The sequence below is a fragment of the Dicentrarchus labrax genome, unplaced genomic scaffold, assembly GCF_905237075.1.
Source record: "Dicentrarchus labrax unplaced genomic scaffold, dlabrax2021, whole genome shotgun sequence".
Classification (NCBI taxonomy): Eukaryota; Metazoa; Chordata; class Actinopteri; family Moronidae; genus Dicentrarchus; species Dicentrarchus labrax.
Genome location: NW_026136708.1, coordinates 22,373,163 through 22,445,251, shown reverse-complemented (window position 1 = coordinate 22,445,251; position 72,089 = coordinate 22,373,163). Strand labels below are relative to the sequence as shown.

The 72,089-nt window shown below is 38.5% G+C and overlaps 2 protein-coding genes across 3 annotated transcripts in view; both read right to left on the bottom strand.

Moving 5' to 3' along the window:
* Positions 1 to 4,395, bottom strand: part of plg (plasminogen) — a 12,363-nt gene extending 7,968 nt beyond the window's left edge. The window contains exons 1-6 of the mRNA XM_051409757.1: positions 4,276 to 4,395; positions 3,954 to 4,074; positions 1,416 to 1,551; positions 1,197 to 1,303; positions 619 to 733; positions 388 to 527 (exon numbers count right to left, since the gene is read on the bottom strand). Of these exons, the coding sequence (XP_051265717.1) occupies positions 388 to 527; positions 619 to 733; positions 1,197 to 1,303; positions 1,416 to 1,551; positions 3,954 to 4,002 (547 nt within the window). The 5' untranslated portion in view covers positions 4,003 to 4,074; positions 4,276 to 4,395. The remainder of the gene's footprint in view (positions 1 to 387; positions 528 to 618; positions 734 to 1,196; positions 1,304 to 1,415; positions 1,552 to 3,953; positions 4,075 to 4,275) is intronic.
* Positions 4,396 to 29,868: 25,473 nt separating this feature from the next.
* vgll2a (vestigial-like family member 2a) lies at positions 29,869 to 38,539 on the bottom strand. 2 transcript variants are annotated; one of them, XM_051409784.1, is made up of 4 exons: positions 38,316 to 38,539; positions 36,366 to 36,612; positions 34,105 to 34,602; positions 29,869 to 31,513 (listed from the first exon to the last, which is right to left on the bottom strand). In XM_051409784.1, exons 1-4 carry the CDS (start codon positions 38,391 to 38,393, stop codon positions 31,470 to 31,472), a joined length of 867 nt encoding a protein of 288 aa, XP_051265744.1. In that variant the 5' UTR covers positions 38,394 to 38,539; the 3' UTR covers positions 29,869 to 31,469. The 2 variants fall into 2 exon arrangements, with proteins under 2 accessions (XP_051265744.1, XP_051265743.1); XM_051409783.1 differs by having other exon boundaries at positions 29,869 to 31,290.
* Positions 38,540 to 72,089: the final 33,550 nt, after the last annotated feature.

Here is a 72,089-nt window from a genome sequence, read left to right as displayed (position 1 = left end):
CATCTATTAGTTGTGAAGACATTTCACTCAAAACCATAACTGACAATCTCAAGGTGGCCCTAGAGGAAAAGTCTCAGTACAAACATGCATGATCTCCAGTCTGAAACCTGGGATCGACTGATTGATAAATAGGAGGAGATCTACCTTCATCCTCTTGGATTGTTAAGGGAAAAAATGTGTAAATGCTCTGCACAGAATATTTATTTTTCTTTTGCGGAAGCCTTTGAAGAATAATTTTGACACTTAAATTAAAATTAAATGGTAGACTGTGAAAGTTAAATGATTTATGACGCAGCAATAATTTATATTTTGTGTCACAACACAGGCATACACACATATTAACAAAAATATAAACACAATAAATCCTTTTTTTTTTTTTTTTTTTACCAGTGCAGCTAGGTACTTCGCAGTGTTCCCAGCGGGTGTTGGGGTCGGTGGTGTAACACCAGGGTCCACCACTGTCTCCATCAGGGTTTCTGCAGAAGTTAGACTCCAGGTCTGCCAGAGGATGGCTCTGGGGTGTGATGCTGCAGCAGACACATTGAGATAAATGTTATGAAGACTATTAAAGGATGTGATGTAATATGTACATCGACATCATAATATGTGAATACTCACTTGGGCCTGTGTGGGTATTTTGCCATCCATCTCTGACATATCTTTCCGGATTTCGTTTTGGTCTTTGTTCCACTGTAATCTGTTCCTATTCCATTTACACACTCCAGGAGGTATCCTAGACAAGACACAAAAAGAGTCAACATGTTTTATGATTCAATAAATTCAACCTCCTATGTATTTTGGAGGAATGCTTGCTGAGAAGTTCACTGTATAGTGTACTGCAGAGTACAATAATGTAATTATTCACTGGTGGATAAATATGTCAGACAATTCTTTGAGTGAATCATTTATCTGATTCCAACTAAAGTGATGTTTCATCCCCCAAATCTGAGTCCCAGTAGTGTTCAATGTGCATCACCTCCTCGCAGTGTTTGCTGTCCAAACATCACTGATCATGCAACATAAGCTAAACATTAACCACAATGTAATGGAGGCTTAAAAATATCATGTAAACTGGGGCATGAAGTGCACTCTTGTAGACCTTTCATATAGACAACGTAAGGACACCATAATACAATAAAAGAGACTTACTAAGAGGTTACTTATATAACTCGTAACAGACAGACAAAAGGACTTGCCATTTTTTTCATATAAAGCCGTGCTGCTTCTGCGCAGGATAGTCTCTGTTTTAGAGTTTGCTCCTACTGTCCAACATTCTTGGTCCTTTTCAATATATATGAAAGACCTGTGAAAACACAGCGCAGGTGTCAGGTTGGAATGCAGAGCCTTAAATATAAAAACTAAATTATACCACCAGAGAAAATGAAAAAGTTTGGATTATAAAAGTGTGAACTTGCTTGCATGTGAAGGTTATTTCAGCATCACATTTGATGGCACACTCAGCTGCAGTGTTTGCGCTGTACTGTTGTCTTTTCAGCGAGAGGATCCACGCTCCTTCAGTTTTGGCGTATCCATCCACCTCAGTACCGCTAACTGAAATCAGAGACGAAAACTATTAATTCCTTGTCAAATATACAGAGCATTGATTATCATTCAATGTATGAATAAAAGAATGAATGAATGTCAAGCAAGCTCAATAAACAAGAACAAAGTTATAAAAATAAAATAAAAACATACATTTTCAAATATTACACAATAAAAAGTTATCTAGGAATAAAGGGGAGACAATTAGAGCAGCTACAAGACACCTTCATTATTTTTTGATTTTGGCGGCCCCTGTAGACAAATGCGGTAGTGGTACCATCACCTTGTTTGGTCTGATTTTGAGGGGAAATCTAACTCGAGTGGTGAATTGGTGGCAGACATCAAGAATAAACTACATAGAAACAGCCAAGCTTCTTGCTGATCGTCTTATTTGTTCATGTAGGTCAAAGACTGTAAATACTCACTCAACTACAGTTCGAGATAGTTTAATTGTGTTACGTTACTCAGAGTCTACACACAATTAATTGACAGAACATGCAACATTTTAAACTTTAATTAGTTAAAGGGTTAAAGAAAGATTGAAAAACTATGTAAACCCACAAATGGGCATACACACTGTACATACACAAACATATGTTAGGCTATACATATATACTTTCCAAATGGAAGATATAATGTTAATGTAGATTTTCCTCATATTCTGTAATTTAATCCAGTGTTCTGACCTAATTAGCTTGAATTAAAGACTGAATTATTAATAACTTCTGATTTTTCTCTTATTAAGTTCTGATTAAAATAATCTATATTTTTAAAGTCTTCAGATCTTGAATCACAAGTCGACTATTGTAGTGTAATTTTACAAGTGGTTTTTATAATGAAAAATTGTTCATGAGTTGTTATATTTATAACATGCTACATGAATGGGAATTGTGTCACATTGTGTTTGTAACACTGTGTGTGGAAACCATTGCTGACTAATTTGACTGACAAATATTATGACCACAACCTTGTACTGTCTGTTCCCCAGTGAGTCACAGATATCAAATACACAGAAAACACAAAAGCACTCTGTTGCTTCAGAATATTTACTGTTCTCACACTTGGACTCCCAAACAGTATCATCATAATTTAACCTATACATTAGTGATTTAGAAAAAAAGCTGTTTGACTTTGGTTTCTGGGATATAAGTTTAATCACATGCATGTTTTTGCTCCGAAGTGCATCAGTCTGAGTGTTGCAGACTTTGAATTGTGCTTTTTATTCTGATCAAACCAGGACAGAATAAGGGAAATTAAGAAGTTACAGCTATATTGCTAGTTTGACTTGTCTGAATCTTTGTCCCTGAGTTAGTCTAGCATAAACAGTCTGATTAAAGGGTGATACGCTTATTCACTTTTTTGTTGAGAGTTATACAAGAAGATGATTCTTCAACCAGCAGTAGGTTAGCTTAGCATAAACACTAAAAGTAGTAGGAAACAGCTAGCTGGGCTATGTTTAGGGTGAAACAATATATCAATATAAAACCCAAAGTGCAACGCTGTTTCCAGTCTTCATGCTATGCTAAGCTAAGCTAAGCTAAGCTAAGCATCTCCTAGCTGTAGCTTCAGACATGAGAGTGGTACCAATATTAACTCTAACACTTCCCTCAAAATTTGATGTCACAGCCCAAAGGTTATTCTGGAAATAGTTATAATTCTGGTGGCTGCAACGGACTTAACCCTTTTATAAAGTTTATAAAGTTTTTTGTCATCTAACACAGAGGTTCATTCAGCTCATAAGTACACACAAGTGAATATCATCTGCCTAACAATTACTAATATGTCATATTTCCTAATTGGTAAGTCAAGTGAAGACATTTGTACAAAACAGAACAGGACCTAAGATTAAACCCTGTGGTATACCATATATGATATTTGTGAAGAGGTAGGTTTCAGCTCCCCAGTTGCTGCAGCATTTACACAAAATCAGTCAGGCAGGCGGAGTTATTGAGGGTATCAAAAGCCATACAATGACCCAATAAAAACTCTAGACTGTCAGGCATTTAAAGTGATTGCTTTGATGTAATTCAGACAGAACAAAACGGATTTTACAAGAATCAGATGAACTTGAAATTTGCTTTTGTGTCGCCCCTTCAGCAGGATTATTTTCAATCTGTCTCTGACCTTCTCTGCTTTCCAATCTTTGGAGCTGCCTCCAAACTATGTAAACTAGACACAAAGTGAATAAAATCTGTATTATGCGCATCCAGACGTGTCTCTTAATACATCCCTGCTTGATTGAATGATGAAAAAAGCAATGAAAGAACATTTTTAATCAACTTGGACAGGGTTGCCCTGGCAGTCTCACAGTTTAGCACAGTATTGTCTGTCCTACTTTTTTGTATTTCGCAGCAATTATATAGTCGCAGAACTATTCATAATGATCATACAAAGATGCCATTATATCTTACCAGTGCAGAGCAGGGCTCCCAGGAGGAAAGCTACTTTGTTAAGGTCCATGGCGAGGCCCTTATACTAGCAGCTCATAGTCGACTAACTCAGCGAGGTACCTCCTGGTATATTATTGGGCTCCTTTTAGCATGTCAGGAAGACAAATAGGACAGCATTAGTCAATCATTGGCCCGACAAGGACGTCAAAAGAGCTACAGGTCATAAACCTTGTTTATGGGAAATTTTGGAACACTAAATGTTGTATTGCTATATCACAGAGTTAATCATTTCTGGTATATTATTAAATATGTTTGAATGCACCGTGTATGGTTTAATTCTTACCTTGTTCCAGTTATGAAACACCATCAGTTGGAGAGCAGGAAGAGAACTGGGAGGCTTCTTGTCTGTGTTGAGATGGACTGACCTATCCTGTGGCTTTTCTACAGCTACAACAGATTTAGGAGACTGGTCATGAGCTTTGACCTCTTTTGATACCATGTGACCTTTTATTTCTTATCAACATGCTATTTCTTTCTCTTCATCACTTCACTGAAATTTGCATCCAGCCTAAAAACATTTGTATGTCCTGTGAGGTGTTAAAATGTTCATTTTCAGTTGCATGTCGGGGGGAATATTTAAGGGTAATGCATTTGTATGTTATAGTGAAATACTCCATTTCTCATTCTACTGATGAATACTATGTGATCTAGATCAAACAAGATCAATATATGTAGTTAATCTTCAGCTAAAAGGGACCAATGTCCTCAACTGCAAACAAGTGATTACAAAACAACCTACTTTAGACTCTTTGGTGCATTGTGGGACAGCAACTGTTCAAGCAAATTGTGTCAGTATTAGTGATACTACTTATTTTGCTGAATTAAGAGTCTGAATGCAGGACATTAACATGTAACTGAGTATTTTTACTCTCTGTTTTTACTATTATCCTCCACATATAGTGTAGACCAGTGTTAAACTTAAACTTCTGAAACTCTTTACATTGTGTAAAATCATGTATTGTAGTCCGACCCTATTCAGATACAGACAGTTGGACACAAGAGGAAGGTTTATTCTAATAGGATTATTTATTGTTGACTGTTGAATCCTGAATGGAACCAGTTCAAGAACCAGAGCTAATTTGGTGGTAAAGGGGATATTCCTGCTCCACACTTCTCTTCACAGTAGTTCCTGTTTGGAGCCACGATTGAAGTGTTTTTGAGCCTTTCATTTTACCTCCACTTACTATCTTGCCATCACATTTTAGCTCCTTACTAAACATGGATGTATGTACTCACTACGTGCATGAATGTGACTACACAGCAGGTTGATACCGAAACAAAATATTTCAGGAAAGGTTAAACTTTTTTTAAACTTATTTGCATTTCAGGGATTTCGATCAGCCACTGACAGATACACAACTCTACCTAACATCTGTCTGCTTCTTTCGATTACTTGGAGTATTCATCCACTTTTTTCCACCTCTCCTTCTTTCCCCCCCTTTTATTGATGTATTATACTTTAGTTTGACTGTGACTTTAAATGCTTTCCTGTCTATCAACCTCAAACACACACAAATCTCTCATCCTAACAACTTACACCACTCTTGCACTTATACCCTCTCTTATGTCTTTGTATTGTAAAGCTTGCCTTAATTTATGTTTGTTCTATCACGTCTGTATCACCTGTTGTGTTTTGTCCTTCTTCAACCATAAAATAGGATTAAAAAAAACGTCTATTGCTCCTGTATTGGTATCACTGGTCTAAGTCTTAACACATTACAATCTACGTAATACCTGACAATGGCCTGCAGAGGGTGCTACTGATCACCAACCTTGAGGAGCTGTACTTAAAAAAAGAAAAAAAAGTTCCATCTCCTCTCCAACTTCACCATTGTTACTGCGTGTGAAAAGAAAATGAGGACAACGGATGGACTGTTGAAGTTGATGAGACAGTGTCAAGGATAGGAGGTTTAACAGAACTATTGATGATGATATCCACAATTACAATAAACTTCTCACTGTTGGTGGACAGTTTGTGTTCAACAATAGGCCACAGTGCTGAATGGTTATCATACAACATGATACTATTTGAGTAATTCTGATGGATCAGAGGGTTCAGGGGCTTCCGGAGTACCTCTACATTTTTCAGTGTTTCTGTTGGGAGAGCAAAATCATGTTTTATACTTAAAATGTGTTCAGCATTGTTCAAAATCGTGTTTTATACTTACATTTGTTTAGCCTTCTTCAAAGGTCGCGTACTAACAATCCATTTTCAAATGAAAATCACGGTTTGATCAAAAAACACAAATAGAAAAAGACCCAAAAAATTTTTTGTATGACCGAGTTTGGCATTGGCCCATTTTATTTGAAACATATTACAAGCGTTTACACTTTAAATCTTGGAAAATGATACATCACAAAACTTTAATCAAAGGCTTATAAGATAAAGTATATGAGACACTAACAGCAAAATAAACTTCCAGTCTTGTTATCCTTTGACCCGCTAATCAAAACTGATAAAAACACAGACTAAAGCAGCTTCATGTTAAAATGTTTGGCGGACAGTTTGTTTTGAAGATAAGGAGACCTCTGTCAATAATTTGGCTCGTGGTAGAAACCTCCTGAACGATGAACCCCCTAGTGGCAGAAATTACATACTGTACATTTAAGAATTAAAATGTTTTAATTCAATTTTATTTACAAAGCACCGATTCATAACAAAACTTATCTCAGGACACTTTTCAAATACAATAAGTCTAGACCTACTTACATAGACTTAACACTTCCTCAGAATGGAGGTTACTTACCTAGATGCAGTAACTATGAGCTTGGGTATCAAGATGTATGGCAATTTAATTTTGATGGCACATGTCATGCATTTCTTAATGTAGACCACTGATCATACCTACTACAGTTACACATCATATATTACTGGATTCAGTACCTTTCTAGCCAACCCTGGTTGGTGTTTCTGGGACTATCCCAACCAAAGCTACCTTAAAGTAAATAAATACATTCATCATAGACACTAGAATTTTCTTCCTATCGTACTTCTGTGTTTGTAGTTCTGTATTTCCTCAATACATCAAGATATTCACATTCTGTTCAGTTCTGTTTCAGACATGTAGAGGAAACCCCTGCCCATGTCCAGACCAAATTTGGAATTAATCAGTGTTTGCAATATGACATTACATGAGTTCAGGTGTATCATCTTCCATTTGGCCTGATTTTAATTTGCACTTAGATTATTGACACACCCCATAAATAAAATGTCAATTAAACCAATTTTGAATTAAAACATTTTTAAAGAAGAATACATTTCATATAGGAGAGACATTGGAGAATATAAAAAAGATGTATTACACCTCTGTTAGGGGTATCTCAAAAACAAAGCACTTTTGGGCTTCCCTCCCCTCCAGCGCACTGCTGGATATCATAGATGTCATGGTAAAAATCACACGATTGGCTGCTGACCAGGTTACACTTGGGATAATAAGGCAATAAAACTGTGTCCCCCGAGCAAAAACTGAGACCAAACAAGATTCTTTATGTGACAAAAATATCATAAATATGTCTAGACAAACAATTTCTTCAGTACACAGTGACATACATAGCCAAACTGATGTTTTTTAGATCTACAGCATTTGTGTGTGACTCTACTTCAGTCTGTGGCTCAACCTTGGCCACCCTCTTCGTAATGTACTGCAGATATAATTCATATATGTGTCATTAAACTCAGATTAGACCATTTTATTGAATTTAAAATCCTTCTGATGGACTTTTAACCAACTCTTCAGTTTAAATACCAATTTCAGGTTATTATTATTTCTACCTGCCATTTCCTTGTCCCTTTTTTTCCAAACAAAAGCAGACGGATGTTCTGAGAAATATGTTTCTCTATGAAGCTTTTACTTTCCGATATAACAACCCATGTTATTGTTTCACTGAGCGACTAAATCTATTGGTTTTGTTCTACAGTATGTTCCTACGAGTTGAAGGTCAGTCCGCTCCATAAAGTGGGACCACAACAATACTTCACACAGAGATGGTGAGTGAGAGATGTGGGCTCTGTGGTGTCCAAGGTTTGCAGCTAAATCAATATCCCACTGTCAGACCTCAATTTAGAGATGTCCCTCTCTTCTTAAGAAGGGAAGAATGGCTGCTCTCTGTCGCCGCATCACTCAGGGTTTCATGTCATTTTTCTTTGTGATTTTTTTGTTTTTTGGTCACAGTTTTCTGAATTCACATACAGTTTTTTACCTTCTGTGACTGTTGGTTCTTTGTGTAATTATGCTGCCATTTTGGCCAGAATTCCCTTGAAAAACATATTTCAATTTCTGGAGACTGTCCTTTTTAAAGAAAGGTCAAACAAAAATGTAACATGCACTCAGTGTATTATTAGTTATAGTAATACAGACTGCAGATTGACAAGATTAAGTTTTATTCATTAGAGGACTTAATGTTTTCAATGCCCTTTTTTCCTCATCTGTCCTGCACATTGTCAGAGATGGAAAAGACAGTATTGCTTGAAGGTTGGTGTTGGGATTCTAGATTCACGATTCTAATTCTATTCTTTTATTCTATTCTAATTATAACTTTTTTATTCAGCAAATATTTCCTCAGTCCATTAGCCGTCCCTTCTGTGTGTGCACAGCTCTGGCTCTGTAAATCAGAAAGTGGATCGAGTCACACAACACTATTCCAGCCAGGATTTGTGTGTCAGGTAACGTTAAATGCTCACGGACATTCAGCTTACTTTCTGTGTTAGCTATAGTAACAGGAGGGTTGTGAGTATCGCTGTCTGGAGCTGGTGTGCTGGCTCTATGAAACCATCTCGTCCTCTCTGCATGTTAGCACTAACTTTAGCATCAGTTTGCTAATCCACAACATAGCAGATGTAAGTTACATTACTTGCTGTGTGGTTGTTCGCATACCCCACCTTTAATACTCATTTTATTTTAAGTTTAAATATGTTGAAGACCATGGAAAAGTACAAAATAAAAAAGCTGTTAAATTCTAAAAAGCTTTATGAAAGCATCATATTTTTAAAATAACTCAAATAAACCAGCTCTGAGTTCTGACACAAACATGCGTGGGAAGGTTTTGCAGCAAGAAGATTGTAATAAATACAACATATAGTAATTAATAAAAAAAAAAAAACTGCAATGAAATTGTTAGTTTTAAAGCTTAGATTAATATTTAAAATATAAAAGTATGCAGTTAAAGCAACCAAAGACCTAAAAGAGACACGCGGAAGGGAGAATAAAAAGATTTTTTTCTAAAAGGAAGCCTATGTATGTGTACATAATGCAGACAAATAACTGTAACTAATAAAATGTTGAGAACTGCCTTCCTGAATCAATACAGAATGCAGTTTGTCGCATATATCCGTGTGGACCTCACTCTAATGCAAACACTACATGCTTTGAGTGCCGTGATAAAAGCCAAAAGAGCTTCACGAGACATAGCAGAGAAATATTAAATCTGAACTTGAAGATGAGAATAATACCTAGAATGACAGGCAAGTTGTTGGTAACGTTTATGTTGCACTGGTTATCGAGATGCAAATTTTTTTTTTTTGGGGGGGGTTTATGTCGGTAAATACCTCCAGCTCAAGTCCGCCTGTAAAAAGAAAGACAGATCTGAATGGCTGACGGACTATGGGTGGTCCCATCAGTGGGAATGAGTACAAGGCAAGTATTTCCTGTCCCCTATGGTGGACCGTCCAAACTGAAGCGACATTCAGTGGGCGACTACCACTTCCAGAGACAGAAACAGTATAAAGAGTTGCCCATCTATTTATCTAATGTTTTAAGCCTTAATATAATTGATGCAACTGTGCTTTACTCTTATTGACTCATTATTTCATTTACATTCATGTTGAGAGTAGGAAAGGGCTTTGAAATTGATGCATAAAAGCACAAATTGGTGCATAAAAATGACCCGAATGCAGGAAATGAAGCCTCAGACCCTCAAAATCTCGTGGGGAAGGACCCCCAGCTCCCCTCCCCTCAACCCTCCCCTTATTAAACCGCACGTGTCCAAATTGAAAAATGTGCTTTTTTTTCATTTATTTGCAGCTTTTTTTCCCCTGTATGCTGCCCACGTCTTGTCAAACGTGTTGATGATCTCCATTCATCTTTATTTGCTTGTGTTTTGCTGCATTATCAGCTGCTTGTCCGGGAACAGGAATTCTCACCACCTGGCCGTGTAATCAATTTGAGCTTTTCTTGTGACCAACAGCCTGATCAAGCCCCAGAAACATGTCATGGTCATTTTGTATTATGGACAAGAAAAACCTCATATGTTGCTCCTTCAGAATGTCAGCTCTTTGTGTGTTTTCAATTACAGCCTCATTGGACAGAAGGTCCCGGCAAATGGACGCAGAATGATGGTACATTAGAGCCGGCTATGGTAAACTGTGCAACACTTTCTTTTAAACATTGTTCCTTAAATTGAATACATTTTTCTTTTGATTAAAGCATTGCTTAAGTGACTTGCCCTTGACTGGACCATTGTACGGCACAGTGGTTTTGAAGGATGTGTGATTAAACACACGGCTCTAAAACTACACACAGTACAGGTATTTTATGCTCTTTGTACTTGTGGATTTTACAACTGTTGCACATGGATGTGAAAAATAGAGTGAAACTGTGCTTTCGACCCTCCACATCCCACATCTGGTTCATGTCTTCACTGTTTTGTCTGCTGGATAAAAAAGTGAAATGAATAATGAATAAACGCTAAGCAGGTTGGCATAATTGTGTCAAACTAGCTTTTATTATCCTGGTCAAAGTGAGACACCCTTTATTCCTCTCGACTGAAAATTAAAATCATTTTTTTTTTCACTTTGGAGCTTTTCAGTGTTGGCCGTCGCACCAGACAAACGACGAGACGACAAAATAAATTTACAGCTAAAGCAGCTTATTTTTTAATTGCACCTAAAATATGTCTGGATTGTTAAAAGCGAGCAGATCAGTTTAAACTGAGGTTCACCAAGGTTTCAGGCAAGTTTACTTGAATAGCACCTTTTCACAACAAGGGCAATAAAAGTGCTTTACATAAGACAGGAAGGCACAAAAAGACACAAAGGAATATAAAAAGAGTAAAATAGAAGCTAAAATAGCATTAGATTTATCAAACTGTACAATAAAAAAACAGTCCAGTGCGAGAAATGAATGCATAGTCACAAGGTTAGAGTTTGAGCAGATCTCAAGGTTTGTTCCAGAGCATAAAAACTGAAAGCTGCTTCTCCACGAAAGACGGCGTGGTTTTCCAAATCTCTGATAAAGTTGAGCTTTTGTACAGCCCCCAGAAAAACTCTGCTCTGGTAGAAGCCATGTTGTTGCTTGCTAGCTAACTAATCAATCTTGGCTAAAAGCTGAAGATTGATTGATGGGTGGATGTCATTATATTATTGGTTGAAATTGGCTGGTTCACACATTTCGTCTTACAGGAGGTAAAAAAACAAAGAAGTTGGGTTTTTTTGTAAATGTTTTGGCATACATTGTTAAATAGTGGTACAATATGACCGGGGATGTAACCGTATTTCAAAAACATGCAGAAACAAAAATGTATGGGACATCGGAGGACATTAATTTTTGTCTCAAAACAGTCAAAATGTAACATGGTTGACTAGCAGTAGGTTAATGTTAATGGTAATGTTCGTACCTGCCATAATAAAATATAAAAAGCAAAAGATTTGACATAAAAACTGAACAATTACAAGAATAAATGTTTTAAAAAAACAATAAAACATGGCAGGTTTTCTTGCCTAAAGTTATATTGGTATACAGTATTATTATACAGCTTCACTGCCTCCTCATTGCTTCATATCTTCTGTTGTTTCAAGAAGAACACAATGCATCTCCATATAGACGAGCACATATACACAGGGCTGCACAAATATGCACACATGCACACACAGAGTCCAATGTACAGAGTCCAGCTGTCTCTGTCTCTGCCATTACTGTAAGAGAATACCCCCGGCCAGCGCTCTAACTCACTCCATCAATCTCCCTCTGTTTGACAGAAACTATGCCCACCTGTTCTCCCACAGTCCACACGCACAGACTCAGAGGCTGAAGCTCAATGTGCGACTTCAGGCTTCAGGTTTGGGTTGATGAAGACAGTAATGTGCCACGTGGACACACTGACCACCTTCCGTCATAATGTCTCGAGTGATTAAAGCATTGATTTAAGATGCTGTGATTCTCTGTTGACTTTGTACATAAATACAGTAGTAAAGTATTGATAAGTTTTCATGGGCATTTAAACTTCTCCTCTGAGGAAAATATAGCTTTTACTACTCTACATAGGACAGCCATAGTTACTAGTTGCTGAAGATTTTCAGTAAAACTATAATTAAGACAAAATTTTACATTTCATTTGAGATTAACGTTGCTGTTGTTGGTAAAAAATCTTTCTCCAAAAACTTTTTATGTGTTCTGAAAAAAAGTCTTGTTTGACCTTGGGGACACAATTCACTGTAGACGTTTCTAGGGAACTGTAGATGAGCATATAACCCTTTAACTGATCAGACTGAACTGTCCCTTCCATTCTCCAACTTTGAGAAGCCATTTTACCATTTTTTTATTATTCAAGGTCAATTTCCGGCTAACACTAAAACCAATACATTTAAGCTAGGGTTGAAAATGTATTTCAGGAGCATTTTTTGTTGAATTTTTCTCCACATCCCGACAGAAATCAGCAACTAAAATGCTCTGAAATAAAGAGAAGACCTGTCTGTCTACCTGCCTGCCTAACTGCTCCTGCACTCACCGTGCATGTGCAATGACTGCAGCCTTCCACGAGCCTGCCAGGCAGATATTACTAAAGTTACTGAGCTAGTAGCACAAGAATGGCAGAGAAACAACAGTTTGCACAGCTAAACAAAGCAAGAAAAGAAACACTGAAGTAGAAAAGGCTACTAACAGTAAAAGAAACCAAACCATCAGTGTGGCGAGAACTGAGGGACAAGTAATTATCTGGTTTGTGTTGTTATTTTCCTGAACAGTATAATATGTAGAACTACGTATGAGTGAGACATGAGGTACTCGGACGTTCGAGTTACTTTTGGAGGGAGACCCGAAGGGAGGGGTTTCGGTTGGACACTTTCTATCTGTCTTGATGGTTTCTCCAACATTACCCACTCTAGCTTTAACAAAAAATATAATGATATTAACACTTAATTAAAACTTTAATGCAGGTTTAAGCATTCAAAGTGTTTTCTTTAACTCATATTGTGGCCACTTGAGGGCAGCAGAAACAAGCTGTAAACCAAATATTATTGTGTAAATAGTTGCCGATTTACTCATCCAGCAGATCTGAAGCAACAGCAGCATTCATTTGGAGATACGGAGTTGCCATCTGATGAATGTAATCCCCATATTTACTCTCCTTTTAGCTCTGTTTTGGTCTCCAACAACTCCTGAAAATGCTCCACTATGTTCAGCAGCTAGTCACTAACTGTGTCTGCTGTTTGGTTTACAGGTCCTTTCGTGGTTCCTCCTGCTGCACTGCAACCATTGCAGTGTTTGATGACAGGAGATGATAACAGCTTACCTTGCTCAGGCTCTCAGTCACCGTCATTGTGACATTATATTATTATAACATTATGTTTACACACTGAAACACTCGGTATGTTTTGCCGTTATTTCAGCACAAAATTATGGCAAAAACTGTATGTAAAAGACTATATTGAATGAAACCCAATTATTTCCCAGTTATATTTATTGAGGACAAAATGCTGGGTTTTTTGGTAAGAGGTAGTATCTCTATTGATTGTTGTATTAACGATTTATTCATTTATTTTTTCATTCTGGGGATGTTGGGTGGCGCACTGCGCTACATTAGTTTAGTAATGTTTCCTCAAAGCGTGACTGTCTACTTTAATTTCTTCTCCTTGCCGTGGGGAGGTGGAATGAGAGGCCGACACCAGATGGGAATGTTATTATGTACTTTGGTCAGAATAAGGATGGAAAAACCAAGTTGACGTTTTGACTTGTCATAATAGGAAAAGCACAGGTGTTACTAATAACATTGACTGTGGCTCAGTGCTCCCAGTGAGCCATGACAGTGTGACAGTGAGTCAGCACGCACGATACCAGGACCCTGAAACTGAAGCAGCTAAATGGAATTTAGCCATCTTGATGACGACTATTACTACTTTAGTCTTTAAGCTGCAGCCTTTTTTTTTTTACTGACTAACTGTAACCTACACTGTACATTTACTGCCAGACTGACAACTTCACTGCTCACCTTTTCCTCTGCACGACTCACATTCACCACTCTCTCTTTCACTCATCCACGCACAAAGAAGAGCTGCCACTCTTATACAGAGGATATGAAGGGATGGTATTCTTGATACGTCTGACCACGGCATGGTTTTGTGAGCTGCCATTTTTGAGGCAATAAAGAAAATGTGTGGTTGTTATTGATGGTGGCATGGCTATTTAGAAATCATTTATCAGCAACATTTCGGTCGTAGACCTTTATCAGGCAAATGGTTCATGGCAGATGAGGCTTCATTTACCATGAACCATTTGGCTGATAAGGTTATGATTTTATCTTTTCTACTTTTGGATACTCATCCCACTCCTACGCACCTGCATCATGAAGTAGATGTGCAGAATTCTTTTGTCCATTTTAAGCTTGGCTATTTAAAAATTATGGTTTTGTGCAGGATGTTAAGTGCTGCGCGACCAGTCAGTGGTCTGCAGTGTGTTTACGTCACCATTTAGTATGGGCTCAGCTCATTTGGAACCTCGACCAAGATGGCACCAAGCACCAGGTGCTCTCCTTGATTTAAAACTAAAAGAGCGAGTAGAGTAGAATTGAGTCGAGTCGTAACACATGGTAGAAAATCATCTCTTGACCCTGAGACGGCGAGCCTGCAAACCTCAGGTTGATGCAAGGCACTTTTCAATGTGTTCCCAAAAACCTAAAAACTCATGCACCATTTCAGAATTACCACAGCTGCAATTTCTTTAAAGATTAAAGGTCTTTAATTCCTAACTTAAACATTCCTTGCAGATTGTGGGATTTGCGGGATTTGAACCAATGATCCTCTGATGTCTAACCTTTAGGCTACTGCTGCCCCTGTCTAAAAATACTTCAGACAAAAGAGAGGCCAAATCCTTTTAAACTCCTTTTTTCACTAACTTTTTTTTTCTTTTCTTCTTCTTGTGGCCAAAGATCACCTGTCCAACCAGATTTGCTCGTCTTCACACCTCACCAATCACTCTTCATCCCCTCCTCTTTCTCTCCTTTCCCTCTCCTCCTTTACTCTAGTCATTTGGTCCTCGACTTCATCGAAAACACACACACACACACACACACACACACACACACCCTGAGGCCCCACGGTGCTTGCTAATGCTTGCGAGTCACAGGCAGGAAATGGTTTGGTGGTAGAGGGGAGGAGGGTTATGGATGAAGGGGGTTCAAGGTGGGTCTCCTCTCAGGTTACCTGCCCAGGTAAGTCTGTGTTTGTTTAGTGTTACCTCCCAGTAGTCCGGAGGTCCAGGCTGAGACACGGAGAGCTCTCTGTTCGAGTGTGTGCGTGGTCTTATTGTGTGAGGCACTGTTGACGTTTCAAAGAGGTGATACTTAATCCGACTATTGTAGCTCCTCCTCCCTCACTCACGCACACACACACACACACACACCCACTCAGCACACACACACACACACACACACACACACACACACACACACACACTGCTGCTGTATCTGTGTTATGCTCTCAGCTCAGAGTTGGCAGTCAGGCGGTGCAGCAGACAGGACATCTGTCTGTTTTCTTAAAAATAAAATTATAGCAATTGATGGAATCCATCTTCTGTCCCAGATAAGACTTGTCAATGTAATTTTGGCTGAGGTTCAGGCGCTGCAGGCCGAGCTTTCACTGCCTCTGAGAAATACACCGACAGCTGAGCTGGCAGACGACTGGCTGGCTGTTTTTATGTGGAGATGAAATTGGAAAGACTTGGGAGGAAACACTTTTGATACTGGTCTGTTTGGCTGCTGTCTATCATTCAGGGAGGAATTCAGGAGAGTCTGTATTTGCTCTTCTTGACCTCTAGTATCCATTTGATTTAGGTCAAATGCATTGCAACAGCTGACTTGGTCCAGACAGCTAGTTAGCTATCTAGCAGATACAAGTCAGGTAAATGCCTCTCTTCTCTTCGCCACTCGCTATTTTCTCTCTTCAATGTGTGTTGTGCGACAGTAATAATCATCTGTCGTATCTACAAACATAAAAAGCATCGGTGCGAAAAATTTCTATCTATTAATTTTTGTTTCGTAAACCAGATGTGGGTGGGATTAACCAGAAATTGTTCATTTAAGCCTGAAATTGATATGGGTTGATCAGAAGTTGCAATATTTATTAGAAAACTTTTCCTAGCTTCAGAGCAATGAGACAATATGGGACAAATTTAGTACAGATATTGACACATTTATTGGTTTGATACTTGTACTCTTACATTATCAGTACAAGATACTCAGCTCAGCACCATAAAATATTATCCTGAGATGTGTCAAAGAACTGACAAGATCAGGATGCAAATATTGGCTAAATTGAGGTAACATATTAAAGTTTCTGATAAGTTTGAGTCTAGATCACAAAGAACCACCACTGCCTTTATCAGGATAATCCTACACTCCCATAATGAGGTATAAGACTGTTTGAAATTAAACAAGCACTCTGGTTTTTGTCCACTTTTGGCATTTGTGAGTCTATCCACACTGTTAAAGTTTCCACTTCTCCTCCAGTTGGAATCGATGGAAATCAAGCATGTGGGAGGTAAACAAACCTCAATAAAAGTCAGTCAGTGTGTGTTCAGCAGCGGGATTTGTTTTACCCCACAGCTGACAGCTCTGGCAGTCAGAGCCTGGATAACAAGAACCACAGCTGTGTTTCCACCTCGACTCCGACCCTCCACTTAAACGGAGAACACATTTGGTTGTTTCATTGTGGGTTCATGACAAGCATCAACCATTTAAATGATTTTTTAAATGCAGCCCATCACACTGTGTTTGTTGATGCAAGTTTTGGCCCCATGTGTTCATGTTGTCATCTGACAATTTTGAGGCTGAAAAAGGCAAACTGAGTGTCGCTGGTTAGTTTTTCTCCATAATGGCATTCCAATACGCACACAATCTAAACATATGACTGCTGGTGTTGGATTGATATATTGGTTGGATGTTGAAGGCTGATATTTTTGATTAAAGCTGTTGATAGCTGAGTAGCTGAGTGTTTTCCTCAGAAAAATCTTTGAAACTGTAATTTACTATTTTTGTTCAATCTCACTGCACTCAACCAAACCCTAAAAAATTACTTTAACAACAGGTAGACAGCATTTCAAAAGTGGTGGACTGACCAACCTCAGCAGCCATCTTTAGAGCTTGGAACTTAGCTAAAAGCTATTTACTGACTAATAATTTAGCTTTCTGGCTACTTCAAGACAATAAGGAAACATAGTTTAACTGTTACGGTTGTGCTTCAAAGGCCTAATGGTGTAAATCAGGGCTATTCAACTGGTGGGCCTACGAACCACATCCGGCCCACTGAAGCTGTCTATCTGGCCAGCAGGATGGCCACTGATGAAAACATTTATTTATTTATATTACAAACTGAGTATCTGTGGCAAAATACCTGGAGTAAGGCATTATTAAGTTACTGCTAATGCAAATCTAACATTTCCTACTACTGCGGCTTCACATTAAAAGCATTTAACTGTTATTATGAAGTAGACTAGTGTCAGGAAATGCAAGGTGTTTGTCAGTGAGCTCAACACTGGCTGCTATTGTTCATCAAAAATGTGTCTACAAGACAAGAAGTCATTTTTGGCATTTTTTTGACAGCGGATCAGTTTAAAATTTTGCAGGGAGTGATGACAAAAAAAAAAAAGAACAGCCACAGTGAGCTGTTAGATGAAGAGCTGCACATATCCAACTTCTCAGCGAGGCAACCAAACTTAGTCTCACTGCCATGCAGCATGAAATCAGATCAAGGTTGCTCACAGAATGATGGAAAAAGGCCAATTATGGCCCAACTTCTTTATTAAATGACAATAGTTTGTTTAGCGGCGCCCAGAAGTCTATGAGTTTAGTATTAAACCACAACTGGTGCACAATAACAGTGCAACTGCATAATAGAATCAAAACAGGTTAAAGCTGATTAATATTTCCTGCCAGTCAGGACTGCAGTTACATTTACAGAATTACAGATTCTTAACCATCACTCCTCAGTGAGCTGCCTCGTTGGTGGAGGTATAGTCAAGTGTTTAGTTATCTATATGGATTAATTCCCATGTTTTTTAGTCTGTTCAGTTGATAATAAAACATGAATTAATTAAAAAACAAACTAATTAGGGTTTTAATGTTTTCCTTTTGATACCCATAGTGTCTGCTTAGGAAAATTCAGCCCCTACAAATGTGCCCCTAGTGTAAATGGTCCTTATTTTCCTTCTTCAGTGATCCTCTCTCTTTCTCCCTCTTTCCCTCTGAGTTGTTTAAGACAAAATGTCCATCATTCTTTCCCTCTTTTCCCCTTGTGTCTTTCTTCTTGCCTCAGGAACTGTCGCAAACCGAGGTAGAAATGTGGGGAATGTTGCAGGACAGAGCAAGAGGATTCACTCTGGATTGTTAAAGGGCTGTTCCGCTCCATCTCTCCTGTAAACAGCCGTCAAGGGAGGAGAAACCTGATAGCTTCACTTAGCTCTGATCTGCTCTAACTGCAGAGATCATAGACTGAGGGATGGAGGGATAAAGGGCAAGTGGGAGAGAGGCATAGGGTTCGACTGAAGAGTAGAAGTAGATATTTTTCTTTCACCTTGAAGAGATGAACATTTCATGTGTGTCCTGTTGTGCTGAGATGAAATGAATGTCAGGCACATACCAAACCCGCTGCAAAGTAAAGTAGCTGCATCAAGTAGACAAGATAAACTTAAAGTGCTCTGTAAGTACTTCTACTGCACTTACACACATCGATATTTTCAATACATTTCAAACTAAAAGACTTTCATCCTTCATCTTGTAAATATTGGTAGAGAAAGAAAGTGGAGTGGAAGTAGAACCAAAATGTTCTATCAACAGTCACTTGAGATGAATAAATGACAGTGGCACCAGATTTTCATTAAATCCCTTGTTTTATTTAATTTAATGAATAAGCTGTTTAGTTTTTCTCCTCTCTGTGGAAATTACTTTTCATTGGTATTTTCTTTGTTCATTGGTTGATTTTAAAATAAATAAAGCCCTTAAAATTATGAAACACAGGCCTGCACTTAATTTAATTTGACACTTGGATCCTCAAATATATTTATTATCAGCCTGCGATGATCAATGGATTCCAGAAGAATATTGTGATAAAATGTTGAAATTTGATTTTTTTGTATCCCTTTGTATCTTGTTTCCCTCTCCCCCCTCGGGCTCCACAGATCACGTCTGAACTTGTTGCATCGAGCCGCTGGTTTGAGGACAAGAATGAGAGATTTTTGCTGAAAACAGATGCCAGCTGGTTGATGAGAGTGGTGAGAGTGATTCATATAGTAAATGTGGCGTAAAACCAAAACAATGAGCTAAAAGTAGGTAAAAAAAAGTAAGAGCTGCAGGGTTGGTGGCTGTTCTTTGTGGGTGACAAGTGACCCCTTTCATGTTGCATGTAGTCATTGTATTGGTGGTATAAAGATATTGATTAATGCAGCTTTAAAAATCCCAGAATTACAAATTAATATAATGTAGATTAATTCAGGCCTCATGTTTATTAGCATGATTCCTTTAAATGCTCAACAAAGAGCTCAAAAGCGATACATCAGCTTGTTAAAGGTCCAGTGTGAAACATTTAGGAGGATCTATTGACAGAAATGTAATATAATATTCATAGGTATGTTTTTATTAGTGTACAATCACATGAAAATAAATATAATTGTGTTTTCGCTGTCTTAGACTGAGTTGTTTTATATCTACAGACACTGCAGAATGTTTCTGTGTTTTGCGGCCACTGCAGTTTTTCCCTCGCGGTTGGAAAGAGAAGGTGAAGCAAGTGAGTTTAAGTCTGGAACTACCAGTGTGTGAATCCTTCACACTGGACCTTTACCAGATATGGTATTGTGTAAGAATTTAACTGAGAATTGGTAAGAATCTGCATTGTCCAACAACGGTCTAGTTCTAAGATGATTGTCAGAAATGTAGTCTGAGGAGTTCCATGGTCCGATTACCCGTCTGCTGTCAGACGAGTTAAACTGTATTGAACTTTTACAGTTGTGGCTAAAACTGTTAGCTGGACTGAGGCTGCTGTGAGATTAAACGTAACCTCCTTGCCTAACAGATTATAGCAAAATGTTAAATATAAAATCTGAACAACAACGGAGCAAATAAAGATACTTCAATACAACCGACAATAGTAGAAGTACTTTAATCCTCCAGAATTCTTGTCATCTCTGTTGTACTTTGCACTTGAAGTATGAAAAGGACATGTTTGACCTTCCTCCAGAGTTCAACTCTTAGCAGTGGATGAGGAAGAGATATTTTATTTAATAGTAAAATTGGCAATAACACAGTGTAAAAATTCTGTTACAAGTAATTCCTTCTTCGTAGTGTGTAGGAGGAACTACTGTGGCCAATTTTTATTTGCAGGCGATTTTACACTAATGAAAACATGACTATTATTAAATTTCTGCCAATAATCCCTCCTAAATGTTATACAGTGTCCATAACAATAAGTGCAGCCAGTGCCTAAAAATAAAAAGATAAGATGTAAAAGATACATAATGCTGTGTGAGCAGATATTGTATTGCAAGATCAGATATTTTGGTGGAAGCAAATAAAATATATGGTCAATCAACATTGAAATAAGTTGTTTAACAACAGCGTTAATTACCATTTCCTCATTATGTTAATAATGGACATAACCCGTACCCGATGGCCATAACGTTTTCTCAAAAACATTTTTACTGTTGCAAATTATTTCCAGGAGACCAGATTGACACATTACATTACAGACAATTTCACTCTTTTCAAATGAACAGTTAAGTTTGGTAGCTTTAAATGTGTTTTTCACTATTTTGTGTTTTACACACAAGAAAAGGAGAGAAAAGTGAATTTTGGAACCTGCAGTGTCAAGTACTGTATGTCTTTGATAAAATCAAGGGGAAAAAATCAGTAACTCTCCAAGGATTTCAATTCTTTGAGTAGCTCTTATGGTAAAAAGAGACCCCTGATGTAAAGTAATAAGGGAAAGCAGTCAAGCATCCAGCTTATCTTGATTAAACAAAACAAAACAAAACAAAAAAAAGCTTTGTTTTGCAGGAAAAACACTAAACTCAAGCATTCACAATTTTTGTGGATCAAAAACCAGAATTTCACTCTTTAGTGGTTGGTAGAAAACATCTTTAGTGATTATTTTAGGGTATATATTTAAAAATATTAAAAGCAGTTAGCAATTGTTTCTCAAATATATATTCATAGCTCAATATATAAATACATCTTAATGTATTAATAAATGCTAGAAATGAAATTGAAACGTTGAAAAATAGGGTACATCAATACCATCTCTATCACTACAAACAGTCAGTCTCTGATCATAGATTGAACATCCGCTCATTTCTGATTCCTAGAAACAAAAACATTAAAATGCACAAAGACCAGCACTTAAATTATTCAGTTGTATTCAGTATTAACAGTTTACTGAAAATAAAGAGACAAATCAATGCACTCTTTCCCTCTCTGTGCTTTGATTAAAGGGAAGCTCTTGTCCTTAACCTCAGCCCTGTGTTTCACACAATTAGCACAGCTTCATACCTTCATATTCTGCAGCTGGAGAGCTGAATTAACTTTGGCTTTGTGTTCTAAGTCTTTGTTCAAATTGCTCCAGAGAGGAAAAAGGGTGGAAAAAAAAACAGCATGAGGGGGGGGAAATTTATGATTATTGATAGAGAGAGACAGTGCCTCTCCACCCTCCTCTCGTCCGTCATCGCTCAAGTCAGAAGCCAGTATTAATCTACAGCTGTCTCGCTCTCAGCTGAAACAAATTCACACACACGCCATGGAGCTTCTGAGAAACAGAACATATGCTTGAAATTGACGGTCTCTTGTTTGCTCCATCTCTCTCGCTCACAACATATCGGGGCTGAAAATTAGTTCTGATCAAAACAATAATTTTTATATTAACAAATGTTTCACATGTGGTTCTGTTTAGAAGAATTCATGCTTTATACATTTCATGTCAGTCCAGAGAAGAAAATGTGGCTGTGTTTAGCATATATTTGTCTAAAACTTACTGACATGTTTACATTTTTGATTGAGATGTCTGTTAATTACTGGAAATTTTTGGCATATTTGGGTTGATAATGGGAAAAAAATGTATTAAGGATGTACTAAAATCATCTCAAAATATAAACATACAATGGAGCTTGTTGGCGTTCTTTCTAGAGTAAAAATATAAATGAATATATATATAAATAGAAATAGAAATGTCACATTTGTATCTTCTGCAGGTAGAAAGAAAAACACCTGATCAACTGTGTGTGAGTGTTACAGATCAGGAGACAAACATGTCCTAATACAGAACACACCCACAGTGGGAAACTACTACAATCATGGCGATAGATCACACCTGTCAAATTAGACACAAGAACTCACATAATGACTAAATGCTTCTCAAAAAATGACAGCTACTACACTTAATGAGAGCTCAAACACCTCTAAAATATCCTTAAACCAATGAAAACGATTGGACAAGGACACTGATGAGCCAAAGAAACGGACTCTGTTTCAACAGGTGTTTTAGTGTCCCAGAACTGCTGATTCAAACCCTAAAACTGACATTCCCTTTCATGGTGTGACTCTGAAGGGGGAACATTTTTGATTTCCTTTAATATTTTATATAATTTTTCTTCGAGTAAAATATAAATACCCACAAATATTCACATCCAAATCCTCATCCAAATTAGTCTCTATAGACTCTAATAGAGTCTCTAACTCTAGAGTTTCTAATAATAATTGAGCTTTATTTTTTATAGTTTTGCCCATCACTTCTTGGTAAGTTAATCATAGAAATACAGTCTGCCTGGACACAGCTAGATATTTATTTTACTTCCACTTACTATCTTACCATCACATTTGAGCTTGTAACTAATCATGTTCAGGTTAAATGTGTGAATGTGACAACGTAGTAGGTTGAAAACAAAATAATAGTACAGGAAATGCAAAACTAATTTTAAATTCAGCGATCTCATAATTTAATGGTTTTTATTCAAAATGTTCTTGTATTTTAATAGCATTATATAATTATTATTTTCTTTAATAGAGATTCTGCAGCGTACCACTAGAGACATTATGTGAACATACTGCAGTTTGAGTGCATTAGAACAAACAATTCAAGCAGTTTACATAAACAGTGAATTTGGTGGGAATGTAGTTTAGTCCACTTGGTTCTTGTCAAATATTTTATTGTTGTTACTGTCAGTTATTTACAGTATGCCACTAAGAAACTGAAATACTTTCATGGTTTGTTAAGTAGAGGAGTTGTTGTAACATTCCTGTAAATTTCCAATTGACAACAGTTTTGGATCTTTTTCACAGCAGCCATTTTGACATGAAATAGTAAACAGGTGTTACTAATGATGCTAATTAAGATTCTGTTCCAATCAGGTCAAACTGAGTCAGGGTGCTGCTGTTGGCTCACTGGAAAGGCTCAGTCATCATTTAAAGTAGGAGCTGCTGTAGAGGATTTTGAAACAAATAGTGCTGTTTTAATATGAGTAATACACTCCTGTGTTTTTAAGAATTTCACAATGTCCAGTGCGTCAAAAGTTTTATTTTTACTCATATTAATAAAAAAACACAACAAAAATGAGCAGATATTTCCAAAGGATCAGAAGTTTAAAGCATGACTTCTGTCAACTTCGCACTCAAGCTTTTGAACAATTGAAAGCTGAGTGATTGCAGGCAGGGCCATATTTTTAAAAATGTGGCAACACAAAAAGCAAAAGATTTTATTAGTGTCATAGAGGGAATCAGGAAAAAAAAAAGTATAAAAGTATTTGTTTCTAGAATTTCACAAAGCAATAAAAGCTCTGCTGACCTCAAATGTTCACTGAATGACTTTTTATCAGCGGTGTCAAGCCGTCAGACGTCCGTAGGTGGAACTGTATTATGAGGAATATGAATCGAAATCTTAGATTTAATTTTTAACTGAAAGTATTTATTTTATGTCAAGGAAAAACATTTTAGGATAACAACTTCTTTTTCAGACCATTATTTTTTAGTTGTGATCTTGTAAAATGTTGCATTGCTGTATTTTCATACTACCATTGCTTTGCAAGCTCTGGTCCCCCTTATCAAGACCAATTTAAAGTTTGATGTCTTGATCAAGGACACTTCCACATGCAGACAGAACTTTCCGAGACCTAAAACCACCAACCTTCAAAATAATGCACAACTGCCCATTTTCCAACTACATACTTTATACACTCATATTGGAGAAAATGTCACCTTAGTCTAATCTCCACTGGACCTACTGTCAGCGGATCAAATCAAAGCATCTTACTACTATTTGATGCTTTCTATACAAAGTCTGTCCATGCTACGCTCTAAGAAACATCGACATTACGTTATTAGATACTGTAACTTTGTAGTTTGTAGAGCTCAGTCTCGCCAGCATTTTTAATGTATCAGTGTATTTCTTTATCATGCATTTTTGGGCAACAGTCGAAGTCAAAAGCAAATAAACAGAAGCTACATAGACAATATTTGATAAGTAGATAATTGATTGTTTTTTGCCTTATCAGAGTATTTGTTGATGATAAAATATTGCGGACATTACAAAAAGAACAAAGTGATGGCTGAATTTTCTTCATCTATCTATACTGATTGTATAGAAATAGACACATGCCTGCACATACATACACGCTCACAAATTACTTTTAGACAGTTGTGTGTGTGTTTGTCCTCTGTTCCCTTCACTTATATCACACCAGTTGTCCCAGTAGGGCAGGATCCAGCTCGCACTAAATGCTCCCTTTATAAAATGCATAGGCTCGGCTCGAACACTGCACAGGGGGGTGCTTTGTGTGTCTGCTTGTCTTGATATACATGTGAGGACCATAGACTGCATAATTGTATGAATGTAATTTAGGATAAAAAATAAATAAATGGATAACATTTTGAGCCCACTGGTTTTGATTGTGTAAAAATGGTTACTACACCCATTTATAGTAAATAATAAGCTCAAGATAAGAGTAAACCTTCAAACCAACCTAGGACGATGAACCCAGTGCTTTCACATATCAGGGCCTTAAGTGTTTTGTTTGAAAGAAATGAGCACTAGAGTGCAGGTGAAGGCCTCAGGATCAACTGAATTATACCCTGCTGAATAATGTGTCCTGGAAACAACATGGAGAAAAATAAGTCCCTGAATGGTGGAATACAATAAGCAGGAAAGCTTAGGAGAGCCTCATACATATTATATTATTGTACATCACTTAATAAAGTTCAGGGGTTTCCAGCTGATAGCAATCTTTCCCCGCAGCCAGAGTGAGCTGGGGCTGTGGGGCCCTGAATGTCATGCCAAGACAATGGAGAGGACAAAGGAAGGTGGAATTGGCCTTCCTGGTGATAAGATGCACTTGCTCTACTTGACTTGACCACCCAACCAGCTAACTTTGCCGAAGACAGCATAATGCTGGTTTATGAGTCAGTCTGTGTTTGTGTGTGTGTAACATTTGGGAGGATCTATTGGCAGAAATGGAATATAATATTCAAAAGATATGTTTTTATCTACACAAGGAGTGAGTCCTCGTCTACACTGGCTCTAGATGGATAGATGGATGGATTTTGGCCAGTATAGTTTTTCCTTTATGCCTGGTTGAGTCAAGGGTTTTTTAGTCTGTTGCAATCTACAACACTGATCAGCTTTCAACTTTTATTCAATACTGACACAAAGTATTCCCTACAATCAGTCATTTGCTTGAGAAACATTAGAGTTGCTCAACGCTAAACAGTTACTTCTCAAATAGCATTTGTTCAGCCAGCACATTTACTATAACACAAATCCCAGAGCTAAACTGAATGTGCTTGCCAAATAATTACTCTTTCAATTGTTTGCTCACTGGTTTTTCCTAATTTTAGAAGATACTCTGATTCAAAATTTGGTCTGAAAATTCACTTTCTGGGCAAGTGGCTGTAGGTTAGTTTACAGATATAAATAAAGATTTAAACATGCATACATTTAGTCATCAGGATACCTGTGCCACTCTTTCTTCTCTCTGAGAATACTGATGATTTGGACAGCAAATATGTCCTGTTGACCACAGATTCCTTAGGTGATGAAAAAATTGTCATGGAGTGAAGAAAAATGTGCTACATTACAAAAAGTTAACACAACATCATCTAACAAAAGATTTACGGATGTATTAGAAGAACTCAGCAACACAAGATGTTACAATGTTAAGTGATGTTTTTATGTTTGAGGACTCTTGGAGGAATACAAGAGATACTAATAAAGAAAATCACAAATCTCATCAATACAACGACAAAGACCTTGAAAGAGATTACAGCGTTGATGATGAGGGTAGGTCTTAAGTTATAGTAAAATGCTGCTTTAAAGGAGAAAAAGACAGCACTGTATCTACTGCAAGAACATATAACGAAACACCAGAAACTGTCCAAAATTCATGGGACATAATATTTGTATTCACTGTGGATATTATTGTCTAACAGAACAGCTTGCAACTTGGAAACTGAGGTCTACAAAGGCTTATCTCTTGTTGAAATTGATTTAGGCTTAATAAACTAATAAAGTGAGTAAAAAATGTAGTCTTTCCTTACATCACATTTAATACTCAACAATGCAGTGTGTCTTGTTCTAGTTGTAGTTAGAAGTATGTTGTGTTCTATCAAAACAGTTGCTTTTTAGTCAGAAGTGGGAGCTGTACAGGAGTCACCACACCTTTCAGTTTTCTTGTACAAGTGATGTGAGATGGAGCATTGGTATTGTGGAAATTATGTAGATAAATTCAGGTTGAAAAACCTCTCTTCCATATACTGTATAGTCAAAAACAGATGTTGGATATGAAACTTACCATCTAAAATAATATGACAGCAAAACACTGCAGACTTTCTTACTTTGGTATTAATGTTTCTGTCAGAAGTTAATGATGATGTGACATGTTCTTTTTCTTATTGTAGAAGAACCAGACACTTTGACCCTAAGGACCTCAACCGCACGACCATCACAAGCTCAAAAGAAGAAAACAGTTAAACTCTGTTATTTTTCTTATCTTCTGCTCCTGTCTTGCTCTTTATTCATAATACTTAAGTATTACCTGTAAGAACTAATTTAATTTCACACTCCAGTTATATTTTCTTGTCCTGTTTTTCTTCTCTTGAAGGTTCCTCCGGAGAACCTTTTTGTGCATAAAGATTTTTTATGAGCATAACTTAATAATGCCCGAAAAGGTGTCTATTATCAGGACTTAATGGACAATGTGGAGACCAGAACTGTCCAATATGCAGTGGAGGTCACTTGCCAAAGAAAAAGAAAATCATTATTTCATATTTTCAATCAAAATCTTAACTTTTTACAAGCCATATCTCCATTTTCCTGGTAACGACCTTCACTAATAACATCCCATAAGGTCCTAATGAAATGAAAAAGTTCTTCACTACTCCATTAAATCCAGTTATTTTTGCTCAGCATCACAAGTACATTGCCAGGACGGTTGAGTATGTCTCTACCCCTTTTACAATCATAATTTCTGATTCAGGTACAATTAAACAATTACTCCAAGGCCTGTAATTGTAGCGGTGCGGTGACAACTAGTGCTGTTTAAGAATTGTACCTCAAGGCACTTGACGCAGAACCAGTACTTACAGTCGCTACTGAAAAGATCTTAAGAACCAATTCTACAATTTCATCTCAAAAAAGGAAATCTTTGGAGTTTATTTTTATGTATTTAAGAAAACCATTAAAGGAAGTCCTTGAGCCAGCTCTTAATAGTTTATTATGTTGATGCAATTTCAGCCCTCGGCTAAACTCCCAATGAACTTATCTTGAGTATTTTCCATGCTTGTTATAGGTGGATCTCAGTAATCTGGACTGTTGAAATTTGTGTGCTCTATATCATGGTATTTATCATAGTATTCGACTTCTAAAGAATCCCTCACCCCCACCTATAAGTGATAATAATATCTTTATAGGAAAATGTATATCGTCCTTTTGATCAATTTATGTTTAATAGAGTGAAATTGTAATTTGTCCACACACAAACGTGAGTTTAAAGCTGGAGAAATAAAATGCTAAGAGCTCCAACTGAGCTCCAACAACACTGTATAATGCTTAGTTGGTTGGAGTTAACTAGAAAAATAAGGTGGGGGGACAAAGAAAGGTTTGCTTAAGGCTGGAAATATAATGTCTTTTGTGTATAACATTTAGGAGGATCTATTAGCAGAAATGGAATATAATATCCATAGGTATGTTTCCATTAGGGTATAATCACCTGAAAATAAGACGTTTTCGTTATATCTCGTTATTTTTTAAAGCATGTAGGTTTAAACAGATATGGCAGCCCTTCCTTGACTATATCACAGCAACTTTAACTGAGATATTTGTCTTTTATATATTTTTCAAAACACAATGTAATTAAATTAATGGATGACCAGAGAAACCCACAATAAAGAGTACACATTTGCTTTTTCCTACATGTTAAGGGAGGGGATGGATGAGGTGAGTAATGTTCTGTCTTTCGTGATAAATAAAATACAAATATATAAATCATAAAATTCACATTTTTCACAAGTTTTGCGACCACTGTGTCTCCTACACACTTCACAGCCCGTTCCCATTCCCGGGTTGTCAAATACAGACCAGAGCCGTGTTCACTGCAAAACCGAAACTTCACCGCTAGATGTCACCAAATCATGCACACTGGTCCTTTAAACTTAAAAAGTTTAAATAATATAACCAAATCAGAGCCTTTTTTCCCACAGCTATATCAATAATATTCGAATATCTTTTGAGTTTTCATAAATTATATTCTCTGTCTCTACTCCCAGCAGTTTTTTTTTTTTTTTGCACTATTCAAGTGGTGACCCTTACAAAGAACTCAGAGATCATGGTCCTCAGTATGTCATAAAGATGTGCGTGTGTGTGAGAGTGAGTGTTCACTGAGTTGAAGAGCAGTTGTCGTTGACAGCTGCATGGGAGCAGCGAGAGAAGGAGTCAAGTGGCTTCAAATAGCCGTCGTTCTCCTCATTCATCAGAGGAACCCCCCCCCCCCCCCCCTCTCTCTCACTCTCTCTGTCTCTCAGCAGCCATTGGTGTGAAGTTTACATTTCTTTTGTTGACACAGTCATGAAGATGTTTTTTTAATCTCTGCTTTCACTTTAAAAGAATGTTTCATAAATGCCCAGAACAAAGAGGTTTGCACAGTTCAGTCCACTGTAGGTAAGCGTAGAGGTGTTCAAGTTAGATATTATTCTGCTGCTGAATATCTGCGGTAGGTTGAAGGCTCTGTTTACCCAATTTAGCTGATCAAACAGTTTTTCAAAGTTAATGACACTCAGTATGATTGTGTATGACACAATAAAAACATGGACACAGAAAATAGTCGTTGTTCAACTGCTGCAAGTGTGCATTTTTTTAAAAAATTCCAATCACATGGAAAACACCTGAGGTTATCTCTATTTTATAGACAGCGGCTTTCTTTATGTAATATTATGACTCAGGAATTTGACCAAAACAAGCAGGTGTCACTATTTCATGTTAAGCATGTGTTTTGTTTTTTGTAATTTACAGATCAAAAGACATCTGGACATCTAGGTTACCAATAGCCACTGTTTAAATAACATTTAAATCAGGGCAATTAGAACAATTAGAGTTGTTCCGATACTGATACCAGTATTCGAAATTCCTCTGATACTGCCGGTGCACCGATTCAACACCACTTGATTTATTAGCACCAAAATAGATGAGCTTTTTTGTTTCCAAGGATAGAAATCATAACCCCGCCCTACTCTGACAATCGCAGACAATGATAGCAATAATTGAGCCTTAGTAGTAGACGCTTGTTAACAAATAATAATATACAGTGTATATATATCTATTTTTAAAGCACTTGTATCGGATCGGTACTTGGTATCGCAAAGTTAAGGTAAAAATGGTATCGGAACATCTCTTCTACTCATCAGTCCATTATTTTTCAGTTGATTATTTAGTGTATCATTATACATAACAAATTGATTTTCCATCAATTGACCACTGAAACTCCTAGTTAGGAACCCTACATGTTGAAATCCATTAATTCTTTTGATTGAACAGATTAACTGTATGTAAACAACCAACTAATCCAAGATTTTAACGTTGAGATGTTATTTGACTTGCAAGTCACCAAATTCATACTTACATCCTGGTCACTGTAACATATTATTGAGACACGTGTGTCCCAATTACATACTACTTACAAACAGTATCCGTATGCTCTACTGTATATATTAATTGTCATAGAACAAGTATAGTACATATTACTGTGCGCTTAATGTACAAGATATCAGTATATTCAACTGTACTAACAGGAATGGAAGCAGCACATGTCCCAATGGATGTTAGTTAGACTTTGCCACTGCCAATTACACAAAGACAAACTTATTTTCATGTTTTGTATTTCAGTTTTTTGCAGCTATCAGCAGTTCCTCCATTTCATTTATGCATTGCATTGTGGGACAATTGTGTACATCAACTGTACACACATAAATGAATAGGACTTATTATGCATACAGACATATAGTTTGTACATAATATGGAATTGGGACACAGCTTGAAACATTACTTAAATATCTTTTTAATATCGGTTGAAAATGTCCAAAACTGTTTAATTTAACTTTTTAATGTGCCATAAAATACTGACAGTGTTTTTTTTTTCAGTTGACATTGAACCAATAGTCCATGTAAACCAAAGTGTTTGCTCCTCCTTCCTTTGCAGTCTGCCAAATTCTTGCTGTGCGGCCTCCTGAACACCAACATGGCCTTTCCTCCAGCCATAACACTCCCAGTGTCTGTAGCCCAGTTGTCCCAGTGAGGCAAGTCCTGCCAAGTCCTTCAAGCGCTTGTCTTTGGAGTTTGACAACACATGTGTCTCTGTCCGTCTGTCCCCAGACTTTTTCCAGTTTAGGAATGTTGTCCCTGCCTGTTACAGAAGCACAAAGAGTCGTGTCTTTGTCCACATCCGTCAAGATCAGATTATCTCTCTCTCTCTTTCTCTCCTCCACGAGTCCACTTTTGTTTCCACACTTTGTATCCACACTGCCGGCATTCAGCTCAGCAGGGCTGTGCTGCTGCACAGTCCGCCGTAACACCGAGCTGCAAGCAGACCAGAAGCCGTTACAGCACAAAAAATGCCATCTGACCGATTTTTAGTTTCTCTGTCAGTCATCCCATAACAGCAGCAGAGCAACAGAGTAGAGCAGGAGTGGAGGAAAGAGGCTACAGCTGAAGTAGGAGTGAAGGGAGGGGAGGAGGGGGAAGAGTCTCAGCAGTCTCTAAAACCAATACAAATCCTTGCTCTTATCCTGTGCCTGCAGACCTGAGAGAGGAGGAAAGAACGGAGGAAAAAAAGAAAAGGAAAGGCAGTGAAAGAACAGAAAAGCAAGAAAAGGGAGATTAGAAAAAGAAGCGCAAATGTCTTGTTGATAAAAGCAGGAGGAATTGCCCGAGGCAAAGAGGGGATGAGAGCAAGACAGCAACAGAAAAGGAAGTTGACAGCTGGTGTTAAGGTGCTGATTGACAGTCAGTTTGTTGCTTCAAACCACTTGTGGTAAGTTGATCTGAGGGGGGGGGTCTTCATTTAAATCTCTTTTCATGCTTTTAAGTTGTTACTTTGTCATCTGGCCATACTGAATGTCTTTAATACTGCTTTCGTTTAATCAGTAAATTCATTCAATAATCAGCTCTCTGAATTGTTGTGCATTTAACAGATAGGCCAAGTTCAGCGTCAACTCAAAGAAGCAGGACGTTTTCAGTGTGTCAATATATAAAAAGGGAAATGAAAATATAATTAAAACAGCTTTGCAAATTGGTTTTTTACAAATGTAGCCATTTTTCAATGAGGACAGATGTCAGCTTGACTTTTTATTTCTTTCTTATGTGCAAAGCTGTTTTGGCTGTTTATATTTTATCTAGTCTTTGGTGTTCATTCACCAGGCAACTCTTTGGTTTTCCAGTTCAGCCGTGTGAAACACAAAACGACAGATTTTCTTCAGCTTTTTGTCCTCCTCGATCAAAGATTTTGTCAGCGGATGGAAGTCAAAGCAAATCCTGACACCTAAAAAGATATTCCCCGTGTTGCAATTTACAAAACGCCAATTACAAGTTTTGACCAGTCCCAATTAAAATCACACTGGTTAAACATTATACAAGAAACATCGGATTCCAGACTGTCAATCGGTTTTATGTTGTTATTTTTTTGCTTTTCAAGCTTAAGAAACTGCTGCATATCTCATAATTAATGCCGATCTAATAAAATAAATGTAAAACAGTGACCAACATTTTCAGAATCTGTCATGTTTTGGGGTTTTTTCCAATAAACTCCACAGTTATTGTGTAAGAGAACTGATATGCATTTACACTTGAAGTTCCAGTTATAGTTGTGGTGTGGACAATTGCCATCCACTTGAGTTAAAAGGGTTTATAAAATGATAGTTATTCCTCTTGATGTGGACAGCCATTCCACAGCAGCACCTTTTATTAAACTGCTCTACAAATCCTGGATAAACACAGTGAATGACTGCAAAGTACTGGGATAGCTAAAGTACATCTGCTCACTAATCATGTTGGATACACAACTAAGACCAAGCCATGGTCAACTGAACATCATTCAGATTTATTTGGAAGTGTAAAACCTTCTTTCCTAGACCTGTGGTTCCCAACCTTTTTGGCATGTGACCCTTTAAAACAAAGTAAAGTCGACTCGTTGTGACTCCTTGTAAAAGCTTACACATTAAATCTAACAGCAATGAGCTAAGTTCATGTAACTTGATCCTCCAAAAAATGTTGTTTTAGTGAACTTCAACTTAAGTGGTAATATCTGTATAAAGACAATGTCTTACTTTATTTAGATAAATTTAAATAAGTTTGGAGAAAAGCTGCATATGACTGTGATATTAGTTTTAATGTTCAATTAACAGAATGTAATTGGTAAAAACTAATAATTTTACCCAAGTTACCTTAATGAACTTAAATGGTTTAAGGCAATCGGACAGTTGAACTAACTCGTTGGGTTTTACAGTGCCGTATCGGACTGTATGTGCTGAGCCGACACCGTCTTCTAGAAATTAAACAAACACCATTTTGAAGAAAGCATCACTCTGACCGGATTACATTTTCTATTAAAATATTGGGGAAACTTATCTCTAAAATGTTCACTGACTGATGTATTTAATGTTTTCCGCCAAAATATCTGATATTGTGGTACAATATCCACATTATTAAACGTTTTTATGGTTATGTTTAGCCACTGACTGCACTATTTTAAGGTAAGAGAAGATCGGGGTCTTACTTTAAAATACAGTACCACAGTAACTTGATTTACGAGACCCAACATTTAAGCAAACTACGGTCTTTTCCTAACCTTTACCAAAGTTCGTTGGTTGCCTAACCAAGGACTTCTTGGCGTGAACTATGATTTCTTCTTCATCCCCCGCATGTGTCCAAATAAAAAGGAAACATAATCCATGCAGCAATTACTTTTTAAAGGGCAACATAACTGTGAAAACAATTTATTACTATGTAAATGTAACAAGCCCAAATAGGTAAAACTATCCAGTATTCCACCAAAAAAAGGAAGCATGTAAGAGTAATGTTCACCCCTCACATTTACCTCCCGATCTTACAGGTACTCTGCCGTAAAGTTAGAAACCTAGACCAACTTACTGTTCAAACAATTGGGTCTTAGATTTTATATTAGAATTGAATGACGCCTTGTAAGCCTTCTCTATGCCCCCCAGAAGGCCTCTCTAGTGTTATTCTAAGCTGCAGCCATGGCAGAAAATAAAAGTTATAAAGTAAGACATTTTCTTGACTACTATTAACATACCTGAAGATGTTTATGCTGTAAACATACGGATGCTTTTGATTGTGAGTTAAATAAATGAAATTGACCTGACGTGAAGACAATACCTGTGTCCATGTTGAGTCCGATCTCTGCTCCGGCTCCGGTGAAAGCACCGCTCCAGGCCGAACCCGCCCCAGACTCCCCCTTCCCTCCCAGGTCACAAGACGAGGCGCTTGGCCCCGGTACCGAGCTGCCAGATGCCAGACGATGATGAGGCCGCACTGACGGCACCAGCAGAGAACCGTAGCGAGGGTCGAACGTCGTACCGTACATCTCATGAACCCCCGGGCGTGGATACGCTGAGCCCTGGGTGCTTATAGCGCCCCCTAGTGAGTAAGGGTGGTGGTGGTGATGGTGGTGGTGATGGGATGGGTGCCAGGTGTCGGGGCTGGATTGGTGGAGGTGGCTGTGCAGGGAGGCGGAGGAGTATGGGTCCCCAGGGAAGGGGAGCTCTGTGTGGGGAGCTGACAGAGCGCTGCCCAGCGTGGAGGAAACCGACGGCTGGTAGGAGCTGTTCCAGAAAGACGGAGGGAAACTTCTCTGGCTCATAGGGAATGATCCATCTGTGAAGACACAATCCACACTGCTTTAAAAAGGAAACTTTTTGGTTTTCCATTAAGTTAGCCTAAAGTAACTCATTATTAAAGCACAGTTAAGTTGATGCTGAAGGTTCATTTTTGACCTCAGAAACAGTGTAACCAAATTCTTATCGCACGCACTTGTTTTTTTCCCGAAGCTTTCAGCGATAAATTGTGGCCATAATACTTCATTTTAAAATTGTCCCACTGTGTATTTTGGCAATAGCTTGAATTGATTAGATGACTGACTTATAAAACTTACAAAGCCAAAATTTGCTTGTAACAACTTCTTAAATGTGAGTATTTGCTCCTTTTTCTCTGCTCTGTTCTGTTATTTTATTGTAAAATGATTAACTTTTGGTATTTAGACTGTTGGTAGAAAAAAAAATGTGACTCTAATCATAACTTTTATTATTTAAGGAAATAATTTAAATGTGGATGGATAATGAAATTAGTTGCAGCCCTAGAAATGGTCAACACAACTTTGAGGTCATATTTTAGAAATACAGAGATGTCTACTTAAGAGGGAGGGCACTGTACATCTCCATGCAGAATAATAATAATGCTTGATTGGCTCAAGAAAGGGGTTTTTTGTTTTTCAACTTCACCTTCACCCCTGATCACAAGCAATTATTATATATTATTATATGCTAAAGGAGCAATAGAAACTTAAAATAGTCCCTTTTTTGTTTCTGTTTAGATTCAAAAGTCGCTAGATGACACAAAGATGCTTGAGTTGAGAAATGGCCACGAAAGGAGATGAAATGAAAAGCGAGTCGGCTGGTAACTAAGGAACACTGGTTAATTTTTTATTCACCAAAAGGTTGTAGAAAACCTCTGTGTACGTTTTATTGTTTTAATCGTCCCTTTATGTTTATATAAATGTCTAACTTTAAACACAAGGGGAACCGTTTTATTTCAGATTCCTATTATTTCTGTAGCTGACAGAAATCAATAATAAGAGTCATCCGCTAACGTGATGCCAGAGAGAAATTCACTTGAGCACAGTGTAAAAGTCTGTGATAGATGCACTCACAGATGACTCTCTAAAAGCAGCTTAAAAAACTGAAACATTTCTGGGAAATACTTAAATTATTCAAAGACGCTTTACATGTTATTAAAAACATGCTGTACTCCGAATGGTGAGAACTGAAACCGACCAAGGCATAGATTTCTCAACATATTGTTATTATATATTCACTGTGCGTTATGTAGACTTTGTATTAAACACAACAGCACCAACTGAGACTGAAACAAAATACACTTCCTCTCCCTTCTATGTTGGTAAACTGAAACAGATTAACAGCCTCTATAATAAACAATAGGAGGCTCACAAAGTACTATTATTCTAAAAAAATAAAATTACAAGACGATGAATAGCCGAGCAAAACTGGAAATCAGACGCACCAAATCAAATGTGCAACAACATCCGTCGAACTCAAAACGTGAAGATATTGTTGCTCAGATTTGCAGTCGTTCTCATTTTGTTGTTGTTTTTGTTTGCATGACAATATCTAATCAAATGTTACCTGGCGGAAATCTGTGAGCAACCAAGACAAACTTTATTTACTGAATCCTGGGAAGTTATATTAAAACACGCAGCCGAAAGGAACCAGAATTACATACATTTTCAGCACAAAGCTGCTAGAATTCCCCCAAATCAACAACATTAAAGCATTTAGAGTCGAAATGCTGTTTGACACATAATGAGGGGAAACACTGGCACACACATGCGAAGGCACACGCACCTCTTAGGGCCTTGTGGCTGCTTGAGGTGGGGTATGCAGTCGTGTGGCTCAGGGCTCGGCTGAAGTGCTCGTCCACCACGGCGCTGATGTCTCCCTGGAAGTAAGTGAAGAGGACGCAGCGGGAGTTCAGGTACTCGGCTCCCGGCGGCAGCTCCTTGTCCTCCTCTTTGATCGCCGGGTGGCCCGGGGGGGCGAGCCGGCGGCCGCTGTCCTGGGGGTCTTGCATTTTGGAATAAAAGGCCAGTTTCTAGGTAGGACACAGATTTAGATATGAGTGTTATGAAATTGTGTTTATTTATCATTTTGCATTGATTTTAGAAAGTTGCTCTTTTTTTCTGGATTTTAGATACTTTGGTGACCGATATGTGACATTTGACCTCTAAACCTTATAAAAATCGGCATTTTTAATTTTCTTTTCAGGACAAAATAGATGAAGACAAATCCACCTGAACGCTTTGCCATCTATTTATGCATAAACTGACTAAATTATACAAATGCATGCAGATGGAGCTTTAAAATAAAACTCAATAAATACACACGAGACAAAACAAACTGAACAATATAAGTAGTATAATGAAGTATATACATTAGAAAACACAAAACCCAGCAAGAAAACAGGACAAAATATAAGTGACAACTACAACACAATAATAATAACACAATATAACAACCAAACGTGACTTCCCGGCCTTGGCTGAACAATAAAGTTGTTTATTTTATTCTATATAAATTGCAGTACACAGCTATATTAACACGTAGAGTACTGTATGGTTGTTTTAATGTTGTTCAAATATAATGTCTTTGCACCAGTCACTCATTACTGAACCTACAAAGCTTTTTTAAACTCATTTGAAAAAAAGTATTTTATGTATACGGAATTACTTTGTCACTTTGAGGAATTGAACAAGTGTTTTTTTTTTAATTGTTATTATTTGACAAATGTATTAGATAAACCATACAAAATAATTGTACATACAAATTTTGCTCATTATGAAACTGTGTGTATCGTGGCTAGACTCTGGCTGATCCAGAGTCTGTTTAGGTGACAGACGAAGTGAGTTTTGGCACTATGTGAAATATGCCTGGATGTTGACTGAGAGGTTTTAAGAGAGTGAAAAAAAGTCCTTTAACAGGTCTGCAAAGGCCTCACAGAAACCTGCTGCACTCGAACTGTTGAGTCGCAACCATGAAGTCTGCTTACAGATGCAGATGTGACATTAAAAAAGGAAAATGTATAGTTCTGTGCAGTTGGCTTATTACTTAAATAATAAAATATCAGTCAAAAACATGAGATATAATTGATTTTAATCCTAAACTATGGGCTTTACTCATTCATCATTGTAACAGTAGGAAATAAGTGAAGAGAGACACTTTTTTTTTTAAACTTTTAAAACTTTTTAAAACTACTTTATAATAAAGATAATCTGAAATTGTTATTAAAAAACAATAAATATATGTATTTTTATTTTTATTTTCTATTTTTCTTCTTTCTTGTACAGTAAAATACTTTTTTTAAAATTGGATTTAATATCAATACTAATGCAAACAAAAAGACCCAGAAGAAAGTTTTACATTGGCTTCATAAAACTTTACGCACTTGATGAGTTCCTCTCTGCCTGTAGCGGATACATACAGTCCATGCCTGGCGATTTATTGTATTTTATAGTGACTAACAGCGTGTTAAACATATATATTTAAGATATATAGAGGATATTAAGGGATTTTAAGGGCTGTAGGAGTTAAATTATTACGCTTTCTAAATATATTATCCACATCTAATCGTTGTATGGCTGCGTAATCTCCTGTATTTCCAAGTAATTAAGTTTTAACCGGCGGTTCTTTGGACAAAAACCTAAATATTAAAGTTTTCTGTACATTTAAACTGATATATAAAGTCCACCGTGCAGACATAAGTAGAGCATGAGCTGATGAAGAGTATATGATCCATACCTGGTGGTGATAGGGGCTGTAGGAGCTGAAATAAGGCTGAGGACCAAACACTTGGTACATCACATCCAGGCAGCTCATGGCGAAGAAATCACGGAGAAGAACCAAGCTTCATGTAGAGAGCAGGTCTGCTGAGACGGAGAGGAAACATTAATCCCGGCGGTGGAGGACGGAGGGAACGGCTGAGAGAGAGAGAGTCACTCTGCTGCGCTGCTCTGCGCTCTTAACGCACTGGACTGCGGCCGTGCGCGCTGAAGGGAGCCCCCTCCTCCCTCCCTCCTCCTCACACCCAGCCTGACGCCTCCCTCCCGCCAATCAGAGGCCAGAGCTCCACCTCTACCTTAATTGGCTTTTAATTACAGAACAGGAGAATCACAACATCTATAAAGCTATTAAGTAAAATATCTGCATAAAGCATGGTTGCCTCAGCAGCCTAAAACATTTTAATGATCCAATACATTTTTTGTCTTTTTCTAATTTCACAAACATCCATATTCCATTTTATGTTTTATCGAGCATCCTAGCAAAGCTGTTTCCCATATGTTTTTTTAAATTATTTCAACCAAATGTGTTTTTTTCTGATAATGTATTTTTTATTAGAGGTATCAGTCATGTTACAGTTTACTTCTGCAAACAGAAGCCTTCGAGTTTAACCTAGAACATGGAGGTTTGTTCAGGGTTTGCTTATTGGAAAAGGAAACTCAATTCTGCTCCTTGTGTTGAGACTTGGTCATTTGTTTTCTTTATCCCCTTATACCTTTTCAAGGTCATTAGATGCACTGAGAAAACCTCCGACTGGCCTCCAGTTTATTGTTTGGAAAGATCAAGACGAGGGCCCCTCAGAAATATCGGCGTTTTCCATTTTCTTGGAATTTCTTTTTTTAAGAAGTTGTGGATTTGTAAGCATGATTGGGATTGAAGGAAGTTGCTACCAATCACAATACACCACACCCAGTGGTTCCCAAACCGTTTTCATTGGACATAATACATCCACAGCGATCTCAGAGGAGCTCTTCATCAATCGATCAATCATGTTCCAAATGTGTTTTTTTAAGTAGATTTTAAATTGGATGTTTTCATTATATAAACCTGGATACTGTTATAATAACTTAAAGGTCCAGTGTGTAGGGTTAAGGGGCATCTAGAGGTGTAGTTGCAGATTGCAACTCCCTCGCTTCACCCCACCAGTATTAAAAAAATAAGATGCACAGTCAGAAAAATCATAAATGCAAATCCTCATATAACTAAATAATTTGCCTTTTATCAGCCACTCAGTGAGCGTGACGAACAGTAGTTTAAAGAACTGAGATTAGTATGTAAATAGTTAGTGCAGGTGATCATTTTATTCTCTAGTCTTTTTTTAGCGTTTGAAGCCACAAGAATGTAACAACTGGCACTTACTGCTAATTGAATGAGTAAACATATCAAACCGACCAATGAGTGGAATGTATTGCTATGAAGTCCCACAATTCCTCAGCGGCTTCCCGAATTCTGGAGGGCAAAGGTCAAATAGCTTTCTCCCAGTTTGGTACTATTACTAGAGGTCAGGGGTCACCGGCAACTTACCCAACAATTATCAAGCTACAGTACGAGGACGAATGAGTGACACAGTGTGTATGTTGTCTTCAGACATTACGCTCAAGTTGGTTTCACTTAAATCTAATCATAATTATAACCTGAAGTACCTGAACTTATTCAACATATTTTATCACAACAATATTTTTGGGAATATTTCTGTACCCTTCTTGTCATTGAGCAGTTATGTCTTCCATTCATTACACTGGTAGATTTAATGCTCATTTTCATATTCCTTTGACAGTTGTCAGGCTTCCCACATGTCCTGGAGAATCTGAAAATTTAGAGACTACTTCTCCGGGTACGGTAACACCTGGAAATGGATTAAAATGATCAAATGTCCTGGGAATTAACTACCGAGTATGCCACGAAAGAGCTAATGAGGAGCGTCCCATAAACGGTGACCACCATTGTGAGCCAGTTCTGTTCTGTATTGTCAAGATAAACCTACTGAAAAATTTCCTGGAGAATGATCTCTTAGAAAGAGTGGGAACCCTGATTGTTGATGTCAGAATCAGAATAAGAAATTACTTTATTGATCCCCGGGTGCTCACACAACATTAAAGAATGAAAATAATAATTATATCACAATCTGGGGCGCCCGGTTAGCTCAGTCGGTAGAGCAGGTGTCCCATGTACCGAGGCTGAGTCCTTGCTGCAGCGGCCCAGGGTTCGAATCTGACCTGTGGAACCTTTGCTGTGTGTTATCCCCTCTCTCTCTGCCCGCTTTCCTGTCCGTCTTCAGCAGTCACTATCAAATAAAGGCAATAAAAAGCCACAAAAATAAAATAAAATGATAATAATAATAATTATATCACAATCTCTAACAATATATCTAGAAATAGAACATATATATCAGTATATACATATAAAATATAAAAAATATATATAAGAGTCTAAGTATGTACATTATAGTACAATATGACAATATATAGATGTAGAAGTGTGTATGATACAGTATATGACAGAAGTGTAATGAATAATAGTAAAAAGTACTGCTAATGTTAATATGTTGACATCCTTAAAGGACCACAGTATTAGTGACAGAATAAGCCGGATTATTACACATTAATCAGAGTTAGAGAAAGTAAAGTCATGTGGAAATCAAGTTAAGGCACATTGGTGATATCTACATACATACAATGACAATTAGGTCGAATAAAGAACTGTCTAAATACAAAAATAAAAAGGTAAAATAAATAAAAAGAGATAAATAACAAGATCTACGCGTGTACCAATTTTTATGCATATCGGTGAAACGGGCTCCTGAGGGGTCATTTTACCATTGTCATAGTGGACCCCCATAAAATACGAAATTGTTTTCCACGACTGACATGTGTGCAGAGTTTCGTGAGTATTTGAGCCTGTTGCGGCCTCCAAAAATGAGTCATATTGGCAGAAAAATAATAATAATTCTTTGAAATACAATCGGTCCTTTCACTGGTCAGTGCTCTGGCCCTAATGATAACATAAAATGTTGTTTAGTCACTTAAAGTTTGGTTGGAAACAAATCAGAATGAATTGACTGTTGCAAATTAGTAAATCTCTGAGAGTTGCTGTCAAACATCATCTGACAGGCTCACAACAGAAACAACCCATAGCGACAGAAAAGTACTTGGGATTCCCAACACTAACGAAAATGTTTGATTACAGCCTGAGTGAAAATTACAGAAAACACTGCCGGGAAGTTTGTGGTCAGTTGCAGCAATTTATTTAGAGCCGAGCTGTTTACACAAACCTTTGATCCCTTATAATTAAGTCTCCAGCAGACAGATCATTATAGACTCTGTGGCTGGGCAAGTTTATTTCCTACACAAAAATGATCCTTTTTAATAATCAATGTCACATTTTTAATGACATGCAAATATTCCCCATGATGTGTTTGTTTGTGAAAAGCAAACAAGAAAACATTACACTTTATGATGCCACAGTGATCTGTTTATTATAGCTGTCTATCTTCTTTTGGGCCTTTGAGCTTATACATGTTATTTTAATGAACTCAGATACGATGTTTTGCCTGCGCTGACTATAAATTAGACTACACAAGTGGCCCCCGGTTAGGAAACTTTTAATGAGTAATAAGTTGGGTACCTGTATGAGAAACCTGTGCTATAAATAAGCATTAAAAATAAAGGTATTTGCACATTTATATAACCATTATGTTATCACCATGGGCTTTCACCTTGTACTAATAAACTGTTGTACCAATTTTTGTCATCCTGGCACTCGATTGTCCTTTTGGCTGACCCCTCCAACAACCAGCACACCTGTTACCCACCACAAGTGGTGCAGAGAAGCTATTAAAACCCAAAATATCTCCCATTGAGGTGCAGCTCAGCTCATCTCACAGGCATTATTCTACTGATCGATCTGTGTGTATTATGGAACTGGAATGGCCAAGGTTCAATGAGGAATTTTCAATCAGCAATGTTTGGCATCCTCTCTGCTGTCACTCAAGCTCTTCATATGAAATTATTTCCCAACAGGAGGAACAAAACACCAGAGCTGCAAAAATATTCAGAGCTGGTTTTTTGGGTGTCTTTTGGTGGCCAGTCTGAGACAAGTCAAGACCAAATTAAGTTATAGGTCTTGAAAGAAAATGTAAAGGCAGTTGTAAGTCTTTTGCTGTTGGTCATGAGCACTAATTATCATGTAAAGCTTTATAAAAGTAGAAGATTTGTGAAGAGTGACGTTTCCCTCCACTCCTCCGACCGCTGCAATTCTGTTGAGAAGATTTAATTTTGCTGTGATTAAATTTTTTACATTCCTTGTCCTACTCCACAGACTACAGACAGATTACACAAACAAACAAAATCAAATAGTTTAGCGAGTCGTTAACAAAAGAAAATGACTAGAGCTGGATTTCTTTCCGATTCATTGTATGGAACAAGATCAACTCGGATGGGATGTCATTCCCAGCTCTAACTTTGGATTTCTGACAAGCCCCCAGGAAGAGAGCCACACTTTGAAGCCAATTTAACATAGTGGCTGATTATGTAACATCGTGTAATTACAGCAATGGTGTCATCACGTGATGCACACTGGCCCAAAAAGACTTTTTCACATTGTGAAAGAGGCCCGGTGGATAAATATTTTTTGAGCGTCACAACCTCTGAAAAATGTCTTGGAATTTGATCCATTCAGTCCGATAACATCTTTAAAGTATAGAAAAGTCACAAGATTAAATTATTTACCCCCATTTAAGTTAACCGAGGTCTAAAGTTAGCGGAAGTCAGCCAGTGGAAGGCTCTAGTGTCCTATGTGCGAGAAGTGGCAGCTTTCATAGCAATGAACCGAGCGCCACCTCCAGCGCTGTATCCAGATCTCTTCAAACATCCACAAACACAGAATAATACTAGATTCCTGTAACAATTGTCAATAAATGTAGGCATGTATATACATTCACAAGTGATTTCCAGGCTTCAGAGGCGTGTGTGGATCAGAAAAATACCAACTGATGAGATATTTAAGTTCAGTTTTCTCTTTAGTTTAAAATCACAATGTGCTGTAATTTTACTTTTTGGTGTTGTAGTGTAGTTTATAAAAAGTTATCTCACAATTTGGATAGAAAATCTCAGAGACTGACGAAAGAACCCCTTAAATAAGAACACACACACACACACACACACACACACACACACACACACACACACACATTGAAACATTACTGCTCTTTAGCACACAATTATCAGCTCGAACATGAGTGGAAAACTGACTCTAGTGTGCAAACACACACACACACACACACACACACACACACACACACACACACACACACACACACACACAGTGGTCATATTGGAATGCGTCCAGAACCACATGCTTGTGGCTGATCCTCGTGTTATGTCTAACCCAACGAAAGACAGAGTACTGTTTCCTTTCTGCTCCTACACTGGAGAGGAATCTGACTGTTGTTTTGAAATTTATAAAAATTAAATACCTCCCCACATTCCCAAAGTCCCCACCATGAGTTTGACCTGTACACCAAAGAGCTAGTTTAAGTTAAAGACTACAGCCACTCTAATAGTCCTCTGGGGCTGCAATGCTCGTAACAAAACAGACATTAATGTGGATGAAAAATGGACAAAGAACTAGAGAAGGGGCAATTAATGTATAGTTGGCCTTAGGGGGCAAAAGAGGAAAGGCTATATAAACTTGTCAGACTTGTTTGGCTTAATTCTGTTTTTTGTATGTAATCAGTAGTAACCGCTTCTAATGTTATCAGTCCATTAAAGGACCAGTGTGTAGGATTTAGTGGCATCTAACTGAACACTGCTTTGGTCTGTATTTGACGCCTGTGAACGAGAATGAGCTTTAAAGCATGTAGGAGAAACTACGGTGGCTGCAAACTCAGAAAAAATACTTATCTACAGCCAGTATTTGGTTTGTCTGTTCTGGGCTCCTGTAGAAACATAAACACAAAACAAAAAACAAAACCAGCTCGAACGAAAACCTATTTATGAATATTACATTCAATAGATCCTCCTAAATGTTACACACCGGACCTTTTTAGGATTTTGAATGCAGGATTGGTGCCTCAATACTTATTCCACCACTGTATTAAACAGTAGGTATGAAATGTATTGGCTGCTATTGTAAACCTTCTTTATATTTTTGTACTCTTTTAATACAAAATCTTATTTAAGGTTAAAGACTGAAATGTAGATTCTTCAATGTGCTGTCACTTTTTTTATGAGATTAAATTCTCCTTTGCACTTGTATGCTTAATAATCATTGAAGATGAATAAATATACAATATAGGCTGTAAATAATTATATATACAGTCTATAAAACATCAGAAAATAGTGAAACCCTAAGGTGATTTCTGGTTGTGTTTGACCAGCAGTCCAAAACCAAAGAGATTAAATTTACAACCATAATATAATAAAATATACATCTTTATTCTAAATATTCCCTTTATATACTGCAGGTATACATGGGGGGAGTCATTAAAGTGCATCTTTCAACCTCATTCATCCTTCACTTGCTTTTTCCTTCATGGTGAAGGAGAGTGAAGGTTTTGTTCGGCTGCTTGATGAGGAAGACCTCAACATGACCCTCCATTTCCCATTTTACCAATGCCCCACCAAGGACAGCGCCTGTGTGTGTGTGTGTGTGTGTGTGTGTGTGTGTGTGTGTGTGTGTGTGTGTGTGTGTGTGTGTGTGTGTGTGTGGGGGCTTGAGAGCCTGTGTACCTGTTGATGCATTCCTGTGTGCATTCAAATGTTACATTGTAAAGTGTGTGTGTTCAGTGTATGTGCGTATATGAGTGAGCAACCGGTGTGTTATTAGTGTGTAGTTGTAAATCAACACACACACACCACACACACACACACACACACACACACACACACACACACACAAATACACACACAGGAAATGAGATTTGAACCGATTAAACAGCTGTTTTTTTTATTATTTGCTTTATTATTATTATTATTATTATTATTATTATTATTATTATTATTAGTAGTAGTAGTAGTAGTAGTAGTACAATAGATATTTAAGAGGTATATTTTGGTGTCTTTAAAGCAAATCAATGGGAAAAAGCTAATATAGTAACATTAAATATAAGAACAACCCATATAACTCCACCCTACTACAATAAGCACAGACATCTTGAAAAAAAAAGTGGGAAAACTGCAGATTTTATATTGAATTTCTGTACATAAAATAAAAACATAACATTAGCACATTTTTTCCCATTTATAATCAAATTTTAACTCATCGTCATCTGTAAAGCTCCCAAATGGAGTACACAGAATTCAATAATCAGGTTAATGCAGTCCAGTAAACAGCATCTCTCACTACAACCTCAATAATGTCACCAAAAACTGAAAAACTCAATTTAGTGTGGTGGAGATTCTTTAAAGCTATAAAAACCGAGGAAACCAAGGTTCTTCTGTGCTTTAAATGTGCCGTTAATCACTACTGCAGCACTGATGATTACATTTCAACAACGGCCAAATACCACAATCAATACTTATATTAATACAGAAAGCAACAAAAGATTAAAATAAACTGTACAATTAAATAACTGCCGTCAAACGTATGAACTGAAACACAGACACTGAGACTCACCAACAGCTCTGAAACACAACTGTGGCAGCAGGCTGTGCAAACACACACACACACACACAAATTCATTGTTTCTTGATGTAAGTGACAGGTGTGTGTGTGTGTGTGTGTGTGTGTGTGTGTGTGTGTGTGTGTGTGTGTGTGTGTGTGTGTGTGTGTGTGTGCGCACATGAGGTGTGTTGCTGAGAGGAAGTAGCTGAAATCTCAACAGAAGACGTCTTTAACCCCACATGGGCCACAGCTAACCTCTGTCAGCTGTGTGTGTGTGTGTGTGTGTGTGTGTGTGTGTGTGTGTGTGTGTGTGTCTCTTCCTTACACTGCTCCATTCATCGAACCTGTCAGCTCTTTGGACACGCCTGACACCCAACTCAAGGGATTTATTGGAAAATAACAACCAACACGAGTGTGCGTTACAGAATGTGCTGAGCATGTTGTTGTTCTGGGTGTGAATGTTGCTACTTTTATTTCATAGATCACAAATTGTTACGTACCCATTTGTGGTTTCCATGGGAAAATGGGGGAGCAACAATTAATAATAAACCGGGTGTTTAAAGAAAGAAAGATTTGTACTATTAAACAATTTATTCTAATGCAAACACAAAACCACTTCCTTAAAAGTAAGGAAGGGAAAACACATTTCAACTAAACAAACCACTAATCCAACCAATAACACTATCCCTCCACTGAGGGAGTAATGACAAGACGAAGAGCACCACACAGCTCTGATTCACGGCCGACAGCGACACAACTCTGCTCGGCTAGCTGGCCCACTGGCCCCCGTCTGCTCCCATCCCAGCAGCTTTATATCAATCCACCTGATTGCTGAGGTGCTGCAGGTGTGCCTGACCTGTCAGATGGGGAGGGCGGTACCTGGATCAGGACACAAGAGAGCAGAGACAAAACATGCACATGTAACACAAATGTAAAAATTGTTCCCCCGTAAGACCATTAATACGTTTAACAGTCCCTACAGGATTTGGCAGGAATTCACTTCAAAATGTTGAAGTGCATAGCCAGGGTCTCTTTTTCAATGGTGGAGTAGTTTAGTTGATGACGTTTGAACGTGCCCTTGTGATGGCAGGTGCAGTGATTTTTTCGCAGTGGAATGGCCCCAAGGAAACGTTTGGCAACGCACATTACCTTTACTGGTTATCAGACTTTGTCCTCGGCAATGGACCAACACAATGGACCAATACATGTTCAAAGGGTTCACGAACAGCAGGAATAGGGTGTAAAGGGGCTGGAGGAACAACCTGATATGGCTTCCCCACCACTTGGCAGGTACTACACGTTTTGCAGAAGCGTGCCACTTCTGCCTTCATTCCTGGCCAGAAGAAATGTTTCAGGATACGGTCATAGGTTTTAGTGACACCAAGGTGACCAGACCAGGGATGTTCATGGGCTAACTCTACATGCTGCTGGTACGCAACAGGAACCACTATCTGACACACTGAGCCCCAGTCACCAACTGAACTGGTTTTATCTAGTGGCGAAATCCATCTCCGCATCAACACCCAGTTATCCACAAAAAAAGACTGACTCTCAGTAAACTTACTGCACACCCAGACACCAATACTTACCGCGAACCACCGGAAGTGATTTTACGCTTTCAAAATAAAACAGTCTAAACAACTACAAATATGTTTACTAATTTCTTTAAACAAAATTTATCCTGGACGAGCCCCCAAATTGTTACGTGCACCAACATACACTTCAAAATGTTGACGTGCGAGTAGCAAAGCCAGGGTCTCTTTTTCCAATGGTGGAGTAGTTTAGTTAATGGCGTTTGAACTTGACCGAGAAGTAACACACTGTATGACACACGTCACCCTCCCCATCTTGTATCAGCGCAGCACCAGCTCCTGAAGCACTCGCATCAACCTCCAGCTTAAAAGGGCGAGAGAAGTTAGGCGTCGCCAGGACAGGTGCTCTGCAGAGAAGAGACTTTGCTGCCTCGACGGCATATTGACACTCAATACTCCATACAAAAGGAACCTTAGGGCTACACAGACTGGTTAAAGGATTAATTACCACAGAGAAGTTTTTCCAAAACACTGGTAATAACCAGCCATGTCCAAGAAACGCCATAGTTCACGCCTTGATGTGGGAACCGGATAGGACAACACGGCCGAGATTTTAGTATCTATGGGCCGGACCTACCTGTGGCTGACCTGTTTCCCCAAATTTGTAACTGTGGGTTTACCAAACTCGCACTTGGCTAGGATAAGAGTCAAGGATGCTTCTACAAGTCGCTGAAACACTTTCGTCAAGCTAGCAATATGACTGGCCCAATCGCTTGAGTACATGACGACATCATCAAGGTAAACATTACAGTTCTTGACATTTTCTAGCACCAGATTCATCAGACGCTGAAATGTGGCAGGTGCATTTCTCACCCCAAATGGCATAACTGTATACTGCAGGAAGTGGTCTGGGGTTACAAAGGCCAAGATCTCAGAGGCTCTGGGTGTTAGTGGAACCTGCCAGTACCCTTTCAGCAGATCGAGCTTTGTAATAAATATGGCCAACCCAATGCTGTCGATACAGTCCTCCATGGGAGGCAAAGGAAATGAGTCTGGCACTGTAACTGCGTTAACCTTGCGATAGTCTGTACAAAAGCGTGGGGTGCAATCCGATTTAGGAGCCAGCAAACAAGGGGAACTCCAAGGACTACAGCTAGGTACAGCTAAACCATTTTTAGGATATCTCCCGTGATTGTATACACAGACCATAAACCTCTTGTCTTCCTAACACAGATGTACAACCACAACCAGTGACTGATGTGTTGGGCCCTGTTGGCGCAAGGTTACAACCTTGAGATTAAACACAAGAAGGCGACCGACAATGTGGTGGCTGATGCCCTACACTTCAAGTTCAAACAGCATGTAATTTAGTTTCAGCTTCTTGCATGAGCTCCTTTTTGTCTGTTTTTCTTTGTATGTTTTCTAAAGTGCCTCTCTAAAGGCATGGGTTTCTCATGTGACCTAAAGCTGTGCTCTTAAGTGGGAATCACTGTTAAATGTGACAAGGAGGACTCAAGTGATCAGCTCACCTCCCTCCCTCCTCTCCACGTACTGTAACAGTCTGGATTGAGTCTAGCAATCTTTCACCCAAACATTTATGTGCACAGCTTGTTTTTATAATAAATATTTTAATCATCAAAAAAAAAAGGCGAGATAGCCGAGCAGAGTTGTGTCGCTGTTGGTCGTGAATCAGAGCTGTGTGGTGCTCTTCATCTTGTCATTACTCCCTCAGTGGAGGGATAGTGTTATTGGTTGGATTAGTGGTTTGCTTAGTTGAAATGTGATTTCCCTTCCTTACTTTTAAGGAAGTGGTTTTGTGTTTGCATTAGAATAAATAGTTTAATAGTACAAATCTTTCTGTTCATTTAAATACACAACAGTCCACTCAGGCACACAGTTTTTAAACTCCTCTAGTAACATCAGCTCTCCCATCGATACAAAATCCTCTGCCTTACAAGCTGAACACCACCAGTCAAACAGCATCCCCTTCTGGCCTGCTGTTTTTCTAAGGCCGCGGAACCGCGTCTATATGCCTCAGGCACCAGCTCATATACCCGCAGTATCGCACTCTTTACTTTTTCATAAGAGAGGCTGTCCTCCACAGAAAGAGATGAGCAAGCCTCCTGAGCTCTACCGGTTAATTTACATTGTAACAGCATTGCCCACACATCCTTCGGCCAGTGCAGAGCAGCAGCAATGCGCTCAAACGCACCCTCCCCTTCAGACTCTCGAAAGGCGGGAACCAAAGAGATGTTTTTACTCACATCAAATGTACCAGATGAATCAGACGACTGCGCACCAGAGGAAACTGAGCTAGACTGTAGTTCCAGCTCGCGCATTTTGATCGCGGTCCCTGCCTCCAACCGCTTCAACCGGAGCTGAAATTCCCGCTCCTTCTTCTTCAGCTAGAGACGAGCTAAATGCAGCTTTAGCCGCGCATCTGTTCTGGAGCCAGGGGTCGTTTCAACAGACAATGGTTCAAAACGCGGCGGAAACTGCTTGTCGTCCCTGTCATCATGACCAGGGGTCATGTTAAAAAGTCGCCGGTAAACTACACACCCGCCCTTCCACTAACCCGTCCACCACGGCAGCTTTTAGCTCCTTCTTAAGGAAAGAGGTTGACACTTGGATACCGTAGTGGTCGGCAATCGCAAATAAATAAACTTTCCTACAGTTGTCTAGTTTACACAGCTCCGCCACAAACTCCTCCCCACTAACCGCTGCCACACTCGCCATCACGCCGGTAATAGCGGCTACAAACAAATTAGCGTGCTATCCACTCACTCCGTGGTAAACTTCATAAATATTAATGCCGGATGCTACACACACTCAAACAAACCCAGCCTCACAATAAACAAACATCCCCCAGATCCTACCTAACAGAAAACTAACCTACCTATCTTCTGAGTGTGCCGGGCTCGAGGCAACTTGAAAGGCAGAAGGCTGGAGCCCCGAAACGCCTACCTCCGTCGGGGAACTTGATCCCCGCCCAGGATTTACTCCTAAAATAATAAAGGCATAACAATAAACAAATGTCTGACGGAAGAGCCGCTGTGCGACCCAGCTGGACACTTCTGTCTAACTGAGGGAGTTGTTAATAATTAGAAAAGGCTAGCCCGCGCACACCCAGACACCAATACTTACCGCGAACCACCGGAAGTGATTTTACGCTTTCAAAATAAAACCGTCTAAACAACTACAAATATGTTTACTAATTTCTTTAAACAAAATGTATCCCAGACGAGCGCCCAAATTGTTATGTCCTCATTCGTGATGTCCAGGGGAAAAGGGGGGAGCAACAATTAATAATAAACCAGGCGTTTAAAGAAAGAAAGGAAACAGAAAGATTTGTACTATTAAACTATTTATTCTAATGCAAACACTAAACCACTTCCTTAAAAGTAAGGAATGGAAAACACATTTCAACTAAACAAACCACTAATCCAACCAATAACACTATCCCTCCACTGAGGGAGTAATGACAAGACGAAGAGCACCACACAGCTCTGATTCACGGCCGACAGCGACACGACTCTGCTCGGCTATCTGGCCCACTGGCCCCCGTCTGCTCCCATCCCTGCAGCTTTATATCAACCCACCTGATTGCTGAGGTGCTGCAGGTGTGCCTGACCTGTCAGATGGGGAGGGCGGTACCTGGATCAGGACACAAGAGAGCAGGGACAAAACATGCACATGTAACACAAATGTTATAATTGTTCCCCCGTAAGACCATTAATACGTTTAACAGTCCCTACAGGATTTGGCAGGATTTTTTGGGGGATAGTTGGAGCCTAAAATGACTGATTTCACTGCAGCTTTCCTAAAAAATTGCATGTTGCGATGTTGTTTCTTGGCAGTTTTTTGCAGGAGGAAGTGAAAATTTCAACCCTTTTTTATAATTAATTAAAAATCGAAGGCAACTCGTGCAGCTAGAATAAAATTGCTGATAGTTTGGTGATGTGTGGCTCAACCTTTTGGCATTTCCTGTGAAATGCCTGACAACTCGCTGCTGGAAAAAAAGCAATTTCACAACATGGAATCAATAAAGTACCACTTTCTATTTATTGGTTGAAGTTCACAACTGAGTCTTAGCAGTTCTAAATGTTTTTTCACCTCTAAAAAAGTTTTAATGATCTAAAACTGTATTTATAACATTCTCCCAATATCTTTACATGGTAATTAAGAATTATCCTTATTCAGTGAGACATATTCATTACTGATGTTTCCTTTCATTCATTCAGTCTCACTGGATTAACTCCAAAAAGTATCCAAAAAGACTTTGTGCTTTTTTTTTTTTTATAAAGTAAAATTTTGTCAAAAGAAAGAAAGACAGAGGGCCGGAATGTGTGAATAGATTGATAGATAAATAAATAAATAAATACATACATACATGCTGAAAACACTTCTCTGTGTTAAAATAAAGAAAATAGAAATAAAATAAAACAGGGAGTAAAAGTTACAGAGCAGTGTGAGTCATCAAAATCTTTTAATTTGTTTTAAAGGTCCAGTGTGTCGGATTTAGTGGTATCTAGCTGTGAAGTTGCAGACTGCAACTAACTGAACACCACTCGCATCTGTATTTGACAACCTGGGTATGAGAATGAGCTGTGAAATGTGTAAGAGAAGCTGTGGCGGCCACAAAAAAAAATCCTCTTTATACAACCAGTTTGGTTTGTCAATCCTGGGCTACTGTAGAAACACAGCAGTTCAGTGCTTTATAAACCAACATCAGAAGGACACAAACAAGAACCTGAGCAAAAACAATAAAGAACAGAACAAGAACAAAGGAAAGAAGAACACAAACTAAAGGAGGAGCAGAAGCAGTAAAATAAACAAGAATAAAGCAGAAGAGGAAGAACTAAAACAAGGACCAGAAGAACAATATTCAGTACAAGAATTATAGTTATGAGATAAACAAGAGCAAGAAAGTATAAAAACATGAATCAAATCATGAGTTTCAAAGTTCACTGCAGTCCTTCTCCTCCTCTTTTCTCCTTTCTCACTTTTTTGAAAATGTCATTTAACACAAGGATCCAAAACCTTTTCTTTCCTTTTTTTATTTTAATCAACACACCAGATATTCATATTTAAATGATGGAGATAAAATGAAATATTATACGGATTGAAAATGGCTGATTTACTTCATCTGTCCACAAAAATAAAAACATTTACAAAAATCGTACAAAAGAGTCTATTTTTTTCATTTTAGGACTTCATAAAAGATTTGCCAAAATCAGTGGGTAACATTATTTTCATCTTTTCACAATTTATAAGCGTTTAATTTAGAATTTATTTAAATTCATTATTACACCAGGTATAGCAAGGGCAGTGTTTTGAAAAGTGGGTCTGAATATCCATTTATTTTAATTTTTTTATTCATTATGTGGTGTTTTATTTTTGAAAGAATAACTTCTACGGTGTCCTTCCAACAGAAGACCTTGAAGGTTCAGGGACTGCTTGATGGTGGGATCAGACTTTTGTGCGAGTTTGTCATGAGGATAAAAATCCACTGGCTGAATACACGTTTAAGGCACGAGCAGCGAATGCTATTTTAACATCCCAGTGAGCAGGAATAAAGAGATCTTCTTCAAACTATAATCCTAATGCATCAAACAAAGACAGTAACAAAAAAAAAAACAAAAAAACAATTAATCGAACAAATAATAAAGATAAATATCATTAGATGTATTCAAATTTCTAGGATGAATTCTTGTTTTAAGTATTATATTGACCAAAGATTTAAAAGAAAATCTTGCCTTGTGTAAGTTGTGCCATATAAGAAGAAAGCAGTTAAAGGAAGCCAGCCGTTCATCCCAAGGTTGGTGGTTCGATCACCAGCTCATCCTGTCTTTAAACATTAAAGCTTTGATACTGAACGCGTCAATAAAACATTCACTGACAACATATTTTGCTACAGTCACCATTTATAAAGAGGGTAATTACGGTTTAATAAATCTATTTTCTCTGCTTCTTTGTGCATTTCTGTTCATAATTTATTGATGTGAGTACTTTTAATATACATCACATTATATATAAGTATGTAAGTATTTCTGATTCTGATTAATACATTCAACACTCATTCTTACAGTCCATACAATTGTGCATGTGGCATTGAAGTTTTTATATATGAACTAAATAACAGGCACATAATATCAAAATAAACTGACACAACCTTCACTCTACGTCTACATGTGGAGTGCTATAGTGGATTTATATGTGCAGTGTATTACTATATATCCTTGAAAGTATCATGTCCTCTCCATAAATATGACTCATGTTTCAGTTCTAAAGGGGCAGTTCACTCAAAATCCCTAAATATGTGTTCTAACATCTCTGCCTCTAACTCAATAAAATGGTGGTAAATGTTTTTTTTTTGGTGCTTTAAAAATTTAATGATGACTTTTAAAACAATTCCACATCTCTGTTCAGAAGCATTTTCCTCATTACAGAAAAGGCTGTTAAGAGTTTTCTGTTAAGATAATGTTCTTTTTACCTCCCATTTCCATGTATGGATGCTTTTATAATAAACCATTTACATAAATACCACAAAGTTGCCTTATTCTGCCTTTATGTTATGTTGTGTTGTTATAAATTGTACATTTTATTGATTCCCCATAGAGGAGGAAGTGGAGGAAGGAGAACTGTATTAATCCCCTTAGGGGGGATTTTGGTTTCAATTTTCAATTCAAGAGGTCAATTCAGCTCATCTTGTGTGAAAAATGTTCTTCGCCACCACTTACCACCTCGGCAACATGCCTCCTCATGCTGAAGGTCTCCCCTCTCCTCTCACTCTGCTCCCTCGCCTCCTTGTCGGGCCCCTGGGTGCCGCTGCTCCTGTTCTGGGTGCTGACAGGCCCAGCTGTCTCCTCTTTTTTGCCCTTGGCTGTCGCTCATTAATTTCCACCAAAGGCCCCTAAGCGACAGCTCTGCTTCATAGTGACCATACTTGGAAAAGAGGTGCTCAGCGGATAAACGCACACACACAAGTGTACACACACAAACACACATTAGTCATAGGCAAGAATGGATACACAACATGTGCATGACAAGGGGCTGGTCTTTAGTACACACTGGTGGAGTTAAAATAAATATAACTTTTTGTGCCTTTATCTCTCTTGTAAACAATTATCTGCAAATAAAAGTCATTTTCTGTTGCTGTAATAAGACATTTATATATATATATAACATATTTCTGTCGACTGTACACTGTATCTACTTTAACATATTACAGTACGAGAGGTTGTCAATGCACAGGTCAAGGTTTGCTGTAAATTCCAAATATAATTAGTATTATGTGCTCGCAGTTACAAGCTTCCACAATAAGGTCAGTAACAGAAAGCGAGAGTATTGAATCTTAACAATTTATTGTTTCAAACTACTGTCTGTGTCTCTTTCTCTCTCTGTCTGTCTGTGTGTGTGTGTGTGTTGGCGCTAATCACATACCCTCGGCCCAGCCACGCGCCCCGCACTGCCTGTCCGAGCAATGTAAATTAGATCTGTTAATGAATGTTTTCTCTCATCACATACAAGTGCAAAGTAACTATGCCATCTATGCCCACCTTGCCTCTCCGTTTACCACCCCAGTGTGCCAAGCATTCAGACTAAATGAAAATATACACAGGCACAACCATGCCAGGCATCCCCTCTTAACAAGCTGCAGAAACACTGCGAAGCATGGCTGCTATGCCGCAGGGAATCTTGAGAATCTTCATGCTTAGACTGGGGAGCTCTTCTCTCCCAGCTTTCACTGTTATCGCACTGATCACGGGTGGGTTAGAGAGCTGTGTTTTCTATCCGGCAGCGAGTTAAGTTAAATGTCAGAAAATCAGGAAAAATATGAAGTACATTTCCTTTTCAATCAGCTTCATGAACATCAAAAGACACTTGTAAACTAGAAAAGAAAAAGAATATTACAATGATTGCTTCAGATAATGTTGGTTGTACTTCATGATTTATGAGACATTTCTAGTTTTGTCAGACAACTCGAGACAATATTTAAAACTGTTAAAAGTATGTATGAAATGTTGCTTGGTTACAGCCTTCACCATCATATCAAGCTTCCCCCCATACATTTTTTTTCCAATACAAATGCTACTTTCTTTGACCCAGAAAGCTTTTCCGGTTTGAGGCTGAGAGGCTTTTTGCAGACAGTATTCCATTCATTTTGATTCCTGCCTAAAATTAAATCCAACTAAAGTACAAAGTTGATGGAAACACAGGAAGGATTCAGGAAGGTTTAACAGTAAGTGAGAAGAGTAGAAGGTGAGAGAATCAAACCTCCACGACAGAGACACAGTGAATGATTATTGATCAATATAGCAGCACTTATACGTAAGAACAGAACAAGGTTTAGTTTTAGTTTCAAAGGGAATTAAATAAAGAAAAAACAGGCACTGAAACAAAATAAATGTAAGCTGTTTCTATGAGAAAATAAATGAGCCAATACTTCACATAAATGTGAGTCAGACTATTAAATGCTGCATATTCAGGTTTTGACGCTTGACTAGAGATGCACCATAATTAGTGGGGCAGATAAACTCTAGTCCGATAAAGAGAAATTTATATTAATTTATATTATTCCAATAATTAAATTATAGCCAATACATTATCAGTTGATATTAATAGTCATTTATTTCATTTTTGTGTGTGTCTAAAGTTTTTTTTGATGAACTTTACCTAAAAAGAAATGAACATTTGTTCTTTGTTGCTGTTGTTAACAATAATGTCAGCTGTGGAGTGTTAAATTATCCATCTTTGCTCACTACATCTCAGCCTTTTCTTGCCATCCAGTGTGCATAAATTACAGGTTATGAACAATTTTTTTTTAAATAGAAAAATGATCTTATCGGCTGAAAAAATATCCATATCATGCAACCGTAGACCGTAGGTGGATTTTAAACTGTGTAAAAATGTACTGTATGTGTGTGTGTGCACACATTTCTTTATATAAGGACGTAGAAACCTAACAAATGTTTGTTTTTCTTTCATTGGTGTTAAATGAACTTTATTGTGATAATTGTTGGATTGGTGTGGGTTTGAGGAAGGAAAAGTAAAAATAATAAAAGAAAAGAAACAACCCCAAAACTTTATACTTAAACCTAATTAAGATACATGAATCAAGTAACCACCAGCTATAATATACTGTTAATCTAAATAAATGTTCTTTGTAGCATGATTCTTGATGATTTATGATCCTCACAGTTAACCTTGTTTATATTTTTTAGCATTTTGTATACTTTTGAAAATCTGTTTATACATATTTTTATTTTTATCTGCTTTCTTTCCCCCTAAATAAATACAAAACACATCAAGGAAATCTAAAAGTATGTGTGAGGGTGTGGTAGAATATCTAAATGTAAAATACAAATATGCAGAAATCAAATCTTAGTGTTTAAATTTGCACAAGTGTAGAATTATATTTAAACATATATAGAAAAGCAAAAGTAATTGCTGTATTTACTTCTTATCTTATCTTATCTAAAACTCCAGATGAAGGAACTGAATGTGAAGGAAAATGTGCATCAAGGCCACATATTAAGCAATTTTCAGTCAATGTTCAGTCATTAGTTGTAATCTTCAAGCTTGCTGGCGAGTGCTATCTCTCCCCCGGTCTCTTTCACTGCACACACTCCATATCACTGACATGATAACAGCTTAACATTGACTTAACAGCAGTTGGTGCAAACTGTATGTAACATAATGTGGAGAGACGGCTGGACGTCGAGCTTAGAAACCTTAGCAGCAGTGTTAAAACTGTGCCACATTCGTCGGATTGTGCCCTGCGTGACACGGATTCCTGTCTCAAGTCCTCTGTTGGTGTCTCCATAAAAAGTGAGCAGCGCAGTCTGTAAACGAGGAATTCTAGTCCTGTAGCGAGGGGAGGAATTCACGGCTTGTCACAGTTCATTTCTGCATGAGAATATGAGACACTGAATCCTCTACGCTCCAGATCAGTTTGATTGTGTGGAGAGAAGTAACAATTCTGCAGAAATATTCCCCCTCAAACATTCATTCATGTCCAGAAGTTCTCACACATACCGATACTTAACATGCATGAAGTCTGAAAGCTAAGACTATTTCATATTTCTGCTTCTTATTTTTATAAGATCATCAAATGTTTGTAGTGTCATTGTCCTGTAAAAAGTGGACAGTTGCATAAAATGGAAGTACTCTGGTACAAGTATCTTGAATTTGTACTTAAATGCAGTACTTGTTTGTTGTTGACCTGCTGAGGGAAAACAGCAACAACAAATTAACTGTTAGCTAACTATTTACTTTTAATGGTGTGCTGTCCTTACAAAAATAAACAACTCAAATAAAAATTAATTTAAAATATACTAAATAAAATCATTTTTATGTAATTTATTAATTGCTGCATGTCACTTTCCTGTTCTCCTATTTAATAAAGGCAATAAAAGTCCAAACAATTATCTTTGATTAGTTTGAAGTATTTTAATTGAGTTATTTTTAGTAAATTCTGTTTAGTTAAAAGCAAATGAAAGTAAACCGAGCTGTTCTGAAGTGACTTAGGTTGATTTAAGTTTGTTGAATTATGAGTTAAATTGATTCAAAGAGCTTCACATGAGGTTCATCATTTAGAGCTGAAGAAAATAACATCATCTACAAACATTACATGACATTCAGGGGGTCACTCGTCTGTAAACTGAGGGCTGCAGGATCTTCGCTGCTCCTTCTATTATTACCAACAGCCTCGTTCGTTTATGTAACCCCACCTCCAGCTCATCAAGACCAACAGCTTATAAATAATCTGCTCAACCACATAATCCCTTTAAACTAAACACGGAGACAAGATCCCTCCGATGCTCTTTGCTGCAAAATTAAACTTACTCATGTTAAAAGCTTTCTTCCGTTCATTCAAAATATGAAATGCATCATTTCCTGTGTGCAAAAAGAACAAATTTAAGTCAAATCACTGCAGTTTTTCTGTCTATAACCTGGGTTGATTGATTGCCAAACAGAATTTTTTTGACCTCCACGTGTCTGTAGCGGTGAAATCTGTAACGGTAACACGCAGCACCTATGGGGCGCTGATGGGCACTGGTGAGTAAATTGTCCTGGAATCAGAAGCAAATGTGGCGACAGAGAGAACTGGCTGACACCACCGAGCAGCCATCTATCAGCAGGAAAAGTCATAACTTTTAATATGATATGGTAGCTTCGCCAGCTCGATCAGGTTTCAGCTCACTATGTAGAGAAGACCTTCTATGTCAGTGTGTGTGTGGTTGTGTGTGTGTGTGTGTGTGTGTGTGTGTGTGTGTGTGTGTGTGTGTGAGCCCCGAGGTCCTGTGACTGGCAACAAGACTCTTCTGCCAGCCATCTGACCACCATCTTGCAGTGTTTAGTGATGAAGTCAGACTCCCTTTTTCTATATTTGTGTGTGTGTGTGTGTGTGTGTGTGAGAGAGAGAGAGAGAGAGAGAGAGAGAGAGAGAGAGAGAGAAAGAGAGAGAGACACCTGCCTCCAGTGTGACAGCTCTATGAGCGTCCTCATGAATCACGAGTCATGTGGCTCATCTTGTGTACCCAAGTTAGAAATGGCCCTGAAATCTGTCCCACTGCATGTGTGTGTGTGTGTGTGTCTGTGTGTGTCTGAGAGAGAGAGAGAGGCACTAAGTTAGAAGCAGGACTGAAACCTTAGTAGGGCAGCAAAGGAACATGGGAGGAACAAGGAAGTGGAGGATGGAGAAGAGTTGTTGTGTGCATTTGTGTGTGTGTGTGTGTGTGTGTGTGTGGAGAGAGAGAGAGAGAGAGAGAGAGAGAGGAGAGGGGGGTCATGTGAAGGTTATTGGGGGACAATCAACTGAGAAAACGGTGATCAATACATTCAGTTGTTTTCTGACATAATACAGTGCAGCTTGTGTACAATTAGGGGCCGTCAGTGCTTCAATTTTCTTCTGACATTTAGTAGAAAAATGACAAATACATTCTACATTAAGTCCAAAGTCATTAATCCATTTAACACATTAATCACATTTTCTTTGTAGAAAGTGGCTCAAAAGGAAAAAACTGTTCAATGTCGTCTTTTTCACTATTTTGAGCTGCACAAGTGAAATTACAGTTTATCTCATTGTATTCAGATGGCAGCTGGCATCTCAAGGGACAAAACCTTCAGAGGTATTGCACTTTGTTCCCAGCTTAAGGTTATTAGGTTGTATGAGATGTTCACATATATTCCTCCCCTGTGCAGTGTATCGCACAGTTCCTTTTCACATACAGTGCAAGGGCAGATTTCCCAGATCAGGGATATATTTTTTCATTATTCTGACCCTGTAGTTTATCACATTGGCAGTGATGGAATGTAACAAAGTGAATTTTACTGCAACAAACTTAAGTACAAATTCGAGGTACTTTATTTTAGTATTTACATTTGATTCAACTTTATACGTCTATTCCACTACATCTCAGAGGCAAATATTGTACTCTTTACTCCACTACATTTGTCTTATAGCTGTAGTTACTAGTTCAGATAATTTTCCAGGCTTCCTGTCCAAATGGTTCCTGTAAACTGGATTAAGTATTCCTTTGCTGTGTTGAGAAAAATGTCCTACTTCTTAAACACACATTGTGTAAGTTCTGCCACTAGGGGGTCTCTCACATCAAAACCATTACAAAAGTTTGATGATGTTGTGAAGTAACGTGGGATTATGGGAGTTGTTGTTTTCACCACCACTGCCGTCATTGTAGTCAGCTTCTCTCGGTTACTATTCCTTCAGTGTTCATGCTTCAGGAGGTTTCCAGAGGTCTCCTCCTCTCCAAAAGAAGCAGACCCACTGATTAAAACCGCTAAAAACACTGAATAAAACAGTTCCACCTTAAAAATCAGGGCATTTCCCACACTGCTGGGCTGAAAAGGATGCCCGCTGCTGCTAACGTCAGCTCAGCTTGTTACTCTGATAACTTAAGTAAAGGGGGTAGAAAGGATTAACAGTGACAAAAAATTACAGATTTTCCTGAGTTTGAAACACTTGAGATAATGAAGTACACAACTACAGTGTATCCGGAAAGTATTCACAGCGATTAAATACATTTTTCCCTCAAACTTCTACACATAATAACCCATAATGACAACGTGAATAAAGTTTTTTTTAACATTTTTGCAAATTTATTGAAAATAAAGAATGAAAATATAACATGAACTTAAGTATTCACAGCCTTTGCTCAAGCACCTTTGGCAGCAATTACAGCCTCAAATCTTTCTGAGTATGATGCTACAAACTTGGCACACCTATTTTTGGGCAGTTTCGCCTAGTCTTCTTTGCAGGACCTCTCAAACTCTTTCAGGTTGGATGGGGAGCATCAGTGCACAGCCATTTTTAGATATTTCCAGAGATGTTCAATCGGGTTCAAGTCTCTGGCTGGGCCACTCAAGGACATTCACAGAGTTGTCCCAAAGCCACTTCTTTGTTATCTTGGCTGTGTGCTTAGGGTCCTTGTTCTGTTGGAAGATAACCCTTCGCCCCAGTCTGAGGTTCCGGAGCACTCTGGAGCAGGTTTTCACCATGATGTCTCTGTACATTGCTGCAATTTCTGCAGTTTTGAAGGTCCCAATGAGCAGAGTGGCCTCCATCATCCATAAATGGATGAAGTTTGGAACCACAAGGACTCTTCCTAGAGCTGGCTGCCCGGCCAAACTGCGATCGGGGGAGAAGGGCTTTAGTCAGGGAGGTGACCAAGAACCTGATGGTCACTCTGACCAGAGAATTTAGTTTCTCATAGTCTGAGAGTCCTTCAGGAGCCTTTTGGCAAACTCCAGGTGGGCTGTCCTGTGCATTTCTGTCTGTCCACTCTACCATACAGGCCTGATTGGTGGAGTGCTGCAAAGATGGTTGTCCTTCGCGAAGGTTCTCCTCTCTCCACAGAGCAACGCTGGAGCTCTGTCAGAGTAACCATCAGGTTCTTGGTCACCTCCCTGAAGGCCCTTCTCCCCCGATTTAGGCTTAACCGAAGCCTCTCGGAGAAAAACTCATCTCAGTTAGTATACGTGTATTTCTATGTATGTTACAAAAAGTCTGTCCTATCCACCCGCCTCGAGACCGCCAAAGATTAGTCTTCGGGTCTGAACCAGGCAGTAAACGGCTTGGCAACTGTCTTGAAGAGACAAGTCAGATGAACATCCGGATTAATGTGACTGTTCATAATTTTGCTGAACAGTACCGTGACCATTAGCCTGCAGCTTGTCTTGTCCCACTGCAGCTGCGCTGCGGTTGTGCTGCGGTGTTAACCGCAGCTTCGCCTGCTTCACCTGCTTCACCACTAAATAATGGTGACTCAACAGACTGAACGGGGGTGGAAGGTGGTTCTGCTTCAACCACACATGTCAAGGTGTCACCAGCTTGAACACTGATCAATGACTCGGGACTGAACGATCATGGAAGACGATTCTGCTGACAGGAGCCTCCATGATGGAAGCTGATTCTGACACAGGTGTCACGCAGCCACTTTCTATGACTGATAGTCTGAAAGGTCTCTGTCGGCGATCGCTGAGTGACCACTCCCCTAATCTGCTTCACCGCAAGATTTGCATGGTCCCTACTCTTTCTGTGGAGCTTAAGCAGTCAGTTGAGCCAGCTACGGAGCTGGCTCATGAAAGTGTCAACTTAACCCTGAACCTCACTGCAAAAGTCTACTGTGGGGTCCTGCTGTAAATGGTGGGAGACAATATCACTGAGCTCTATAGCAGCCATTCAATTCAATTCAATTCAATTTTATTTGTATAGCGCCAATTCATAACAGAGGTTATCTCAGGACACTTTTCAAATAGAGCAGGTCTAGACCGAACTCTTTATAACATTATTTACAGAGACCCAACAGTACCACCATGAGCAAGCACTTGGCGACAAGGGCAAGGAAAAACTGCCTGTTAAAAGGCAGAAAACTAGGACAGACCCTTTGGCTCTAGGTGGGTGGTCGTCTGTCTCGACCAGTTGGGGTGAAAGAGAGAGAGAGAGACAGACAGAGACAGAGAGAGAGAGAGAGACAGACAGACAGACAGACAGGTGCACAGCAACAACAGTATTGGTAATGGCAATCTACCAGGACCATGGCAGGAGGCTCCACCAGGATCGATAAGAACCTGCAAGACGAGACAGCACAAGAACTCCGGGGAAGAAGTGAAGTTACTAACATGCCGTGGTGAACGCTGGGAATGACCTTAGTGTTTCTCTCGTCGTCCTTGCACTCGCTTACCTCCTTTTCATCTGGTGAGAAGATGGTCCTCACCACCACATCGGCCTTCTCCATGAACTGGCTCAGAGATGACTTTTTTCTTTATGTTTACGCCTCAGCTTTGCCACCATGCCGAGTAGTGACCCCGTGGCAAATCTTTGGCCAAAAAAAGCCTCAAGTCTAGCTCCCAACATGGTCCAGTAGGACATTTGTTCAGATTTGGCCACTGATTCAGGCATTGAACCATCTGATTCAAGTTTAAGCTCCTCGATTATCTCTTTGACAATCGCAGAAGCCATCTCGTCTGTGTCCTGGGACAACTCTCATCATCTGAAATCAGGATATTGTAATTGATAGGAGTGATCCTTCTTGCCTGTTCTTGCAGGATCCTCTTAATGGCTTCTGTTCTTTCAACAAAGCTCATCCGTGACGAAATGTCTGTTTCCTCAACAAAAGCAAGTGTGGGGGTCTGCAGTGACTCCCCAGCAGCCTCCATGATGGAAGCTGATTCTGACATAGGTGTCACAGCCACCTTTTACAACTGCAGGGGTCTCCATAAGCGATCGCTGGGTGACCACTCCTAATCTGCTTCACCACGAGACTTGCGTGGTCCCTCTTCCTTCTGTGGAGCTTAAGCTGCCTGTTGAGCCAGTTCCGTATCTGGCTCATGAAGGCGTCAACTTCTCCCTGAACCTCACTGCGAAAGTCTACTGTGGGGTCCTGCTGTAGATGGTGGGAGACAATATCACCAAGCTCTATGGCAGACATGTCTTGATGGACACTGGTAATGACCTCAGCGATTCTCTCGTTGTCCGTGCCCTTGCTTACATCCTCTTCGTCTGAGGAGAAGATGGTCCTCACCACCACATCGGATGAACTGGCTTAGAGACGACTTCTCTTTTGGGATGCATTTATGTTTATGTTTATGTCTCAGCTTTGCCACCAGGGCGAGTAGTGACCCCATGGCAAATCTTTGGCCAAAAGAAGCCAAAAAAGTCTAGCTCCCACCGTTTTCCAGTGGGACATTTGTTCAGATTTGGCCACTGATTCAGGCAGTGAACCATCTGATTAAAGTTTAAACTCCTCGATTATCTCTTTGATAATCGAAGAAGCCATCTCGTCTGTGTCCTGGGATGATCCGGATTCAAACATTTCACTCTCGTCATCTGAAATCAGGATGTTGTAATTGATAGGAGTGATCCTTCTTGCCTGATGTTGCAGGATCAGGAGCATTTTCTGTGACGAAATGTCTGTTTCCTCAGCAAAAGGAAGTATGGGGGTCTGCAGTGACTCCCCAGTTCCAATCGGTGCAATGTCCTCCTCTGGCAGGTCTTCCAGTGTTTCCTGACTTGCAAAAGCTTCCTTTGTCAGGCTCTGCTGACCTTTGGATGTCCCATTGATCTTACCTGCGCAGTTTTTCAATATTCTTGCCACATGTCGGACCATCCTCTTCAGTCTCTGAATGAACTTGACACTTGAGGTTTGCTGCCCTCCTCGCTGCCGTCACTACTACCAGAGCTTTTGGAGAGCTCATTAACCCTATCTGTGACCTCTGTGACCACAGCATCTGTTACTTTCTCCACGCTTTGGCAACTGATGTCTGCGACCCCGGTTGCCTCGGCGAAGGCCAGTAAGATGGTGTCACCAAGAAACCCGCGGATGTCAGCTTCAGAGAGGCTGCTCTTTTGGAAGCTAGAAGATCCAGAAGAGCTTTTAAGGGATTTGGAAGTGTCTTTTCTCTTCGGAGGAATTTAAATAAAACGTTAAATAAAAATGTTTCAAATAATTATTGATTTAGTCTCAAAAAATGCACTAAACTATTTGAAAATATCATTAGTAATTGAATTAATAACTACAATGACTACTATTCAGGGCTCCAGAGTGGGACCAATTTGGTCGCACATGCAACCAAAATTGGAGACAACCGAGTCTGGAATAGAGCCCGGCTCCGAGAGCCAAATTAAAAAGGCCAAAATATATTCCTTCAGACAGGACTGGCTGAAACAATTTCCCTGGCTGAGGTTCAACAAAGGACGTAACGCAATGCACTGCGTGTATTGTCAGGTGTGCGGTCAGAATATGGCCAGAAACAGTGCATTTGTGAGCAGGTCAACAAACTTTAAAAAAACATAACATGTCTAAAAAACACACGATATGCCGTGACAAGTGTGTAGAGAAAGGGGCCCCTCTCCGAGCTGCATTTCAGCAGCAGGTAGAAGTAATCAGGTCCTCTTTTATTTGGAAATGTTTTATTTTTCTTAGTGTTTTAGTTTGAAATGTTCAACTTCAGCTCAGTGAAGCACTTTAAACACTTTATTTTTCTTTTTATATATAAATGTGCTTCAAATAAAGACAAGTATGTCTCTACACCTTATTCTTGTTTAAAAATCATTCACATTATATGAAAGTTATGGAGAGCGAGAAAAAGGTGACCTTATGGCGTTAAAGGCGACGCAATGAAATATTCGGGCTCACCTAAATTTTGTGCAGGTGCACCTAAAAAAAAAGTTAGGCGCACCAGTGCAACCAATGCAAAAAGTTAGTCTGGAGCCCTCCTATTAATGGCTAGTAAATTAAAGGATTTGGAATTCTGCATAGAACAGGCTGGTATCACCCACTGTTGTGCAAAATTAGATTGCTTTTATTTAAAAACACACCATATATACACTAAAAACAAAAGGTTTTGGCTCAACAAAAAAGATTCACTCAACAGTTGGCAACAATCTTTTTGATATATGACAACTTCTAATTAAATTATGTTCATAAAATGTACTAAAATGAGTTAGGGTATTTTTAATTATCACTAACTACTTTTCTCACATTATTTATGTCAAAACAACATATTTAAATATTGTTAAGTGGTGATAATAGGTTCACTAAATTACTTTCTGGAGTGTATGTTTCTGAAATGCAGTCTGCGAAGTTGGCATGTCAGCATGTGGTTAGAATTTATAGACATGTGAAAACATCATTCTAGTGTCAAACTCTGCGCATACATCATTCAAACATCACACTGTAGGAACTAGAAGAAACAGATTTTTAACTGGAGGGGGGACTTTAAACCTCCTCTTTGAGGAGCTGGAAAATGTATTGTCACAAAGTGATAACAAAACAATGGTATTATATATATATATAAAAATATTATTATTCTATATGCTTTGTTTTTGTCCAGTTGATAACATAAGTTTATCACCATTAAGTGACATCTATACGTGTATAACTATAACCTGTTACAGCAAGAAGGAAACCAGATAAGACAAATCCACTGTGAATACATTAACCAAAGAGGCTAATTAGGATGCTCTTTTTTTTTTCTTTTTCTGTAGATGTCTGATTACAACACATATAATTTTAATTATCCACTGTGCTCTACATCCCGCCCCCTGTCTTTTCTTGCTTTCATACCTCTCTATCTAACGTGTCGTTGATTAGCTGAATGGGTCCCAAGGATAAAGGCAGAAGGGGCAGCAGCTACATTCTTGTTACCAGGTGTCAGACTCTGGGGCTCGGCAGGAGAAAGAAGAAACAGGCTCAACACTTGTTGGGGAAATATATTCCATCACCCAGGAGTCCGCTAAGAAGTCATCCAGCCCATTCAAATGGAACAAAACTGGTAATTATGCAAGGCAAAACCAAAGCATTTGATGAACATTTCTCACATTTCAGCTTTGCTCCTTTCCGCAGTCTCAAATGCTGAACTGAAAACGTTTTTGTTTTGTATCCCTCCCAAGTCTCGCTTCTCAGCATCACCTCGTCACCTTGCAGGATGCTCTTAATTAGAACCGTCTTGTTAGCTATATCTTCCCGCTCCTTAATTAAGAAGAATCATCTTCACCCTCTTTTCATTGTCCAGCTTTGAAGAAAAGGAGCGTTGCTTCTTTGCCATTTACTCCTCCTGTCTTTATAATAAGGAAAGGCTTTCTTTTCCCTCCTTTTTTGGGGGGTTTTTCTGTTGAAGGTTTTCTTTGAATTGGCAGATAAAGAGGGAGAGGAAAATAAGGAGAGGCTGGGTAATGAAAAGACCCACGTTCACCAAGGACCTAGGAGCCACCTGATAAATTGACTTGTTAAGAAGAGAAAGATCACTATGTGTCATATTCCTCCCATTCATCCCCAGAAACACAGGTGCAAAACAGACAACAGACAAATGGAAATCAATCAATTTGCGCCATAGCTGGTGCTTGTATTGGTATACAAACATTGATGGCCACTCAGCTGGGTGGTTTATCAATTAAATTTTTAGTTGTATAGACTCAATTTAAGTTATTGTTGCATGTTCATAAACAAGTCACACACAGAGGCAGACGGTGAAAATCAAATGTTTAACAGGGCAAAGAGGGTCTAACACGCATCTATCCCAAGGCCAATGTCTCGTACCATGTGAATGAGAGAGTGGGACAATGAAAAGCAGTGAATAAAGGAAGCATGTGTGTCTGTGTGTGTGTCTGTTGTGCACATCCTATTACCCAGACACCACCGACATTGTATGGGAGGATGAATCGCTGCTGTGAATACTAGAAGACAGTGAGAGCATGTTTGATATCTGAAGGGAAAAAACACAAAGACAGGGCAGACATGAGGGGGTAAAGGGTTTGAGAGATGGAGGTAAACAGGAGGGATGGAGGAGGGAGGGAGGGATGGATGGATGCATGGAGAGGAGGGGAGAGAGGGAAGTATATAAAGGGTTGGACAGCGCTTCTTTTCTGTCAGTCTCTAAGCAACTCACAATAGAAGGTCAGAGAAGAAGGAAAAGAGGGAGACGACAATACGGAAGTACAGAATACTCCTTTATTCAACCACAGACAGGTAGCAGGCAGACACAGGCATGCACAGCAAACACTGTAGGCTATGTCTGTGCGGCCTGTTTTAAACAGAAAGTTCAATAATTGGGCTTTTTTTTCAAACTCTAACCCATGAACATTTCACATGATTGATGCTGAATGACTTAAGAATGTGGTTAAATATTTAACTTCAGTACTTTACATTCCCGTCAGTCACATAATTAAATGCACCAAACTACATTGTTGTGTTCCAACACTGATTTCAAATAATTTATTAATTTACTGAATGGATTTTTCTACTTATAATAATGCCACAAGTGTCATTTATCTTTTAGTTTTTCATCAACAAATCCCCAGTACATTTTATTTTAGCCTGCTAAGAATTCATTCAAATTATTTTTTTTAAAAATGAGGAGAAAATGCTAAAGAATTAATTGTAAGAAAGATTTATTGAATTATTATTATGAAATAGAATTTATAATAATATATATAAAATACCAAAATCTCTGTAATTGTCTGTAAACATCTGTTAACGGCGTGTGTCGGCCACAAAGCTGCTGCTATTGAGAAGTTGATTATATTTTCAATATTATCAATGGGTTTTTAAAGACCACTTGCAAAAGGAGAGCCCCAGGGTTGTAAGCTAATGTTATTTGGGGGCCGTTTCATGGAAAAGTTAATAAGTAAACTCAGGCTTGATGATACAGGGACTACTAACAGGGCCAACTACTGTAGCTGGTGAGCAAACATGAGATCCCTTTGCTAACACTAGTCACTCTCGTTGCTAACAGGACAATAAGATCACAGTTTATTCAAAAGATGTTTCTGTACCATCAACACCTGCCTCATGCCTCTTTTATGAGGCATGACAATTACATGATACGTTCAGGATCATACAAGACTTTTAGGTTTAGTTATTATGTTCATTCATGCACATAACCATATAAAAATCCTCTTTTTATTACTCTCTTTCTTTAGAAAAAACTACTTATGAAACTCTATATTAAAAAAATTGAAACACCCAAGGGCCTGGGACTGTTCCTTGGGGAACACCAAAATCGATCAAAAACTATCTATTTTCTATCAAAAAATTATGGTTTAATCAATGATATAACACTGTATGCAGTATTTCCGCATTCAAATATAGAAAAACACTATAGCTATGTTATATACTTTGTTACATTGTGTGCTGACATTATCCCAAACAGTTTTCAGACCCAGAGAAATCAGTCATTTTATTCAGGTAACGGTCTGCCAGAAGCCATAAAGTCATAAACTGACTTTTGTAAGCCCCATTTTTACCATCCACTGTTTAGATCTTGGTGGTTTTCAACTCTAGATTTGAACCGGATGAAGGATTTCAATCATCGGACGTCTGGATCTTAAGTTATCAGAGAAACAAGCTGAGCTAACGTTAGCAGCAGCAAGAGTTCAAGAGTGACTTTTAAGATTAAACTACTTTATTCAGTGTTTTTACCGGTTTTAATCGCTGAGTTTGTTTCGGAGAGGATGAGATCTTTGTGGATGATTTGGCTCCTGGTCGAAACTTCCTGCCTGCAATGACGCCAACTCCCAGGATGCCATGCAGCTTCACAATGTCACCAAACTTCCTATGTTATTATTGTTTTTTAACGCAGCCAAAATTACACATTGTACATTTGAGACCAGCGTCAGTCAGCCCAACATAAATCTCCAACTGGTCAGGAAAGTTTTTACGCTCCTTAATAAATTAAGATCAAGCTGTCTCATCTTTTAGCAGCAATCAGGAGGTCTTTAGTCAGCTTGAGTGAAGTACTGTGGTGAGCCTTGAATTTTTTTTTTTCCAAAAGAAGGTTAAAGTCATAATTGACTTTCATTAAAAGAAAAGAAATCTTCTCAAGGACCATAGACAAAAAGGGCAATTTAGAAAGGTCTGTAATTATTGAGATTAAGGAAACTTTAGCTTGTTTGGAAGAAGGCTGAATCATGTTAGAAGTCATTTGTAGAAGTCTATTTTTGGAATGAGTGTATATATGTATTAAAAAATATAATGTAATGTATTTTTATGGCAACATGGAAGCACTTCATGTACTGTATACTTAATAATAATATATGTAAATATATTATTTTGATTATAACTATTCTTCAAGAACCTCCTAACAGAGTAGTTAAAAAAGAAATTATATTTGTGACCAAATCAGAGATGTACGTCACTAACTGGACTATTTCAGTTTTTTTTTTTTTTACCAGATGAATAAATAACTTTTTTGCCACATTTAATCCCACTGTAGAAAGCCTCAGAAAATCCTCTGTTGTGGGCAAACTGGTGGTTTTAAGATGTTTCTTCACTACAACTTGAAGACAAGGCTTCTTTTTTATTCTTTGCAACAAGTGCCCTCTCCTCTCTGCAGAGACTCGAAGAAAACATGGCTGTTGTTTGCCCAAGGACAAATAATGAAAAAACATACCTTTTCCCTCTGCTGAGTGAGTTGTGTAAAAGGTAATCCTTTCTATGGAGTACAGGTTTTTGAAAAAGTTGCATTTTACAATTTTCCTATCACAAGTCTGCCAGTTCAATATCCATTAGCATAGCAGGCTGAAATGTATTTCTGATGTATTAAGCAGCATTAACAAATGGAAACAATTTGTGCAAGGTTCAAGGAAGAAGGTTTCACAAAAAGGATTGTCTGCCATTCATGTGAAAGCCCGGCAAACAACAGTACTCTCTGTGCCCTTGGGCTGCATATTCACTTAAGTGAATTCTCTTTCATTTTTCATTCTTGCATTGATATGATCATAACGCTGTATAGTACAAGTGTCAATCCCTCCGTTACTTGTTGCTTTTGTGGTGGGTGTTTTCTTTAAAGAAATACTGTGAATTTTCAGAGTCTGGCCTAGTCAACCTACCTGTTAGGTGATGAACAAAAAAGACTGCAGCTTTATGTGTTAAATCTTCTGCCTGCGTGATCCAGCAATCAGAGACCTTTTGTCACAATTTTGATTTCTGTTTTGAGGAGCAGGAAGAAAATTTCAAGTGGATTATAAAGGGGTCTCAAATGTATTCCATTTAATTTGAATCGCAAGAATATGAAAACATCTCTGCTGTATTAGGCTTAAACACCAAATAATCTCATCAGGAGACTGAGCGTGTGTCCTCTGAGGCCAGTGGCTCCCAACCTGGGGGTCAAGACTGCCGTAGGGGGTCGCAAGATAATATCAGGGAGTTGCCAAATGGTTGTGGAGAATAAAATCAAATAACATTGGCAAGCAGAGTGTGAGAGACAGAAAGCAGCTCTCAGCAAAGTATTTAATGACATTCAACACAGGGGACACAGTAATGTGTAAATGTGTTTCTATGTATTATTGTGCTTACTGTCCTTAAGCAGACATGTTGACTGTGAAGGTGCCATCGTTTAAATAAATCTAAAAACACAAATTAGTTGTTGTTCTGTTTGTGGGTGAAGCAATGGTATTGAGTTTGGTCACTTTCATGTGTTACACGTAGCAGGAGGGGTGGTTGCGACTCCAAAATGTTGAGACATTTTCCTCTCTATAATTTTGACCTGCTTTTGTGAAACAAGCCCCAAAAAATAACAGCCAACCCTCACCAGAAAACTGGCAGTATTGGTCATCTGCGCAAGTAGCTTATTTACAACCAAGCAACAAAATCTGTGGCTGGCACCTTAAGCCAACCCGGAAGTAACAGAAACTGCAGTTCCTTAAATGGCCACTTGAGGCTGGCTACACAACAGAAGGCTCTACATTAAAATGCACACATTTGCAGCAGAAATAAACAGCCTGGTACAGTAGGTGACTTTTATAATAATAACTTTTTGTCATATTTGCTGAAACTTTCAATATATCCTGACAGTAGAACATGAGACCATCATCTGCAAAAAAAACAACAACTCCTCTAAGTACTCCTAATGGCATTGGCAAGAATCCACCGGGCCTGAAGGAAAACAACCAATGAGAGGCAAGAATGATATTAGATTGGTGGCTTCAAGATAGAATGAGACTCAACAATTAACTATGTTTCAAGACTCTGATTGGTTGTTTTCATTCAAGCCAAATGCCATGAGGAGCACCAGGAGAAGCCTGAGGAACCTGATCAAGTCACAGATTATCTGTCTCATGCACTGCTGTCAGGATATAGTGAAAGTTTTCAGCCTTTTTTTTTTTTTTATAAAAGTTACCTACTGGCTATTGCAACTGTAAATTATATCAAGGTTTAAAGTTATAGATAGATAGATAGATAGATAGATAGATAGATAGATAGATAGATAGATAGATAGATAGATAGATACTTTATTTATCCCAGTAGCATATAAAATACAAAACATACATTAAACATACATTAAACTAAAATTAAAAACCCTAACCTTAAGAATAGAATTAAAAATAAAATATTATATATATATATATAATATATAAAATGAACAGTTGCTACAGTAAACAGTGAAAACAGTAAAGTGTGCAAAATGGAGTAGAGTGCAGATGGAAGTAAAAAATTCATTGGCGTCTTTGAATAACAGGCTTCATTCAGCCCTCCTCGGCTCTGAGACCGGACTCAAGTACTACAGCACCGTCCTACGCTACTTCACAACGTTATCATACTTCCTCCTTTGTTATCGGTTTTTGATGTGGCAAAAATTA

Coding starts and splice junctions, on each gene's coding strand:
- vgll2a (XM_051409783.1), bottom strand. CDS start 38,393: ATGAGCTGCCTGGATGTGATGTACCAAGTGTTTGGTCCTCAGCCTTAT. Junction 36,613..38,315: donor ACAGCCCCTATCACCACCAG/GTATGGATCATA, acceptor TGTCCTACCTAG/AAACTGGCCTTTTATTCCAA. Junction 34,603..36,365: donor CAGCCACAAGGCCCTAAGAG/GTGCGTGTGCCT, acceptor GTGTCTTCACAG/ATGGATCATTCCCTATGAGC.